The sequence below is a fragment of the Macrobrachium rosenbergii genome, chromosome 6 (assembly GCF_040412425.1).
Source record: "Macrobrachium rosenbergii isolate ZJJX-2024 chromosome 6, ASM4041242v1, whole genome shotgun sequence".
NCBI lineage: Eukaryota > Metazoa > Arthropoda > Malacostraca > Decapoda > Palaemonidae > Macrobrachium > Macrobrachium rosenbergii.
Genome location: NC_089746.1, coordinates 56,716,512 through 56,769,011, shown reverse-complemented (window position 1 = coordinate 56,769,011; position 52,500 = coordinate 56,716,512). Strand labels below are relative to the sequence as shown.

Here is a 52,500-nt window from a genome sequence, read left to right as displayed (position 1 = left end):
TTATGACCTTACATCTTGCAACGCCTCCAGATCATTCTGCTCGCTGTTGGAAACGTCTGGTTCCTTGATGAAGTTCCACAATCCAATCATCATTTGCTATGGGCAGGAAGCTTCCAATCTCCAAATCGCACGATGTCCAAAATGCAGCGACTTCTGACGGTGCCCTTCGGTGGCTTATTGCCCCTAATGCCACAATGGGATCAAACATTTTGCATATATAAAAGGCATTAAACTTACGGGTTTTTACGCCGCGCCAGAGGTTGCCACTAGAGTATATGCAAGAATTTAATCCCTTATGCATTGCATAACCCATTTTTGCATATATGAAAGGCATGAAACTTACGGGTTTTTACGCCGCGCCAGAGGTTGCCTCTGTAGTATATGCAAGAATGGGATCCGATATGCAATGCATAGCCCAGTTCACATATGAAGTAGGCATGAAACTTACGGGTTTTTACGCCGCGCCAGTGGTTGCCTTCCGCGCATATGTGATTGGGCATTGATACCCCATTCCCGAGGGTATCACGTGGCAGGTGAGGGGATGCACAACAATCCATCTTCGGGCACTTGCCGCCAGTCCTACCAGCCGCTGTAGTCTCTCCATCGCGCAGAGATGCTTCCACAGCTATATCCAGGATTGTTTTCCATCACAAAGCTCAGCTCATTCCTGTTCCCAACATCAGAGATGTCCTGGCTTCTTTTTCTTCTGCAAGTGAACCACCAGTTTCCATCAAAAAAGCAGAATCTTCTTTAGGCATCATTCACGTGACTGCGTTTATCTTGTAGAGTTTCCGAACCTTTTCAGACTCTTGCTCCAGTGTTCGCAGTCTGGCTGCAGATTCCAGCCTCATTTTCTGGTGTACTTCCTTTCTACTTAGGGGCTTCTTGTCTGATGGAGTTTTAGCTGGGTCTTTTGAGTGTGTCTTGGTGCCAGTTGAAGGACGTTGCAATGCCATGATTTGGCGAAGTCCTTCCTCGATGTTGTCCATTTGCTGGTAGAGGACCTTGCAGTTGATCTTGGGCTTCCTCAGACATCGAGTTGTATTTAAAGCCTTCTCCTTTTCAGCTTTCCTTTCTGTTGTAGGTCGTTCTTGTGGCACCATTTTAATCATATTCTTCTCTCTTTGCAGACACTTCCTTTTCTCCTTTAAGAATTTTAACTTTCGTTTCCAAGGATCTGATCTTCGTGTCCTTGGCCAAGGTCTTTCTTGGAGCCTTTCGAGTTCCAAGGTTGCCTCCATCTTTTCAAATTCCATCGTCTCTAATTCTTCCTTTGCCTCTGCCAGTTCGAATTCAAGTTGAACTATCCTCCTGGCCATTTCATTCACCTTTCCGTTTGCCTTCGATTTTTCTGCTACAACAGTTTTAGATTCTTTTAACAAAACGATGATCTCCTTTTGTTTCTGGGAGCACTCATCTTCCAATCGGAGGATCTCTTTGTCCCTCTGCAAGTTTTGTTCTCTGAGCTTTTCTAGCTCTTCCTTTTTGCCAGCAATTTCTTTTTCACATCGGTCGAGCTGTTCCAAATTTGCATGGGCCTCCTGTCTCTCAGTAGTAAGGACTTGTAACTTGTCTTCTAAGCCGCTGATCATCAAGGTCTTATGCTGGTTTTCCTTCTGCAGACTTTCAATGCGATTCTGCTTTCTTACATTTTCTTCTCGAATTGTTTTCAATTCCTTATTTAGCTTGCTTATTTCGACTTGCATTTCCGTCTTGCTGTCTTCCCTTTGCTGTAGATTTCGGTGCAAAGTTTCCTTCTCCATCTCCAGAACTACGACGGTGTTTTCCAAAATAATTAGCGTCTGGTCTTTCTCCTCCTTCTCCTTTATTTGCATTTCTGTATCTTTCGCCTTTTCCATTATTTCGTTTCTAAGTTTTCGCGTCTCTTCGGACAGTGAATAGATTTGTCTGTCCTTTTCTTGACTGAGGCATTCCAAGTCTCTTATGTTTTGTTCCGTCTTTAGTCTTCCTTCGGTAAGGCCTTCTACCATCTTTTTCAATTCAGTTATCATCAGATCCTTCTGTAAACTCTCTTTCTCGAGTCTTGAAACGTTTTCATTTTCCTTAATTAAGTTCTCGACCTTTCGACTGGCATGTAAAGGCACTATTTCTTCACTTTCTGAACTATAGTCGTCTTCTCTGTCAGAACTATGGTCTTCACTATCTGAACCATCGTCTTCTTCAGTATCTGAACTGTGGTCCTCTTCGCTATATGAATGGTCGTCTTCGCAATCAGAATTTTCGACTTCGTCCTCTCGAACTCTAGAATCCTTCGGACAGTCAGTACTGTCCAAAGCCATGAAATCAGTAAAGAATTGAACCAAACCAATGCAAAATCCACGAAGTATAAATACTTCAGTGAATAGCACAACAAGGCTGATATAAAACAAATTCTCGCGGGGAATTTAGACCCGAGCCAAAGCACTGTTCAAGCACAAATGATAGCAAACTTAGAAACATCTTTGTTTGGTACAGATCAACTCGCTTTGCTTATCATTAGTTTTCAAAACGGGCACCCGTAACATGTCTAGATTCTAATGGGATTCTGGAGTCATTCTTGGCTTCGCTGGAGCCGATCCTGTCTTCGGGAATTCTTACTGATCCCCGGACACAATAATTGATGTGTCTGGATTCCTGAGCCATTTTGGGGTCCACGGGAGCTCCTTCAGTCTTCAGGAATTCTTGCTGATTGCCTGGAGAGTTGGTCATGTCCAGTGTGTGGTAACAATTGCAATAATTCTTCACCCCTCTTTCTAATCATATAGTATATATATATATATATATATATATATATATATATATATATATATATATATATATATATATATATATATATATATATATATATATATATATATATATATATATATATATATATATATATATATATATATATATATATATATATATCAGAAGAGAGGAATTTTAAAACAGTCCTCAGGGACTATCTGAAGACCCTGAAGCCAATCTTCGCACGCTTACACACACACACACACACACACACACACACACACACACACACACACACACACACACACATATATATATATATATATATATATATATATATATATATATATATATATATATATATATATATATATATATATATATATATATATATATATATATATATATATATATACAGTATGTATGTGTATGCATGTATGTATCTGTGTGTGGACTATATTTTTTTATTACAAAACAGTTGACAACAGACACAAGGTGTAAATCTTAAATAAGAAAGCTCATTAGAATGCAGATTTATTATCGATAAAATGCTTTCGTACAAGAATATTAATTTGATATTTTGCTACTCAGTTCTTGCTGGACTTTATTAGTGACAGGAGTAATGTCGACACTAGTGACCTTTGACGTTGAAAATGTTTAGAAATACTTATTTTTGTTATTTCAGTAACAATACTTACATATCTTTTTATCTGTAAGTCTCGTCAACTCAGATTCTTCAGTTAAAGGAAGTAATCTGTGCGTCCCTAATTTAAACAGGTTTTAAATTGGCGAATATGATTTCATTTTATAAGTAGGCTTTTAGCTCTTAGCATAAAGTGGCTAATGTATATTTTCACTTTATAAGTATTAGCTCAGGTTTTAGTGTAAATCGATCAATATATTATCACTTTATATTTATTAGCTCACTTTTAAGTATAAATTGGACAATACATTTCTATTTTATAAGTATTAGCTCATGTTTCAGTATAATCTGGTTAATATATTTTAAATTTATAAGTATTAACTCAGTTTCAAGTGCCAATTGACCAACATACTTTCACTTTATAAGGATTAGCTCTGAGTTTAATGTAAACTGACCAAAATATTTCTAATTTATAAGTATTAGCTCAGGTTTTAGTGTAAATCGATCAATATATTATCACTTTATATTTATTAGCTCACTTTAAAGTATAAATTCGACAATACATTTCTATTTTATAAGTATTAGCTCATGTTTCAGTATAATCTGGTTAATATATTTTAAATTTATAAGTATTAACTCAGTTTCAAGTGCAAATTGACCAACATACTTTCACTTTATAAGGATTATCTCTGAGTTTAATGTAAACTGGCCAAAATATTTCTACTTTATAAGTATTAGCTCATTCTTAAATGTCCCTTCCATATGCACATTGTTTCGTATTGTTCGCAACTCCTAAATAGGACAGAGTAAAAAGAAAAAAAGTAATCCACGACGAGATAAGACACGTCAAGACAACGAAGAGATATCACAACTTCATTTTCCTTTCTTCCACTTCTGCTTCTCGCTTCGCGGAAGACTTCTTAAATTGCTCTGATATTACTTAAGCGAAACGTACCCACCGCGTCCCGTCAGGGGAAGAATATCACACATACACATTAGAGGGAATTGTTTTTTTTCTCTCTCTCTCTCTCTCTCCCAGGCAGTTTATTCTGAGAATTTCGCCCAAACAATTTCGTCAAGTCGTTTCGAGAATAAAATGGGAAAAAAATTCCATTCCAATTTTGTTGGGTCACAGTCGAGAGCAGAGTTGTTCTCTCTCTCTCTCTCTCTCTCTCTCTCTCTCTCTCTCTCTCTCTCTCTCTCTCTCTCTCTCTCTCTATATCTATCTCTCTATATATATATATATATATATATATATATATATATATATATATATATATATATATATATATATATATATATATAAAACATATTTTTATACACACGCATACACATACGCACACATACAGTATATATATATATATATATATATATATATATATATATATATATATATATATATATATATATATATATATATATATATATATATATATATATATATATATATATATATATATATATATATATATATATATATATATATATATATATATATATATACTGTATATATGTGTTATATATATAAATGTGTGTGTGTATTTAAGCGCTGACATTATGATGGAGTTGGTTTCCAACGACTGGTCAAAAAATGAAATAAGAAAGTTAAAAATATCCTGGTAAATGATGTCACATCAGTAACTGGTCTTCAATGAGTAAGAAACGGATCCACCGTTTCCCTTTGCATGATAAAAATGGGATATTGAGAGACTCGAGAGCAGCAAAATTTGATAAAAATTTTTCCAAACGTTTTTTGCAACTCTCGAACTTTTTTGGAACCCTAATTCTTTACGGCACAGGACAGGAATGCTGTTTTTATCAACTATGGACTCCGGATTTTGTGCTTAGGTGTATAAAGCAGATAATGAGGCAGAAGCTTTCTGCACATGGGTTTTATCCACGATTTAGTAGATAAAGTATGAATGTGTTAGTGACTGCTGAAGTGCTTTACCTTGTGGGTCTAGTTCCCTGTCAGGAAATGGGTTTTAATGATGAAACATTATGCATACATACATATATACATATATATATATATATATATATATATATATATATATATATATATATATATATATATGTGTGTATATGTAATGTATATGTATATATATGTGTGTGTATAACATATATATATATACATATATATGTATATATAATGTATATGTATATATATGTGTATATATATATATATATATATATATATATATATATATATATATATATATATACTGGCCTAGAATTTCTTTATTAGACTCCATGTTTATGCCCAAACTTGGAACATAAAAATTAATCATAGCTATTTTTCTCATGAAACTTTAATTTCGATGTCCACAATTATGAATGTAGTTGTAAGAAAGCCTGAGGTCACCTTCCTTCCTCTTCCTATAAAATGATAAAACTTTAATATTTTTTTTTGTTTTCGGCATAAAGTTTTCCTTTTAGCAGATGGATAAACTGAAGATTTATTACTTTCTTTAAGTAGCAGTGCTGATTTCATCATAGCCGATTCTGAACGCTTAAGCTAAGATTAGTTGATAGGGGATATCATGAAAATTTTCAGGTTCCTAAGCTCGACTCAATTTTTTTCATTTTTCCTTTAGCAGTCTATTTCACATTATCCCAAATATGATCCACGGCCACCTCAAATTGATAGTGGCTGTAATATATTATATTTTTCAAAATGTATGATTTCCTTCATCTACATTAAATGTTACATGTGAAATTCATATATTTCATAAGTAAATATTATCGTGTGTCTCTCCTACTTTTATCAGGTCTCGACGAACTCGTCTGTTGATTGTAAATAATACCTCCAACCATTTCTACCGTCGCAAAACACTCCCGTCACTAGTGGATGTATACTTAATTTAAGACCTTATCTTCTTTGTTGACGCTGGAAATTATATAAACTCGAGATCGGTTTATCTGGAGGATGACTGGTTGTCCCCTTGAAACTTTATAACTTCCTTCGATAATCAGCTTCAAAGACTTCTTGAAAGAAACTTCGACAACTCACGTTAAACATCTGCTGTCTGTGCGCGGGTGTTTATGTGCGCGTGGTTGTGAGCGTATCACAGTATATGGAAGTGGACCAGATGTAAAGTTCGCATGTAAATAATTTTAACACACTCTCTCTCTCTCTCTCTCTCTCTCTCTCTCTCTCTCTCTCTCTCTCTCTCTCTCTCTCTCAGTACAAATTATATCCGACAGAGTAACTACACTGTAGCGGGAATGCAGATAATGTAAATTATGAATGAAGGTAAAACGTACTAACATTCTTACTAAGATTCTTCTGGGAATCTCTCTCTCTCTCTCTCTCTCTCTCTCTCTGCGTTGGAGTGGTGGGTAGAGCTGTCGCCTAGCATGCTGTTGGCCCAGCGTTCGACTCTCCTACCGGCTAATGAAGAATTAGAGGAATTTATTTCTGGTAACAGAAATTCATTACTCGTCATAATGCGGTTCGGATCCCACAATGAGCTGTAGGTCCCGTTGCTAGGTAACCAGTTGGTTCTTAGCCACGTAAAACAAATCTAATCCTTCGGGCCAGCCCTAGGAGAGCTGTTAATCAGCTCAGTGATCTGGTTAAACTAAGATATGCTTAACTTTTCTCTCTCATAAAGCCACGAGAAAACTTTATGCAAAAGTTCCCTTCTAGTCATCAAAAACCTTATTGGTCTTGTAAGTTAAGAGTTCACGGTAGTATACTACAAAGAAGTATAAATGACAAATTTGCAAGAAATTGAACTGGTTGGCAAAAAAAAAAAAAAAAAAACTTCCTTATAAAAGAACTGTATTTGTGAACTTTATGTTTTTTTTTTTATTTATTCATATTTAAAGAGCGACGGTGTTTGTCAATATACAGTTTATTATGAGGTACAAGGAAATACATGGTTGCTGCAAATACGGCGCCAACTGGTGGTACGTTTCCCTCAGGCTTAAGATATACTGTTGGCCTCTGGAATTCTTAAGCTATTGCTTATAATCAAGCTCGTTCAGCTGAAAGTGTCAACAGATGCAACAATGTTAATAAAAAATACGACACTATCTGAGCCTTGCATAATCTTTCACTATTCAAGAATTGTTGCCACTGAATTGCAAGGCCCAATGAAGTACTCTGTAATGAAAAAAAAAAAAAGACTTACCTTTTTACGGATACGGGTAGGCAAACCGTAGCCCATTTCGTGCTGTTATTTGCATTTTGTATAGCATCACGAATACTGACATCTGTCTCTTGTTATAACTTTTAAATACATCTATAGTTAGGAAAAGTGGGAAAGAAAATTGTCTTCTTTTCAGGTAGAATTCTCCCGCATCTTTTGTTCACAGATTGTATGATGTGGAGCCAATTGCCAGGTATGAAGTAGTTAATTGTTAATATATCTAAAACCTAGAGCACAAGAATAAATTGTATATGGATATATGTACACTTGTATAATTACTGAAGAGCGCCCGTTTTATAAACTGCTAGTTCGCTTTTTCTTAAATTCGCGTAAATTTGTCATTGAACATGATTGATGTTCCAGAGGAGAAACATTAAAATAAGCATTTGTTATTTCCAGACGTTCATACAGTGAGTTATCAACCGTACTCTGCAGTCATTTTTTTATTTACCTTTACTGTACCACAACACCTGTGTGTAGTCATCAACTTAGGGAAGATCGCCCAGTGTTGCCACGCGTAAGGGAATTCCCCTACGGCAGGGGAAATCTGGTGTCCGTATAGTGTAGGCGGAAACCTACGGGGGAAATGACCTTTGTGTAGGGGGGATGTATGGGAATTTCACTTATTTCCCTTATAAATATATTTTTGCTTCAATAATCTAGATAACAACAAAATAAAATATTAAAATATTATAAGTAGAATCGGTGAACAATATTAAACAGCCCAGCAAAACAATTATAGTATTAAAAACTAAGGGACATCGTGTTTTAGGTTCAGACTTGTGATTTTGAATCTCAACTTAGCTTCAGTCTAGCAAGTTTCCGATAAGGATTGTGAGAGGAGCTTCATTATTAATCACATAGACATTGTTCTGGGATTTTTGTAATTATCCTAAAGTAACTGAAAAAGGTTACAGTGCCCAAAGTAGGAAGGAATGGGAAGAGGAGAGCTGGACTTTAGGATAGGTATGTAGTGGAAAGCACAAAGGAAAGGCTCATTGCAAAATATACGATAAGGAATTGTGGCAATGATAGTTAGAAAAAATCTTTCTTTTAATTGCCCTGCAAAGTCAAGGTATGAAAAATATACAAACAGTGAAACTGATTGAATTCTCCGTGATAGGAGGATTTTTTTTTTACATCAATGCTTTTTTGTAACAGAATAACCCTGCATTTATTTACGTTTACTATAAATGCGTTAACGTTTCTCTTAGAAATGTATTTTCATAGGATACTTTAGTCCCTATCTCCTTTCTCATTGATTAGAGGTAATAGCCTACTGTTGTTGCATTCATGAATTTTGCAGTAAAACAATCTAAAAATCTGCTTACACGCATCATAAACCAAATATGTTTATAATTTTTCTTGTAAAATCTCATTTTTCTTCTTTAAAGTAAACAAAGTTCTGTAACTAATTCTTGGTGACGGATCAGTGTTTTTCTAATAAGATAATTTATACATTTTGTAATTACTATAAATGCATTAAATTTTCAAAAAATGTTTTCTTTAACTGCGTTCATTTTTTTTTACCGAAAATTTGGAATGTTTATTTTCAATATGAATTGAAACTAAAACGTGATACTTAATTTTCGTTTATCCTATTACTACATTTATTGTGTAGGGGAAAGTATGAGAAAATCACCTCTGGTGTAGGGGAAAACGCTCTTAGTGGCGTGGCAAACAGTGGCAAACTGGACAGCGCATCTGTTACAGGGGAGGTTTTACTTGTCCTGTCATACAGGAATTAGGGTTAGCTTGGGGGTCCTTGTATTTAATGTTACCACGTCTGCCTAAGGTCGTAATAGTACAAGCATTTCGTCCAATATCAGGTAACTATTCTGTTGACTTTGTACTGTTATTTCCTAAAGCTGGTTAAGATTTTATGTACTTATTAGGAAGTGCTAATAACCTTAGATCAATTTGTCAGAATAAATTCCCGTCCATTAAGCTTTACAGGCCTACGAGGTAAAAGCACTTTGTGAAGTGCAGTTTAGGCTAGGTATTTTCATGAGTCCGAAATGACAATGAGTGTTACGGCAAATTTTGTATATAGTTAATTCCTCCCGAAGAATATAGTTTTATTTTAAACCATCATCACATGGACTTGAAAAGATAATTTAATGGTTTAATGTTTGCTTTGAACATTTATGACATTTCATTTGTTAGCATTATTTACTAACAAACGAGTTATAGAGTTAGTGGGCCCCACCTTTATATCCTGCTGTTGGGGGCTACAGTAGGAAAAAGGGTTTGTGGGTGGAGGAAAACAAAATTAATAAGATACAAAGCTCAGTTTAACCTAACCTGATGTAGGGGGCCAGTTCCTTTCATAACTGCAGGTGCTCCCCCCCCCCTACCAATCGTAATGGAGGATGCTGGTTCCTTAGCAAACCCTAGACCTCACACCTAACCTAACAAAGGGCTGCATCCTTACTTGGCTCTAGGCTCCCATTTAACCTAAAGAGGATTCCAGGTCCTTATCTAGGCTTAGACCCTCACTTTAACCTAACCTAGGGCACTGTAAATGAATAATGATAACCAACTGCACCAAACCTAACCTAGGGCGCCAGGGCCATACCCAAGTGTGGTACTAGCTCCGTGCCTGTTTTTACCTTGGAAACTGGTTTTTTCTACACTTTTAGGGCTTCTGATACTGGCAGTGAGTTTGTTTGTTGTCCGCCAACTGTTATTTGGGTAGATCTAAGCCAGCTGTCCGCAGTGAGCTAGGCTATGGCAGTTGACATTTTTCTATAGAACTTTACCAGCTGAACAAGAATTTAAAGTAATATTGGTTGGTAGAACTAAGTAGTAGCTCCGTGGCGGTGATGGCTTTCTAACTTAACTTTTTCTACAGGTTTTGGGTTTCTAATTATGGATTTACCTTTAGTTTTTGTTGGACAAATGTAATTAACCTGTAATTAACACCTAAAGTTCATCCAACAAGCTAGGGGACCCAATGGGAAAGAGGGGTTATGGGACAGGTGATCTGCTCCCCTCAACCAACAAGGTTAATACAGGGTTATGGGTGGGGTATACCCCAGGAGAGTGTTATTTGGCTATGTAACGGCTCACCCACTCGTTTCTATCCTACAATTTAGGGGACCCCTAGGGAAAGTGGGGTTGTGGGTGGGGTGGACGACGAGGCATGAGAAACCGACCAAAATTTACTTTTTACGGCACCCCAGACATGAGGAACCGCTAAATAAACAGAGAACAAACAAGAACATTAAATCAGCTGACACAAAGGCAACCACTCCCATTACTACCGTACTCCCGAACATTTATTGGGGAGCCATTGGTTCATCCCTCACTCCCTTACTGAGGAAACTCAGAGTTTGGGGGCTAACTGCCCCCCAAATACTTCTGACCAATCATGTTGTGCTGTTATCCCCCCATTGAGGAAAACCCCCCAAACATTGCCACTCAAAGTTGCTAACAGGCCCCCCCTCTTTGGGTGGGGCTGTCCTATTTCCGGGGTTCACATACATCCTTGCACATGACATGGCGCAGGTAGTATGTTTTGAACGGTTCATATTTCGTCCACCAAGTGCAATAACTTGCTAATCTGTTATCCCTACGCAAAACACTTTTTCCTCCCAAACTATAAGTTAACCAGAAAAAAACACAAATACACTAAGTTTATTCTTGTACAGTTTCAACGCTGGTTGCACTTCCCAGTTTAACACAGGTACCAACCAGTGCTGAAACACACAGGTGATTATATCCCCGAACCTACTGTTAAACATAGGAAATGCATTTACCCTGCCAGCCCAGTAATAAACTAAAAAAAAAAAAAAACTCAGTTTCCCCGAAACCATTACTAAACAGCGAAATGCATTTAACCTGCCAACCCAGTACTAAACACGGCGAAATGCATTTACCCCGCCAGCCCAGTACTAAACTCGGTGGAAGTGTATCTGTAACCCCCCCCCAAAAAAAATTTCCCCACACACATTTTGCGCACGGCAGCATCGTTTCTCTGCTTCCTTATCATAACCAGTGGGATTCCATTTCCTCGAACCCGTTACTAAATGGCGAAATGCATTTAACCCGCCAACCCAGTACTAAACAAGGCGAAAGCGTATCTCTACCCCAAAAGATACGTTTTGCCCAGCCACATTTTTCTCAAGCATTTATGGTTTCTTTGCTTTACTGTCATAACCAGTATGAAGCTTTTTCAACAGAATCATTCCTTTTACTGTCACGTGAGTTTCCCCCTTCCCCCAAAATGCCTTACACAAACCCTTCTCCCCAACACCCAATTGTGCCTAAACCCCCACATCCCACCCCCTTGACCCACCACAGCCTTTATCTGCTACCCATTCCTACGCCTTAAAACATGCAGATTTTGCGTTTCTCATTCAGTACATTGGCTGAATCTCTTCCATCAAAGTCGCGTTCGCCTGAGCCGGTAACTCAGCACACCCTCCCAGTGACTTGCGCTAACTGCTATTTCAGTTACCACAACTTTTCTGCCTACTGCTTAGGCAGCTACAAACTGTTAATCAAACTTTGTCAAGATCACGGCCTGAAATAAATTCACAACTGCTTTTGTCCTCGGCCTTAGCGCTACCAACTCGGGTGGCAGGAGTTGCTGTTGATGGGATCTTTAGTGACCAAGACCTGTGTCAGAACAGGGTAGTGTTCTTGGTCTGTTATTTTTGTGTATACAAGTGATATGGCTGTTGACTTGAAGACAAGGTCGTTCAGTATGCCTAGATGCAACACGGGGTATAGTAAAGTCTCCACTTTTGAGAAGGGCATCAGCCTCAATCAGTACATTTTGATGTGAATGGCTACCTGGAACTTCAGGAAAACAAAAATACTTTGAATAAGATATTGTACATATTTTCCATCCCATCCTCCCCAGTGGATGGAACTTTCCTGAATGAGTCTGAAGCTTTAACTATTTATAGATGGAACTTGGCTTTATCTCTACCTTGTAACCTTTGGTCCCTTACTTTTGAGAATTGTCTAATGAAGGTTTCAGTTAGTTCCAGATGAAAGTTAGATATTGTTAAGCCTTTTTTTATCTGCAAATGATAAAATTAATGATCCCTGTTTTAGGTCATTTGTCTCCTTCCACCTTGTGAGGACTTGCCTTATTCTGTTTTTTGAGTATGATGGGGAGAGACAACAGGCTAAGAGTGCCTTCCACTGATAGTGTCTCTGGTCGTGTTTTTCAAATTTATAATAAAACCGTTTGACTGTACTGTAACTTGGGTTTTTCTCAAGCACTTTTTTGGGGCCCCAGATCTTTTTGTTTGAGTTCTGATAAAGTTTGTGAAGTTTTGTTTTTGCCCAAAGGACATGACATTGAATCTTATGTCCCCATCCCTTAGGAAGGGGCTGAAGCAGTGTTTGCCAGTGTGCATCTTTCCCCCGTAGAAACTGTCCAGTGTTTTTTGAAATGATTCAATGTACTGCAACGGTAATCATCCAAAACTTTCGGCCAACAATGCTTGTTCAACTTGTCCCCCCCAGGATCACTCCCTTTTGGATGAGTCCCTTTTGAGGACACTGAAGAGACATATTTCTCCTTCCCTGCCTTCTGTTACCCCCACCCTAACTTCTCCTTCCTCATCGCTTGTTACCCCCAATATAATTCCCTTTCAGCCACTCCTCTGCCTTCCCTTTGATAGACATTCCAGGTGGCTCCCTATGGTTTTGAAATTATATGCAGAGCATCACAGCCAGCAGCCCCATAAAATAAAATATTTATTCTATAGCCCGCTCCACTTCTCAAATGCTGTTAGAATAACATCTTGACATTAGGAGGGCTGAAAGAGGGCAGATGATATGACTTGCTGCGTGCATTGAGATATAAGAATAGCAATGCAGTCTCAAAGGAAGAGGTAAAGGCCTAAATATATTCAAACAGTGGACAGGAGACTATGATAGTTCAGTGAGCCACTTTTTGTTCAATAGATTGTTGACATTTACATGGCATGTCAGGCAATATGTCAAGTTTTGACACTTCATCTTATGAATGTGGAAAGAAGCATAAAGTTTACAACATAAAATTTCAGCTGCTGTTAAGCATTTCATGTGGTTCATCTATGGGGAGGTAAGGTACATGATAGTACTGTACATCTGCCTGGATGAGGGCAGTTAGCAGTCTTAGATGACAAGAAATGACCTGAGCACTTCAGTGTAGTTACAGTAAAGACCAAAACTGGCTGTTTCTTGCAATAAGAATATATAGTGATTATGGACAGCATGCTGGCAGATTAATAAGAGTTATGTATGTATTTTGCAATATTGCTCAGATATGCAAAACATATTGTCAAATTCAGCATAGGCTACAGGAACAGTACCCTGATTCAAATTGGGCATCAGTTATGAAGAGCAACAACATTGATGGTAATGATATGTCCTAATTATAACAGTGCTGTATGTCTATCTGAATACCCACAAGATGGGAATGGCATCTTGATGGGAATATCATTTGGACACAAACTGCTATCATGTTAGAAAACCTTGTTTAGACTCATCTCTACCTATAGATTATTAGGTTTAACATTTTAGAAAACCAGTTATTTTTTCTTACTAATGACTCAACTATACTCATGAATATCATGATTTTTATTTTTTTTAGTTATCTAAATCTTGAAGCTTATATTCTTCCAAGAACTTGAAGGATTTGCACTGTTATTTGGTTTCTTATCAACAAACTCCTCCTTTAAAGGCCATATAAAATGTCATAAGGTTACTGATTTACCAACTAGTCATTAACTGACCTCATAAGTCACACAGGGATGTTGTGTTTTAGAGTGAGGAACATAAATGGCAGTAGGAGTGGCCCTTCATACTCCAGCATAGAGCATCCTACAGGCTATTCAGGGACAGTCACTAATGTTAGCCCCTGTTCTGAACAGTTGGAAGACAGTAGAGTGGTTTTGGAACCAGTGAGGACTGATTTGGAATTCAAAATTGCAGTCGTTCGAGATCCTTTACTGATTGAAGGACGAGGAATGGCTTACCTCAGTTTTTCCAGAAATAAGCGTGAATGATGTAAGTCTGTGTAGCAGGTTTCCCATTGGAAGAACTGTTACCTTAAAGTTGTTATATAGCACTAGATGACTTGCAGTCCTACCTCAGGACCAGAATAAAAAGATTAAGTTACTTTCAGATGTCAAGCACAGATGATGTCTGTGGAGTTTCTTTCTTAGGATTTTGTATGAGAAACATTATGTTGAGTTGTTTTCTTTGTTTCATTTGTTCAAACAACATTTGCAAGGGTTGTAACTGATTGTCACTACCGTAGTTGGTGTTGACATGGCATTTTAGCCTAGATAGTATTTCTTAGTAAGTTCCATTGCTGCCATTAAATACTATATCTTGCTAAGTTTCTCCAATCCACATTGCAATTTCTTCGGTTTCTTTCATTCTCTCTTCATCTTCCTGTGTCAGTGATATACTAAGTTCTAATCATTCATTAGAACTTTATGACATGTAGTATTTTTGTTTCTTGATCTGTCATATCAACAAATACTTCTCCCAACAATTTATGTTACCTGAAGAATTTTCTTACTGCATCAATCCAATGAAAACTTCCCAAGTCATTTACAGTGTCCCCCCCCCTCCCTGTACTTCCATCATACAGTATAAAGTATTGACAACTTAAGGGTTAATTTATCATTTGCAGACGATGAACAAAGGCACATCAGTAATGGTGAATTACTGAAAACATTTCATGATGTCAAGATTAGAGTCAACATCAACAGGTCTGTGGATGTGGTCAAGCATCAGGTGAGTCTGTGTAGCTTTTATACCCTGGTCAAGATGCTGCATCAATGACATATTGGAATGTGAAAACAGAACTTTTGTCTTTTTTTGTTTGTGTTCTGGATAGTGAGGTGCATTGTAAGGTATGCATAAGACAAAAAGCAAAACCATTTGGGAAGGAAACAAAGGCACAACCTCCATAAGTAACTGACACAGTGACCAATGCTTTCCTTTTATGTTGACAGAAACAGAACACTTTCGACTTTGTTCTTGATGCCTCATAGATTGTTTGCCCCTTACACAGTGCCTGGCCTTAAGTGACTGGTAGCACTAACAAGAGTCTGCTCTTCCATGGCTTGAAATCTTTGTGAAAGTAGATCCAACTGGGCACATTCCAGAACAATCCTTGAAGTTGAAAACTTCAGAGGTATCCTTCTCCTTAAGTCCTAAATATTTTTGAGTCCGAATCAGTTTTTAAACCTAAGGACCCATTCTTTATATCATGGTTTGACGATGGTTCTAGTGTAGCCCAAGTGCTTTTGGACATTTTTCCTGTTTGCATCTTCCAGCCAAAATTTATTAATTTCTTTTTCAGTATTAACTGAGCACTTTATCCCTCAGTACAGACGACACAATATGCTGTTTTAGGGGCACAAGGAAAGGAAGCACGGATTTCTCTCTAAGCTATTACCCTGATGGACGATTAATTTTTTTTACATTCTAGTAAATGAAATGGAATGAAGTTGGAGGTGCAATACATAAAAACTTGACTAAACTTTCTTTGCTCAGTCAGGAACATTACAACCTTTTTTCATTTGTAAGAAACTGGCTAATTTTCCCATATTTTTGACAGTATAGCCTATAAGCAATTTTGCACATTAATTAGAGTAGGCTAGAAAGGCTTACTTATATCTAGTTTAACTAGGCTGAGCCCATTGGATGTTTGGGGAAGATGGGGAAGAGTAGGCAGACATGGGATGATGTACAAAATAGCAGAATTGGGAAATCTGCCTTGTGTCCATTATCGAGGCAGCTTCAGAAAATTTTAATAAGCATAATACTTTGTACATATGAATGATCAACAGCCAGGATATTCGGACAGGAAGCGGTGCTTTCGTTGTGGTATGGCCGTTGATATAACCTGGGTATTGTTACAATGACAGCTGAACCAGATGCAAATGCATTTGTTTCTATGAAACATTGACTGCATATTTGTGTTCATTATACTGATATTTGCATATTTGTGTTCATTATACTGATATTTTTTAGAAAAACTGTGCAGATTATTTTTTATTCAGCCACTATGGACTTACTTTATATCCAACCAAGCTGGATCAATAGAATGATTGTTTACCTTCTGTCCTTCAGACCTGCTCAGTGAAGGTTTTAATTCATTGGTCTGATAGTTTAATCTTATATTCACAGGCATTAGGTCATAAGAGTGGGCATTGTGTTGGACAGACACTTCTGTTCCCCCTTGCATATGCAGTCCATCAATGTCTTTTGCTTTGTTACTCTGTTACTATCCTCTTGCAAGAAACCAACAGCTGTTTTGACTACATGGGACCTCTTTCAAACAATACACCACAACCTATGGTCCGAAGTCCAGGTCTGTGTTTCCTAAAAACTTTATCCCTGTTAAATTGTTGCTGTATTAACCTGTGTTCTTGTGTTATTTGTAACTGTATTACTTTTTCCAATCCAAGCCTTGCATTCCTTTTCTTTCCATTGTGTTTACTTTATTTCACTTATTTTACAGGATAAACTGGAAATTATAGGAGAAAAACAAGATAAATTATCAAACTTTACTAGAAAAACATTAACAACAGTGTGTTCACATTAAGGAGCACCAAGTGGAGAAGATTTAAAATAACTGCTGCGGACAAGATCAGTAAGAGAAGGCTGTTTACTCTGAAAAGTCCGTGTATGATTGGCACAGGAAAGACCAGGATCTATAACTCCAAGTAAACCTCCTACAAGGTGAAGTGATCCAGTTACAAGAATCTGCAAAAGAAAAATGTATAAGGAACTATTTGCTTAATGCTGACCTAAATTCTAAAAGTGATAATATGGATGAGTTTCCACACGTAACCAAGTGAGAAAATACAGTACATATTGAAGCTTGAACATTATAATTAACATTGAAGTAAAATTAAGATACTACTTGAGTTAGTAATCAAGATGAACAATTAGGCGGCTTCATAAATTTCACTGCCTTGTTAACAAGTAAGCTATGTCAAGTGACTTGAACTCATCTTGCTACCATGAGCAGACAGCAGCAGAACTCATCCTGTTACCATGAGCAGACAGCAGCAGAACTCATCCTCTTAGCATGAGCAGACAGCAGCAGAACTCATCCTGTTACCATGAACAGACAGCAGCAATAAAGGAATCAGAAGTTGCCAGCTACAGGTGGTGTTGACTGCACTGACACTGCACAAGGTACAGACAAGTAGTACTTGTCTCAGATTGGTAAAGGTTACTGGTCTTAGTTCATCAGATCAGGTGATGGTTGCAGCTGTCTCTTCAGGAAATACTTGACCTTTGAAGAGTCCTTGGTAATTTCAAGACATGAAGATGAAACATCTCGGGGGTTCCCATGGGAAACCTTTAAGTGTGGCCACTTGAGAAGCTTCTCCCAACAAACCAAACTTGCTGTGGCCATAGTATGTGAACGTGGTTGGAGATCCTGAGCTCGAATAGAACTTGCATGATAAGGTTGGACAGTGGGAAGGCAAACACAGTTCCCTGCAATGCAGCAATGTACTGTATCTTCAACTCTCAGGCTTCTGGTACTAGCGATGTTGAGCACCAGAGGTCTGTTATTCAAGATGATGCACACACCACCCTTGACTGGATGCATTCACGAACGAAAATACATTGGTTACTTCATTGCACCAATCAAAGTCCTCCATGACTTTTAAAAGAGGGTACTAACTACCAAGTGACAGTCTGTAAAGGATGCTGCAGACCATGGCTAACAGCTGAAGTTGGAGAGACCTAATCATGGGATTGATTGTGCGAGAACAATTTCTCAAGGAATGCAATCCTCAAATACTGTAGATGCAAAATGTGGGGAAGGAGAACTCTTTTCAACTGACCTTAATGAGTTGCTACCCATAGCTCTGCTCCTAGCCCCTGGAAACCAGCACCACCAACTGAAGAATTAGTTCATGGATGGTCAGACCTCATCTCCTCTTTTAACTTGCAAGTGGCTCCCCTCTAGACGGTCCCTTTCCCAAGTTGAAAATATGACCATTGTTTCCTTACTGACAGAGAACTGTAAAGAGCCCAGGATACATGCACTACGAAGGTGTAGGTAGAGTTTTAGTTTTCTCTGTTGCCCAGATCTCTGCCAAGAAAAGCATGACTTCTGCCTGGGAGGGAGAATACACCTAAGATAGTCATGGATGCTCTGGATGCAGTAAAAGTCGTCGCTACATAAGCTACTTCACTGCAGCCTTGGGAAATAGGAACAAGTTCAGAAGTTCCAAGACCTTCAGGTATCTGAAGTCCAAGGAGGGCATGTTCTGCATCCAGGCACTGGCCTTGATATATACCACCATAATGATATACAGTACGGAAGCCTCATATACAGACGTGCAGTTCTTAGGTCCTAGCAAACTTCCACCATGACAGTTTCCAGATCTTCTGTTTCGGTGATATCATCTTGACTTACAACTTCCACTCTTCTGAAGGGGTGGTATCAAAGCTTTGATTATGATCAATGGATCTGCCTCAAGGTGGACCCCACTGGATAAGTGCCTAAAGTGATCAGAGCACACTTTGCAATAAAGACCTTGGTCCTTGTTCAACTTCTAATGAATAATGCTCTCTTCCAGACAGCTATGTACCTCTGCTTGAACCACCAAAAGAGAGACTCACAGCCAAAGGGTGACCTGAAACTTGAAATGATAAGCTGAATATCCTCCAATCTTGGATTTTTCAAAAGATATACTGTTCCACCTACAAGACTGGAAGCTCACCAGCAGCAAAACGGATAAATGTAGTAAAGGGTGGCATGGCAGGGGAAATGGCATCAATAGAAGCAGCTAGAGCTGCCTTCATAGCATGAGCAACATATACAGAGTGAAAGTTGCACTTGAGTAGGAGTAGTAGCTGGCACAGCAGAATCAGCATTTGAAGGCAAATCTAAAGCAACAAAAGCAGAAGGCTGTTGGTTATTTGAATACAGAATGAAAGGCAAGCAGCACCAAGGCATCATTAGGAATAACAGACATGTGAATTTCAAGCAATAACTTGGATAAAATGGTCTCTAGCAATTGCTAAAGACATGACAAAAGATATGGGGCAGGGATTGAGCGGACAACCTGCTTTGGTGACACAAATACAGCATGAGCAGGCAAGGCTCTGGTCAGTCTGGTTATCAGGCACAACAGGCAGTAACTGCAGATAAGCAAACGAGTGATCTGGCAGTTCAGAAAGTAGGCAGATGCTCATTCACCTCAACTAGCTAAAATACAAATCCCAAGGGTAACCAAGAAAGAGACAGCAGTTCTCTCCTTGCTTTGAAGAATCTCCTCTTCTCATATAAGACCTTTGCACAACTAATCAATCTCAACATATCACAAGTGAGAGCCAGATGCTAGAGACAGCAGCTCTCCTTGCTTTGAAGAATCTCCTCTTCTCATGTAAGACCTTTGCACAACTAATCAATCTCAACATATCACAAGTGAGAGCCAGATGCTAGAGACAGCAGCTCTCTCCTTGCTTTGAAGAATCTCCTCTTCTCATATAAGACCTTTGCACAACTAATCAATCTCAACATATCACAAGTGAGTGAGAGCCAGATGCTAGAGACAGCAGCTCTCTCTTGCTTTGAAGAATCTCCTCTTCTCAACATAAGACCTTTGCACAACTAATCAATCTTGCAACATATCAACATAGTGAGAGCCAGATGCTAGAGACAGCAGCTCTCTCCTTGCTTTGAAGAATCTCCTCTTCTCATATAAGACCTTTGCACAACTAATCAATCTCAACATATCACAAGTGAGAGCCAGATGCTAGAGACAGCAGCTCTCTCCTTGCTTTGAAGAATCTCCTCTTCTCATGTAAGACCTTTGCACAACTAATCAATCTCAACATATCACAAGTGAGAGCCAGATGCTAGAGACAGCAGCTATCTCCTTGCTTTGAAGAATCTCCTCTTCTCATATAAGACCTTGCACAACTAATCAATCTCAACATATCACAAGTGAGAGCCAGATGCTAGAGACAGCAGCTCCTCCTTGCTTTGAAGAATCTTCTTCTCATATAAGACCTTTGCAAGAATCTCCTTGCTTTGAAGAATCTCTCATATAAGACCTTTGCACAACTAATCAATCTCAACATATCACAAGTGAGAGCCAGATGCTAGCCCCCTAAAAGGTGCAGGTCCATCTCCAGCAAGGAAATAAATGCACACCAACCCTCACTGGAATTATTTAGTAAGGAATACTGCAGTATATCATATTACAATTTATGGTAAAAATACACTATACAGAAATCAGCACAAATACCAAATTGTACTAAATACAGCAGCAAAACAATAGCAATATATTAAATCTGATATACCTCGTAGTGCTGATAATGAAACTATTCCTTTGCTACTTAGCAAACTGAAAATACTAAATACAATCAAATCACTGGAAAAATGTAGAAAAGACCTCTGAAAACATGAATTTATGCATAACTGCATAATTCACCATGGAAAACAGAAAACTGTTACAGGTAAAACCAGTGCCAACATAACTAATGGGTAATGAAGACTGTGTACAATAGCATTCTTCTGAAAGGAAAAGGTCAACAGTGGTGGTGAACAGTGGTTGCAAACAATGTGTCCAGTGTGAAAAGAGGAAAGGATACTAATGACAAAAGCTCCATTACTGAGCAATAAATGGATAGATGACCTATCTACAGAGATAAAGGCACATGAACAGTGAAGAGTACCAAGTACCCAGAAGTATATTCCAACAGCATACGCATGAAAATCATTCTTCACTGTCTAAAACAACATATGCGTGAATAGTTCTTCACTGTCTAAAACACACAGCATCTGGACATACAAGACCACCAAAGAAGGTACTAAACGACAGGGAAGTTTGAATGAAAAAACTAGTTTTTTAATTTTCAAATATTAGTATTTCCCATTACTGCCAAGCAAAGGGTTCCCAGAAGTAAATTTAAATGTACAGTATTATGTTGCATTACCAAGGTTGGTGAACTAGGTATTTCAGACCACCAAGTCAAAACACTCTCCTAAGAGTGGCGCAAAGCGTTTGTCTTTCACAATAATTTGTAAAACAAATTGTATTTCAATGAAAATTTGATAACTGGATAAACTAAAAATAAAGATCCTGATAAAATTTCCCTATTTATTTTGTTTCAAACCCCTCACATTCTCTGATGACTTGATTATTCAAAATTATCAATGGTATCTGCCTAGTCTGGATCTACCCAAATAGCCATGATGGGGTTTATATCATATGAGTTTCCAAAAAAAAAAAAAAAAAAAAAAAAAAAAAAAAAATATTACAACATTAAAATTACCTGTACTTGTGATGCCTCACGTAACTGCTCTGGTGGTGGGAAAGCTGGTGGAATAACTAATTCACTGTGCAATGACTGACACCTTCCACATGACAGCCATACAAGAGCATCCAGAATACATGGAAAAATTATGCTGGGAACATCAGTTGCTGGAAGCCTCTCTGAATAATTGAAATCTGTCTCTCCACAATATTCATTTAGATTTATGTTTTCAGATGTTGCATCATCATGATTTTCATGAACAGCATTGTTTTTACGAAACTCTCGAACCAGTCTGATCCAAGAATTTCTCTGACGTTCACATCTCAAATGCATTTGGTCTTTTGATATTGTGTAGTTGGTCTGATCTGAAATTAAAATATAAGGTAAATCATATATCACCATACAGAAAAATCATCTTTGAAATACTAGCATCAGTTACCAACATCTCAAACTCAATACAAGCATCACTAACTATAAGTAATGAAGTTGTCTGTCCTAGATGCATACCTATTGCAATTCAAAAAAGGGGAAGAAGCTCTAAATCCAAATTCAAAAGAAGCCAAAAAACTTTTGGAGCATGAGAGGCCTCTCACAAAAGAGGAACCCCCAATCTCACTTGAATGGAAGTAGGAAACTTAGACTATTAGCCCCACACTAAGGCATCGAGGCCACTCTGCACCATCCATTTAGAAGCTTCTGGAAAAGCATGACCTGGATAAACGAGTACTACTTGCACTCCACCTTTGCATCAGTTACTCTTATTTGTATCTGAAAAATATCTCGCTATTAGCTTAAAAAGATGCAAGAAATAATTAAGGTACAATTGTTCACAAACAACCCAATACTAATGAACCCACATAGTTGCATCCCTTACATTAAATGCAGCAAAGCAAACTGGTATTTCCACAACCCTAGTAAAAAAATTTGAGCCACGGACATATGGAGCTTTGGATAAATTTTCTAAAAAAAAACTTGTAAGGCTCAAGCTTTATGAACAATGATCTTCATGAAAGCAGAATCTTGCCTGAAAGTTATGAAGTCTATTGATAAAGATTTTATGATGTTCCTATATGGTGCTTTGATTACCACATACAGTGAAGACAAGCCCTCACAGGGCACAATTAAAGGATCTGCTCTAAGTTTGCTATGGACAGCCAAAGTACAGAAATTGTAAACAGTTCAGTAATATATTGCTAACACAGGAGTCTTGTTTTACAAGCCCATCATGAATAAGTCAGTTCAATGGTCATCATTTCATGAAGATAATTTCTAGGGACAGCTCACAACACTCAAGGAATGAGTCAATTTGATAAAGCAGAATGCCAGACAGAATACTTGAGGTACACCTTCACTTTATGATGAGTCCAATGGAAAGGGAAACAAAATTCATTAGGAATATTCTTAAATGAAGCAACAGACCCACTCCTTGCAAAAGAGGGTTAAAGAAAGATTTCAGATTTGGGGGGAAAAGGTAAAGGAAACACTGATCGGCCAAAGGGACACTGCAAAAAACCTAAGTAATGTCTGTACAACATAGAGGAAACACATTACTATTTCTCAGAATTCAACACAATATCATACCAATGTTCTCCTACAGTAACAGAGCATACCTATAAGCTGTTCAATGACAATCTTTTTTTACAAAATTATTTCTGTTTACAAAAGCTGTTGGTAAGAGCTACTCTAAACAAAATAAAAACAGAATGGGACAAAAACAATAAGTAACAACACGATAAATCAACATTAGCCTGGTCATTGTTTGAGAAGCAATACTAAATATTTAATTTACCACTTACAGTGTGCCTTACATGGCCCACTGTAGACTGTTCTTAGGATCTAAGCAGTATCCCATGGGCCACAGCTGTATTTTTTACTGCCTTTTAATTTCCCTTTAATCAGTTCCTTTAAGTCCTTTCTTAGCTGTTCAGCTTCTTAAACTTTCCCTTTCTGCAATTCCCATCTACCATTTAAAAACAATCATTCAAGTGAGCCTTGACACTACAGGTATGACTGCGATTCCATTTAACCAACTTATAATAAATAATACATTAATAAAAATTATACTGATGACTTGTTTTATGAATATGCAGATCATGACTAATGCTGTATAAATTTGAGAACAAATAAAAAAAATCACAAAGAAACTATTATTTAAAACATGTTGCACAACACTCAAATTTTTTTCATATTCTGTATTTCAAAAATACGGTACTGAACATTAGAAAACCATTTGACGAATAATCAACTTACTATGGTAAAAAAATAATCACAGAACACTATACCAACTTTTACTGTGAGTTGCAGGTGACAGCTTAGGCTGTCCTCACTTCAAAATATCACCAGCATGGTTTATTTTATCAGACCAGACCATAAGAGTCATTCATTGGCTCTCAAGAGTTTTTACTGTTTTCTATAAAAAAAAACATGCTTGCCTGTTTATTTATTTCAGACTAAGCTACTCATGAACTGGCAGGGTATCTTGCTTCTAGAGCATCCTGTGTGTGTTTATAGAAATCAGCAATAAATGGGTACTTTGGTACTTCTGAAGAATAACACTACAAGATGTAAGTATCTCCTTTTTTTTTTGGTGATTATAAGATGGAGAGAAATCACCACACCTTATTACTGCATCAAAACTGAGTATAAGTGAAGATGTACATCATGTGAATCATAAACTGTATGATGAAGGAAGGTCCCACCTCAACTAGTGCCCACTTTGTTTGCAGACAGTAACTCCAACACTGATTAAAATATGCAATTTTTTGTGTACATACAATTCTTTGTGCATATTAAACAAGGATGGTTAAAACTTACCAGAAGAAGCACTCATAGACATGGTGGCCAGGTTTGTAGTAAAGACAGCAAGATCAAAACTACACTCTGCCAAAAACTGCAACAGTGTTTCTGGGTCTCGATCGCCAGTCGAGTTGAAGAGGAGAACACGGTAGACATTTTCACTAAAAGGAATTAAGGTATAACTGCTAGTACCAACAATGAAACAGGCTGGTACAAATTTCAACATCTTTTTTGTTTTTCCTTATGAAATGCATAATAGTTAATCTTTAAACAAGGTGCAAAAGCATTATTTTACAGAAGCACTTGAATAAGATTTATGATTCCATTGCTGGAACTTATTGCATACTTACTCAAGATTATCTGAGGCCTACAACTTAAAAAACATACAAACTTTATTATAGCTAACTCAAATTTTCTGAGCAATATAACAGAGTAGGATACTGACTAGCTAGCTAGCTACTGGATGACCTCCAACTTTTACTTTAAAATGCAGTTAAAAGTATGAATATCCCCATTCTCAAATGAAAACATTTGATAAGTCGAGTTACATTATCCCAAATTGATATTGGGAGCTAAGTTGCTTCTTTGAAGATCTCAAGATTACATTTTCTGTAATACCAATGCCACCATAAAATAAGAGTAAATTTATGTGAATGATGTGCTTAGTTATTATACACTGTGTGCTTGTGTTTGAGACTTTTTACATGTTATTTTTTTAATAAAAATCCATTCATCTTCCCTCCCATGACAGCACCGAGCAGCCTCCTCAGCCATATAGCCCATCCCTTCCTTCAAACAAGTCTTTCTTGTTTCCAATTCACTTTTAGTACACAACACATATAAGCACTTACTTTTGTTGAAGAGAGAACTGTGAGGCCTTTGTAAACCAATCAATGCAAGCCTGCATGCTTGCAACTGTGTGAGCACCATCAATGAAAAACTGTAGATGGTCACAAGTCATCATCTGAAACATTATAAACCTCAAAAAATACACCCACACTATACTTAGAGGAAAGTTACAGGAAACAAATCAAATTCTCCCTTCAACACATTTTGTATACCATCTAAACGGAAGACATGGATAGCAAATAGTGATGCATCCTAAAAAATGACTCACAAATTATAAGAGCAATAATTATCATCAACTACCTCTCTCCATTCTCTCAGCAAAGAAAACTACAGGCAGTCCCCGGTTGATGACGGGGGTTCTGTTCCTACACTGCTGTCTTAAGCCGAAAATCGTCGTAAACTGAAAAGTTGTTGACAATCATCAAAAATCCTAAGAAAACCTTACTTTTAATGCTCTGGGTGTATTGAAAACGATGTAAACTGCATTTTTATTGAGTTTTTCATCAAAAAAACCTCCAAATTTTGATTATTCTGCCATTTTGGAGCCATATTTCTTCCGTCGGATTGGCGTATGACGCATCGTAACCCTAGAACGTGCGTCGTAAACCAGGAAATAATTTATGATGAATATATTTGAAAAGCATCGTAACCTCGGAACATCATAAGCCAGACCTGTCATAACCCGCGGACTGCCTGTATATGCAAAATTTTAATAATTTCCTACCCTACCAGGTATTTAGGTTTCTTTAGCCATTAAGAAAACTCATCTGAAATATAAACAATACTCTTCATACAGTATTAACAAAAAAAAACCTTGGTCATCTCGTAAAGCGCAGACTACCATACGAACATGAAAGTAAAAGGGACAGATTTTTTAAAGATTTTCATATACGATGAAAATCAAATGGCTCTGCTTATAAAAACATATAAATGCTGTCAAGTAAAGTATTTTCTCAAACAATTATCCCACAGTAACAATCATCCCATAAACAAAATAACAATTCATATGATTTATAAAGACCAGTGCCTCTGAGGTAGCTGCTGTACTTTCTACTAAGGCATTACCATTGACAGCTCAATCAACCAACTGCTTCAATGTGAATGAGTCATTCTTTTGCTTTCAGAAAGATCCAATCAATAATGTAAGGAAAATAGCGTTTCCCAAAAATTTTAAAGTTTCCTAAAAATTTAAAAGTAAGATAAAAATAAAAACATATTTTTCAAAATATCAAATAAAACAACTTTTGTATATTACTCTACATAATGCATCAATTGGGAGAAAACCCACAATCCTTTAGAGCAAAGCTCTCTCTCACTTTTCTACTGCTACTGATAAACTGATCCTTAACTAAAAGATGATACATATCCTCCTTTAAAACAAGCAATTTGTTAAGTTTCATAAATAGTGCAAAAGTTAGCATTCTCCTAAAATGGAGTCTGGTTTAATAACCAATTTCTGCCCACCTAACCATAAATTTTGAATTTTACCCCCAAGAGGCACATTCCAAAATTCCCTTGATATTCTCTGTATCTAAACCCTGTTCTGAATTGTGCTTCCTTTATCTGTTCATTTTTTCTCATCTATCTGTTCATTTTACTCTCATCTCTATTACCACTTGAACTTCTTTGTATTTACCACTCTCCAAGAGCAAATTCTATGGGAAAGCTATAGGAGTAAAAATTTGGTTCCTTAAATTTGCTTCCATTAATAATGTTCCATTAGGAATGCAACACTAATCATTGTTTTGCTTCTTTTGTCATCATACCTTTCATTCTTTTTCCTTTCTTTTATGCAAATCTATCTTAAATAATATCCTTTTTTGTCTCAACCTCTACATACAACTATTAATAGTAAAACAACTTTTGTGGACTGCAGAAACTTGACCAGACCCAATTCACCAAAAATATTCTAAAACTAATGTGAAAATACAAGGACAACAAATAAGAAATCCCCTAATGAATGCATTTTAATATGACATATTGACATATTTTTTAATTTCTGCTGGAATTGACAAAATAAATGGCAGGTACAGTACTGAAGTATTCTGAAGTAATAAGAGATATAAAAAGAATATTTTGCTATACTGAATGCCCAAAGTTTCAGGTTATAAAATGCTAAATTCCTCCAGATTTAGACTTAAGTTACATAAATATCTGAACACAAGAACAAAATATAAAATAAATACAAACATCAAACTGATAGAAATCACTGACAAAATTTACTTTTATCATCAGAATAAACAAAAACACATGCTTTAGGCCTACAGAAAACATGTGAACCAGTAAGGAATAACCTTTCTGTGAGACTGCCAGCTGACAAATCCATCCCTTCATCATTACTGATTAACTTAACTACATCAATGAATAAAAATAAATATTTACTTCTATAATAAATGTTCATAACAAACACCCTCTCTAGCTTGACTGACATAAGAACTGCCACAGATACACACAGTCATCAATCAGTTCAGACCTGACCAATAAGTGAAGAAATAAAAGCTAGGTACAAAAAGAAATGCAACTAAGAGCCAAAAGGATGATGAAGAGAACATATAATAAAGTCTACAGTCTACAAGATCCTACGGGTTGCCAAGATTCTAGACAAAGTATGGGATTTTATTTGCTGTTGTTTAACGAGTCTTTTTCGCATTCTATTTGCTTTTGCACCGAGTCAACTTTCAACTCAAGTGTCTTCCTGTAAACTAAATACCAAGAGAGACTGAGTCTACATGTAATGAAAGACTAGAAACTAATCTTGACAAATTTTTTAAAAATCCTTGCCACTGTAAAATTAAAATTTCTTTACACATATACATGCCTTTGGTTTAATACTTGAAACAATACAGAATCTTAAATCAGTCCTTAATTAACACACCTGTGATCTCCCAGGCCAGACGACAGAGCGTAGACCACACACTTCTTCATCATTGAGAGTAAATGAAGCAGCAATTTCTGGTCCATTTCCTTCCTTCACTGACTTCCCAACGCCTACACCTTAAACAATATCCAGTCCTCAAAATACCTTCTCATTGTGTAAATACTTAAAATTCTTGCTCATGCTAGGGAGTTTCTTTGTAAAAAGCTATGTATTAGCATTAAATGAATGTGTTCACTAGAAACAAAATTGAATTCATTAACTAAAACTGCTGGTACAGTATATATTGTTCATCAGGTTTTATAAATTACTTATCTGAAAATCTTGTGTAAAACTAAAATGCATATCAAAGAAAATAATATGCATGACTCTGCAAGCTGTTTATACACCTGCACTTGCATGGTACTCCTTGCATAACCTTCATGCTTACTTTCAAGGCAATAAATAATCGTCTGTTAACAAAGACCACTGTTTACTGAGAATCAATGAATACTCATCTATACCATTATAGAAAAGTATTTTAATGGAAATAAACAGCAAATGAGTATTAACAGAGTTATTTAGTTATAAATGATTTGTTTAACCAGACCTCTGAACTCTTTTAGGGTTCTTCTCGGGCTGGGAGTATTAACAGAGTAAAGTGATCAGAAGACTAAATACACAAAATGATTCTAACAAAAAATATTAATCCAACAAAGTGTCACTCACATATGTTACAACTGAATGCATTATTTTGTCTAAAAACTCATGACACAAAATGGAAACCAAAAATGTTTTTACCTTTATTTTGGAAATCAATCCAATAGCGAGATAGTTGAAGGGCCAAAGAAGCATTGTTGTACTGTACACTTCCTGCCAGCCCCAGCTGTAATGGCCTAGCACCCCATCCATAGCTCTCAAGAGGTGGAACCAAATACAATGCACACTGAAAAAATAAACATCACTTGATCTTGCTCCAAACATAACAAACATTGATAGCTATGACATGCCCTATAATTGGGTCTAAGTAAAAAATGAATCATGGTTTTCAGCTTATTGGGTCTGAATGGTTTACAATTTGTCATTATTTTCTCACTATCTGGTTAATACATCTCATCCACATACAGTATAATAAAAAATATTGAGGTGGTCAGTGTTGCCTTATGATACAGTAATACCTGTCCATTAGATCTACATCTACTCTGGACACAGGGTCCTAAATCTTTATACTATTCTAATTAAAAGTTGTCCATTGTAACCAAGTAATTATCACAAGACAACAATACTAACCAATGTTAAATAATGGGCAGTTATATTCAATTAAAAAAGCCTGAATAAAAAGATTCCACAATAGTCCATAATTCCTCCTTCTAGTACAGTAAGTTCCAAAAGTGAAACTACAAATTTCAGAGGATTTTGTTCAAAATTCACTAACTGGCAACTACAACATGTAGCTGAAAAACTTATTTTTTTACACTGAAAACTCTATCAAGCAAAATAAAGCTAACATATGATGCACAAATATCAAATCTATGATATTTATAACAATCATTAGAAAAAATTACGGTAATAGTAATTATTTCAAAGTATATTAATTACTTCAAAGTATAGAAACGAAACAATTTGAAATTTTTGTTCAACACAGGATAACCAACATTACCTTTGTATATTTCAAGCAATGTGGAAACAATTATTTAATATCATAGTGTATTATCAATTATTTTAGCGAAGATGCATAAAACCATGCAAGTATCAATAGAATATAAAGGGAAAATCTCCGTAACACTAAACATAATCAACCATGAATGCACCTAGATTCAACACAGAAGTTGGGTGTGGTTGGTAGTTCTGATTTTAGCTTCTAGGACCCGACCATTCGGACTCTACTTCAGCTTTGGCTTCAGTTTTGACCCATGACACAAACGTAACATTATCTACCCAACCTTCCTCACTTTCCCTGCCTTGGCTTAGGCCTTTTCCGTTAGACTTCATCATTTCCCATGACCACCAAGGCTGGCTTAAGCCTTGGCTTAGGCCTAGACTTCCTCACTTCCCTGACTTGACTTAGGCCTAGACTCCTCCTCACTTTCCTGACTTGACTTAGGCCTAGACTTCCTCACTTCTTGACCCTGACTTAACTTAGGCCTAGACTTCATTTCCCTGACTTGATAATGAAACCTAATTAATGGAAAATCGTGTTTACAACCATCTAGATATCCAAACAACTCAATTTATTAAATAACAAGCTGGAAAATATATTTCCTTGATTATTGAAAGAGGCCTAACCATGTAGCCAATGCTAAACGCGCATATAACCTGGATTTCGTTTTTTTTTTTTCCACACCAACTTGTGTCTTATTTATATTTCATTCAATCAGATGCTAAACTTCTTTGTGCTTTCTCAAAAGAAATCATAACTTTCGATATGACGCTATAAAAGTAGAAAGTTAATTTACAAATCACATTAGGCCAATGTTTATGCACTCAGTTCCTGCTGCCACTCAATGGCGAACACTCGATATCACACATTGAGAGCTGCAGATGTTTCTACAGGGGAAATTCTTTTTGGGGGGGGAATTTTTTTTTTCTTTCTTTTAATAAAAAATTTTTGAACTAACATTGACCAATCACTGGGGAAATACTTTCTGTGGTTCTACAGTTAATCACTGATACTTATTATCAGATAAAGAGGATGACAATAATTGGAATAAAATATACTAACTGGCAAACCCACAAGAGTTTCTAAAGAAGTACGGTCAATTTTGAAATTTGTAGCTTCACTTTTGGAACTTACTGTGCTACAAAGCCTTACTGTAACATTTCAGCAGTGCATGTTATTCTTGTGCAGAAGGCACAAGAACATGAATAAAAAACTCAAAAGAACTGCCAAACACTGTTATTCTTTTGTTTCTACATTATACACCACCTTTTCCCAACCACAGAGATGCAATACAGTACACCACTAGAGTTGAACCAAATTTTGTTTGAATGTCCATATTTTGACTGAAAGTGACTGAAAAACATTAAAATTTCAATTGAAAATGAATGAAAAATATTGGATTTAAATCTCTTAAGTCCATTTTGTCAGAATCTCCTACAGTTCTTTCTTTCTTTAAATCTCCTCCTAAAAACCCTTATGGGCAAAGTCAACAGACTATAAACCCAAGAGGACTCCAAAGGGAAATTAGCCTACAAAAAGGCACAAGTTAAATGAAAAGGTGATGAACAACCAAATAAAAAAACTGATACACCTAAATTTAGGAGACATCAGCAGAAACCAGGACGGAATTTGCTCCTTGCTTAAAATTCAGTCTGCCTAACCATAAAGCTTTTAAATAATCAAATTTACTAGATGAGATTACTGAGATATAATTAATTCTAATCTTTTTAAAAGTAAAAACTGCTTCAGTTTAGATTCTTTGCTTGGTGGTCTGTTTAAACTATCAATTACTGTATAGCTAACTCATCCCCAAAAATAATCAAAACAGAGGTGGCCTTTACTGCAGCAAATTCACTTTAACCACGTCATACAATGGAATAAATAATTTTTCTACATTCTTACATTTTTTTCTTTGGCCCTTGCCATCAACACACTAAGAGAAGATCCAGGTTGCTGGTCAACAGTAAACGTTGGAATATTAGGCTTCATTATACCAGATTTATGCCATGCTATGGAGTCTACAGTTGTTCCCAATATTGATGTGTGGTCAAGGTCAAGTGTTGTTATACCACAAACAACAGGTTTCCTGAAATAAGGGCAAATGGAAGTTAAACACAAAAGCAATTTTACATGCAGGATTACCAAAATGTGACCTTTGGTTTTAAAAAAAATTCCCAAAATTACATACAAGTTACAACAAATATAACTTTCTAAGATTACATATACCACCTAAAAGCAATAATAAAACTCTATGATTTATTTCCCATTCACTACTGCTGACTTTTCTGTTGTTTGCATGTCTACAACATCCTAAGGACTCCATCTTCTAACATAATTGCTGAAAGTGGTAAATATGATTCACTCTATTGGAAACATTAAAAAATTTCTATGACACCATTATTCAAAAGCTTTACTTTAAGAGAACACATCCACCATCATCTTTAGTGTAGTCCAATGGTTGGTGGACATCTAGTATGGTAATCATACTAACAAGTGTTGCCCAAAAAATCTTGCTCTCAGATGCTTAGCTGGAACTGTATATTATTACATATGCTTGCCTATTGACAGTGAAGAAATCTGAGCCACAGTTACAGTTCAGAAGGTAGGTCTACCAGTAATTTAAGAGGATTTAGTAATTACTTTGACTATTACCACAAAACTATTTACCCAGGAAAGTTTTAAATGATGAAGTCCATCAGACTATGGCATCTCATTGTTACAAAATTATTACCAAACATGAGATAAAGGTCATCAGTATGGTGGACATTTCATCAGCAACTTCAGAACTGACCAATATCTGAAACTCATTCTTCAAAAACACCTAGCATTAATAGAAAATACTATCCTACTAAAAATAATCTAGTTGGTCAACAAAACAAAAAATGGAAGGTACAGTAATACCTCAAACACTCATGAGCTTAGGCTCCAGAACACGTCAAGGATCAGGAGGAATCACAAATGTTTGATACGAGTCACTAAAAATGTTTATTTCTAGAGTTTAAACCTAAGCATGACCAAATCAAGCTCCCAAAGCACTTTAAATTCATTTAAAGGTTAGCTTAATACATTACCCTTCCCAAAAAAAAAAAAAAAAAAAAAAAAATGGTTGACGTAAAAATAGAGTACAGTCACCGGTTATCAGCAGGCTCCGTTATCGGCAATCCAGTTTTATGGGGCTTGTCTAGCGACGAAAATCGGCAATTTTCGGCGCCGAAAATCGCCGATTTCTGTGTATTGGCACCAATAATTGAGTATTGGCGCTGATACATACCTAACAGAAGCGCCGATAACCAAAAATTAGTGATTTTCGGCACCGAAAATCCCCAATTTTCAGTTATCACGCTGTCAGAACGGAATCCCCGCCAATAACTGGGGACTGCCTGTGCAGTATCATCTAATGAGTATTTGCCACACTAGCGCATTTACAGTATGATATACTAATGTTACCCCTACACTAATTCATTGGCTGTCATTTTCTTTTGCACTCACAGTAAGGTAAAACTATGTAACGAATGGGACTGTAAACTTAATGACTGGCACTTTCTTTGCCATTGTCAGGAAAGTAAATTAAGTAAACTTCATATGTCACAAAAGTCATATAATGAAGGTGCAATTCAATAAAATAATGAAAATATGTATGCACTGTATGCAGATCTGAGAAAAAATCGCGGATGCAAATAGTTAGGTCCAATGAATATTTCGTGAATCCATGAATTCATGAATCCAGAAACGCGAATGCACGAGGTATGACTGTTTACTGATGAAACCCAAAACATTACCATCATGCAAATATCTCATATGGAAAACACCTTCATGGAAAGGGATATAAGAGAGAATCATAATCCTCCCTCAGAATCTAGAGCCAGTTATCACTGAAACTGGCCACCATTCCTGGGTACTTTCCAACCTCACTCTGGGTCATAATGATCACAATGAATGGTTCCAGAGGTGATTGTTTACCGATATAGGACATCGATTGCCTAGGATATTGTATCTCCAAAAGCTGAGTAGGTTCTTAATGCCGTCCATTATGAATTAAGTCTTGACTGAATTCAAGCAGGATTTAGAATTCTTTCAACATTTCTGCAATTTTGTGCCATTAAGTCAATTAGGTTCTGTACTGTACATCAATTTGCTTCAATAACCTCGATGTTGTGACGCCAGTCTAGTACCCATAAAATAAACCCTACATCATCAATAAAATATTGTAGATTATATCTGGATCTATCAAACAGAATTATTGTTAGATCTAAGATTATTGTATCAGAAAACCTGATTTACACCTAATATACTCAGCATTAAATAACCAGACTCACTATATGCCAGAAAATTCTTCACCTACACAAATTTAGTACCACTCTTTTATAAAGCAAACAATTTTCTATGAAACTCTTACCTGATAACATTAGTGCAGTCATACTCTCCTCCAATGCCTACTTCTATGACAGCAACATCAATTTCTTCTCTCAAAAACACTTTCAAGGCCAATACTGTTAAAAATTTGAAATATGCAGGCATATCATCCTCAGATTCCTGAAAATAAAACCATCATTAAGTTCTGGTAGGACAAACTACTTTAAATTCTAAAGCTAAAACTAAAAACATCAAAACACCAATTGTTATTAAGCTCATGACTGCTAGCGTAGGTGCCAGGGGAGAGGGCGACTTGGAATATTCTTTGGAGCACAAAGAAAACCAGCACCTGTCCTGGAGACAGGGATTTAAAAAGAATAACTTATCAGCGATGATCCTGATAACTTTCATGTTAAATTATAGCCAGACTTAGAGTTTTCTAAAATATCAGTTTCTAGATGTTTATCCTATGTTAAGACCGAGGGTTTGTTTCAAATGTGAACAAATATCAGTTTCCTCAGCTCTGGCAGCTGTGCAGTTGCTTGAACAAATGGGCTCAGTGCCAAATGTTGAAATTATTTTTGGGATCAATATTCTATCTCACTTGTTCATTTCAATGACCCATTACAGCAGGGGCCTTAAACAAGACTGCAACATTGTTTTACCAGGTGGAAAAATTTTGATTAAGAAGAATATATAAACAATAAAATTATATTAGAGTCCAAAGTTCAAGTAATATATACTGTACTGATGCCCCCATAGACACAAAATGGATTTATTGAAATAAGTGTTTAAATTCTTCAAAAGAAATTCTCAAATGAATTAAAATACTGAAACATCAGATATTTAAAACTTGACACTTTGAGCATAGAGCATAAGTCAATACCATGTAGGGAAATTCCTAATTCCTAAATGAATATAAAATGATTACAGGATAAGCAAAATATCCCAAAAGTTATTTTATACAGAGTACTACTAAAACTCCCCAATTCATCAAACTAATTTCGTCTAGTTCTAAGTTCCTATATAAAAAATTTCTGTAAAGTGAATATTTATAGGCATAAATATAAAATAAAGAGCAAACTCTATCCAATCAACATTTGTATACAGTATATAGTGCTGCATACAGAAATAAGCATTTTAAAATATAGGTTCTGTATTCCTAGGAGATGTAACTACCAGTCAACTTTTATATCTACATGTACAATGCTCTACTCCTCTATGGATAGCTAATCTTCTACAACAATACGGTAGTTATAAAAGTACAATACACCGCTGCTGAACTACAGTTTAATAAAATATGGGATTGTTTACTGCAATAATCAAAATTCATTGCTATATTCTGTGCAACACAGAAAATGTCTCTTTTGACAATACTGAACAAGCAGCAAAAAATAAATGCTGAATAAAAATTCCTAATTACATTCATATAAATACACAAGTTATAAAAAAACAGTTAACTCTTCTATTATCCAACTCCTACTACTTAAACCTTTTATGTCAGGAGTATTTTCACAATGGCTAATATATCGGTTGGTTACCCCTACTCACTTTTAATCCAATGGGATATGGAGAAAATCATCTGGCTTTGTGTTATGCATAACACCGAACGGACTGTTGAGTACACTTGACACTTTGGTGTGCCACTTAACAGTTTGAAATACTGTGTGTGTTAAAGAATTTGAAACAGCATGATGATTAAAACCAATATCTTTCCCAGGTAGTGGGGCAAGGTATACACACATGACACTATCCAGTCTCAGTTTGTCTGTTACTGTATCTGTATCTTAATCAGAAATGCTTGCATATACTACCTTCAAAATGATGTTGTCTAGTTCAGTACTGAGTCAAGGTATGTGGTATAACAGCCTTGTGTAGGGGTTTCCCTTAGGCATTTAACAACAAAGGTTATGTACATAAGACCTTTCTTGTTACCCTCAGATTTATTGATGAATTTACTAAATATACCATAGTCATTAAAGAGTAAAGGGCATGTACATCAATCCTTTCTTGCTATTCTCACATTTATTAACTTATATTAACATAAATCCTTTCTTGCTATTCTCACATTTATTAACTTATATTAACTAAATATATTTAATATGCTGCACCTATCTGCTTATTTTCTCATCATGATGCCAGACACAACCATACTTCAATATGAAACAGTTCCAACTTGACCTTTTCACTCTATGCAGTTCGTACTAACTGTATTGTACTGTGTATTTGAAAAAAAATTTTTGTTACTGAACTATATTTGGTCTTAATTGCTTCTTTGTATTTCAAGGGTATATGACTAAAAGCATGTTTTCAAAAGGTATGCAATGTATCTTGACAAGGTTGGCTAGAGTTCCGAGTACAACAGCCAAAGCTAAAGATAGACAAAGTGACTACACTACACTGAACAGGATTAATACTGTAACTGCTGTCTTTATTAACCAGCTGTGTACTGCGATGCTGATCATAATCACCGAATAACTGAATAATCATGACAAATGTGCCAAATCATGCTGCTGTACAGTATATGGGAAAAATGTTTATTGAATTTGCATTACAGTGCCATAAATTGTACAGCTAAACTCTCTTGAGTTTTAAGGGTTTTTACCAATTTTTCATGTGTCTGCAAAAGGGTTCATATATACCTGCAATGATAAACCAAACATGGGCTATGGACTGGTCTACATTATACAACACATCCAATTTTTTGACATTCCTTAGGGCTATAATTGAGTCTTTCAGTCGAGAAACATGCCAAGTGCCACCCTGGGCCACAGGTATTTTTAATTTAATTTATTATATTCTAAAAATGGCACTTGGCATGTTTCTCGACTGAAAGGCTCAATTGATCTAACATGAGTATCATGAGTAACACCAAAGTAAATGACACATTACAGTATACAGTACTTCAATCACCTCTAGCACTGAAGGGCTCTCACCCATACACAGCAACCAACATGACAAAGGTATCAGTATTATGGCCCAAAACCAGTGTTATGCATACTAACAGTCATTAAATTAAGCTAAATACCCTAAAGAAACTATATTATACTACTAACCAGTAATAATGCAGAAACAGCCTTCAACTTTCTGATAAAAAGCATTTGCTAAACAAAACAGCTTTGTTCTTGGAATGATTAATGATACAACCCACACAATATGAGCAATTACATAAATTCCCCAAATGCTTCCATCTTTATACAGGAATATTTCACTGTGAGTTCTACCATGCTAACTTTCAATCTTTACCCAGCCTTGATGTGATTTAGGGAAATTTTTTCCTAACTTGAAACAACTCTGGATCGCTAAACTGTGTGTGCAAAAAACGAGTAGTTCCCTATATAGTGGCACTCAGTGAACTAAGAACTTACTGAACACAGAGTATATAATGTACATACACCTATAAATGAAGCATAAAATGTAATAAAGTGAATTTTAACCTTTGATAACTACAAATGACAAAAAATTTTGCATTCTCTCTAACACATGAACATAAAATGTAAAGTAAATTACAAACCCTTGATAACTGTGCATGACAAAAAATTTTGTGCCTGTCTCTAACAACTGCACATAAAATATAGTTACCAGAGCTCAGAATACAATAAAATGCATACCAAAAATAGCATACCTTTAAATACACAAGCCCAGTGAGTGAAACTAGAAAAGGTCATTTGAAAAACAAAACAAACATCATACAGCATTACATTCTGGTAACTGCTGATTTACAACCCTGGTTCTGTTACTAAAATTACATCATTACAATGATTTTAACACATAATGGAAAGAATGAAAAATTAAAAACAAATGACAGCACATTAAAACATGAAGCTTGCTTAGCAAGAGTTCACACCTGAGAAAGCAAATAAAAAATTCCTTTGTTTACTGAAAGTTTTAAAGGCTGCAACACCCACATTTTACATATTCAAACTTAAGAAAAATAAAGTAGTATTTCTTTGTGTGGGCTCATGCAGATTAGTACATACTGATTAGTGATCTAAGGTATTTGGGTTACAGACTTCAACTACATATCACAAGCAGGAAAAATGAACACAAAATATGATTTATGGATGCCAGTGCAATCTGTCGGCAATGTACATTATTTTACAATGAACACATACTGTAATATAAACCACTGCACACAATGCAATATCTAAACTACAAGAAAACAGTCTACTTATGATGATCGCAATATATCTGAATGCAGCTTACATTACTAATACACAGCATTCTGAAAATGATGCTGTGCAAGACAGACAATTTTCTAGTCACTGTTTTGTTGTCTTCAAGCTTTCAAATCATTATAGACTACTATGCACACACTTTCAGTGTAAATTTCCACAGTCCAGAAAATGCTTTGTCTGAAAGGAAGCTAAATGAACTAATATCAATAACGAAGTATATCTTCTATATTAAACAAGCTTGCAAGGTAATCATTATAAAATTAGACTTTTGACACAGAGTTAAAAGTTCAAAGATGCAATTACCATAACAATAAATCTAAATACAGTCGATCCCCGTTTATTCGCGGTTCAGTATTCATGGCTTAAGTTATTCATAGATTTTTCTGTGGAACAACTGCAGTATTCATAGAAAATTTGCCTAGTTGCAGATTTTTTCTAAGAGCAATTACTGCATTTTCATATTTCATAAATGTTCTAGGACGACAGTTTAAGATATATTTGGTTTTGAATTGTATTAAAATAAGCAGTTACAAGTGTCTGAGAGGGGGTCAGTTATAAGCGTATTTAAAAGGGGTTTCAGTATTCGCGGGCTTTCAGTATTAGTGAGTGGGTGCGGTGTGTGTCGGGTGTGGTATGTGTCCCCCGCGAATACATGGGGACGACTGTACGGTTAGACATCTTTTAAGGACTTCAGTGCCATAATGAACCCAACAAGATGTTCAGACATGCCATTATCCTATTTACAAAAACATGCACTGTACCTTACTTGCAGAGAGAGCATTATAAACATCCCAAAAATGCTGTGTAAAACTATCCTTTTGAATCGGCTGCCCATTTATCCGTATTCTTTCTCTGACTGCAACAAGGTGTGGTGATGAGTAGAATCCAGTTCTGTATCCATGCTCTCGTAAAATGCTCTCAATAAAGGCACATGTTGAACCTTTACCCTTGGTTCCTGGAAGTAAATGAATTATGTAAATAAAATCATAAACCGTGTACAGTATGCTAAAGTTAATGTATCCAGCAGAAACTCCCATAAAAGAAAGGAAAGACTAATTTTATTTATACAAGCTATTTAAAGACTACATCAGTCACTGTGAGAATGCTAAATACATAGACAAAAGTTCTTCCTCACTACTACTAAAATGGGCTGATCACCTTTCCAGATTATCACTTATTTTTGTGGCACATAGTCTACACTCCTCTTGTATCTTGAAGATTTGACTTCGTACAGTCATAGCCCATGCTGAACCAAATAAAGGTACCAGAAGCATCAAGATTTGCTTAAATAGTCACTGACAAAGCCCCTAACTAGCTGGAACACATCTTAGGTATAGGTTCCAACTAATCAACCATCTCCTTCAATTAGCAAAGCATTTCTAACTAAAAGGCATTCACATTAAACCAATGAGAGAACTGAGCCCAAGCATGCTTTAGGTGGATCAGCAAAAAAAAATGCTGAACCTGACTGCATGGAAAGAAGACATGTGAGTCAGTCATCAAGAACACCAAACTCTGATTTACAATAAATCTGAAGATCTGGTATCCTTCCACAGCCAATGGAAGAAGTCTACCGAGACTCAGACTTTGCCCCTGCATCCCTCAACCTGCACTTTCTATGCAAATTCTTATTCTATAAGAAGAATGTTGTTGACACCCACACTTTCTATGCAAAGTCTTATTCTATAAGAAGAATGTTGTTGACACCCTGAATCATGGTTAATACACATATCATGGAGATACACAGATATTATAGCAGAACCTTGTTGACATCTTGAATCATGGTGATACACAGATATCATAGCTTCTACGACTGGAACACAATGACATACAAAACGAGAAACAAAAGTAAAATATACTTAAACATTTAACTACTGAGAGAAAAATTAACACAACTACATCAATGCATGAAAAAGTGCAAAATAAGTGGTACACACAAAAAGCAAGAAAAAAGATGACACAAAGCAGAAAATGAACACAGCATTGCTAAATCATAGCTAGAAGAGGAAACTAGTAGCTCAAGTACCTGCTATATGAATTACAGATAGTTTATCCAAGTCATCTAGAGATACACCAACTTTGCGCAAATAGGCCTCAGTTTCTGGAATGTTGTTGTTAGAAGATCGTCCTCGCTCCTCTCGCACACGTTGTAAAACAGCAGCATTTGTTTGCAAGCCATTCAGGGCTTGAACTGCTTCCTATCAAAGAGGTAAGAATATCAGTGATGAGTAAATACCTATATAAGAATTTACTGTAAAAGTACCCAGAAAAAAACTAAAAATTATGGAATAAAATTTACGATACAGATGTCATAAATGCTACAAATATGCATTTGGTAAAATGCTGCCTAAGAAACTGTCAGTCAGACCCAGCATAAGGTCCAATAAGAAATAGGGATGGAAAGTACCCATAAACCAAAACCACATAGCAACCTTTTGGCAGTTTGTGGAGTTCTGGAAGACAAATCCTAGATGGATAAACATGAACCAATTGTGCATTAGGCAAAACCCACTTTCCACAAATGATGAAACAAGAAAAAACTCCCTTGTTATATGGAAAGCATTACTGCATTCCCCATTGTTGACATGGATACATTCCACATAACAGAACACACAACCTTAAGTATGATTTCCATTGTACCCAAGAGTACATTAGCCTTTACAGAATACACATGCATAAGTATAATTCCCATTGTAGACAAGGATACATTAGTCTTTGGAGAAACACAGGCCTAGGTATGACAAGGATACTTTAGTCTTCAGATATACACAGGCCAGGGCATCATTCCTATGGTAGACAAGGTGACATCAGTCTTCACAGAATGTACATAAAAGACACAGGTATATACCATGAATGTCGTAAGGCATTTATTAATACAACAAAAAGATACATAAAAGCTGATCCATTTTAGACAAAGATACATTAACCTTTACATAATACACATGCCTAAGCATAGTTCCCAAGGCAGATGAGGAGACAGCCTTCATAGGGTACACAGAGCTAGGTATGGTGATAGAGATGCTTTAGTCTTCAGAAAATACACAGGACTAGGCATAATTTTCAAAGCAGGCAATGTTACAGTCGTCTTCACAGAACACAAAAATGAATGAAAAAAAAAAAAACAGAATGTATTTAGACAAATTCCCTTACTACTACAGCAAAGGTACATAAAAGTTGACTGGCAATATAAAAAAAAAATATTATACAAGAAAAGGCTAATTAAAATTCAGTGTTCAAAACAACTAACAGTAGTCTAATCACTGCTTTACAAAAGCCTCTTTGCCATAACATTCGGTGACATAACCTGTTAAGGTAGTACGAATGTGGTTTTTAGAATAATGATCATACTGTATAACGAGATAAATCCATCCTATTTTCAGTCATAACATCAAAGGCAAAATTTCTCTCACGCCTTCTGTTTAGGTGTCTGCATTTACTGCACACTCTAAGTTTTGCTACTTCTGTGGTGACTATGTTGGGGGACACTATGTCAAAGGAAAAATGTGATATACGTATTAGCTTATACTTCTTACAGAAATATAATTAAATTTAAACTTGACTAAGATGAAAATATATTTATACAAAATCAATCCCATGAACAGGAAACAAGTAAATACAGTAGAGATTTTTTAGAGTTATGAAATACTCATAACTTATCATGTAGACACCATGTTATAACAATTGCTTGTATAGATAAGCCAGATATCCATTGATAAAAGACCACTGCACTGTGAACTTTTTACTTTCACTGTTGGTAGATACAGACAGTCTTGGTCAACTTGCAGATAGTGTCTAACACCACAAAATAAGCCCTTTAACATCATATTACCAAAGCATCCAACCTCTGATCAAAATAACTGCTTCTTCATATCACGGTTTATATGCATTCAACATAGGTGGGAGAAAATTTCCATTAAAGAGGCAACCCTCTAGAAAGGGAGACAGAACGGATGAGCAACAAAAGGGATGATGAGGGAAAAGAATGCTGGACTACTGGTAAATGAAACGTACCCTAGTTACAAACAGCAAAAGATCTGTGCTTCTTGGTACACTGAAGACATGGTTACTTATAAAGGAAACAGAAAAGATTTTGAAAAAGGGAATACAAAATACTACGATACATAGTTGGAGTGCACCGAAATCACATATCTCACAAATGGAAATATAGCAGAATGTGGTGGTGTCCTGAACTGTATAAGAAACTCTGAGCCTGCTAATGGAAGCAAAGTGATATAGCCTGTCAATAGATGTGAAAGACTGAATTAGATGGCCCCAAAAATCATTGCAAAAAATCACCTGAGACTTTGGTGGAGAAGGTATTCTTGTAAACAGTTTACAGAATGAATGACATGGGAAAAAAATGTTTATGATCACAAATGTGGGAAAAATGAAAGAGCAGAAAAATTAGTGAAAATCAATGTCAGAAAAAATGCTTATGATGATAAATGCTGAAGACATGGAAGAGCAAATGAGATTACAGAAAATCAACATAAGCAGAGCAATACTTTAAGGTGACTGGATACCAAGTAAAGGAGGTATTCGAGTTCCCGCTGTGGAAAAGGTGTAAAGATAAACTTACTGTGTAAGGAACATAAAAGGTATCACAAGAGACACTCAAGATAAGAAATACTGTTTACATAAAGTAAGAGATTGATTTTCCATGTTAAAAATTTATTAGAAGAACAAATTGGAAAGATAAAAAAATGAGAACCATGTTGTGGTAGCCTGGCATATATTAACAAGAGAGGTAGACCATGTCTGTCAACTAGGGGACACACTAGACTGAAGAAAGGCTTGAAAGGGCAGTACAGTATGAAAAACACAGCAGCTGAAGCCTAAAAAACTACACAACTACCGTTAAACAAACAAATATCCCATCAGTAGAGAAAGAAACTGCTTATGATGGTTTTATAAGGCTACTATATGAAACAAATAGGAGCAATGACATGATAAAAGACTTGTAGCCAGAAGCTCATACTATAAATGAGGGAGTGGCTGAAAGTTGTAGTGTCCAACAGCTGTTAAACTGACTGTAATTTAAAAGATTAAGATGATTTGGACCAAACCACGTAATGAAAGGGATAAATTAGTCAGAAAAACAGCAGATGTGGAAGTAACAAGACAAAGACATGTAGGAAAGTCAGGAAAGACAATGTATAAGGACACAGGTGAAGACCTAAATCCAATGGGAGTTCACGCAAAAAGTGCACAACATGAGGGAAATGCTGATATTAAATTTTTTATGATGATAAGATGATGACACTGGTAAAATGCAAATAAAAAACAGAAGCTTACAAACTATTTGATAATAATACCAGGCCATTTAGAACCCAGGTCCTAGGTTAGGTTAGGATGCATACCTGTATGAAGGTCAAGTGGGGAAAGTCTAGGGAGATGACACTTCCAATGCCTAGCAGGATCATCAAAAGGTAGGTTAAGATTTATCCAAGTAGTTTAGATTGTTACATTTTTAAGCTTCTTTATTTTTTCCTTTTTGTGATGGTTACTCATTCCACAAACTCTTGATTTTCACACCTGCTTCTCTTGTGTTTTTGCATATTCTACTTTTCACACTGGTGAATTTCACTCACTCTTTGTTTTTCCCCGACTTAAAACCTATGTTTTCCACTTTCATCTATTCCATAATCATTAGCATAGGAGTAAGGGAGTGGGGGAGGAGGGGGGGGGGACTAAAGCACTGTTGACAGCAATGATGATAATAAAAAATCCATAAAACAAAATATTTAATTTCTAACAAATCAAATACTTTAGTGCCAACTCTCAAATTATGAGGATTTTCAAAATTACCCTGTAGAATTTGAGGGGCATGTTATTCATAATGTATTGTATATAATTATATATATGCATCAATGTAGTAAAAATTCATTAGTTTCCCAAGTCCAAATTGTATCTTAACAGCTCTACAAACAGTAAGTTGCCTCAACAATTAAAACACAAGGAGAATGTAATTTAATGCATGACCTCTCAAAAGATTTTAATTGTTAAGCAAAGTTTGCAGAGCTGGACATCATGCAAACGGTTTTCTTTAACTGCAATTCAGGACATTTTTTGGAAAAGCCAATGGAAAAAATGGTTGCTATAATTCTCACAAAAACCACCAAACTATATTCACATTACTATATAGTTGATATATATCTGTGAAATGTATTGTACTCTTTAATTAAATGGAATACAAGACAGGTTAAGTGCAGGGGGTTGAAAGGAACAAACCACTCTTTCCTTGGCCAGGTAGGACCCATTACCCTCAGTAGGTTGAGTATGGACGCAACTCTATCATTGCCCCTGGAGCATCTATGATTCTTTATTGCTTTGTTTGATAACCCAAGTTAACTTTGCATACTATATATACAACTGACCTTGGGAGTCAGGCTATGCATTTTTAAAAATATTTCTGCCTGTGCAATCCACAGATCTTTGGCTTTACCTCATCCAAACTGCAACTTTTTTTGCTGGGGCTCTCTATAATCTCACTAATAGGTATGGAAATAAAGGAAAAGTAACATGTGGTTTCTACTGAACAAAAACAGTTCAAAAATAAAAAAAATACATATCTGATTAACCACTGAAAAATATAAGGTTCATTAAGTATACCTTAGTTTTACCAGACCTCTGAGCTGATTAACAGCTCTCCTAGGGCTGGCCCAAAGGATTAGACTTATTTTATGTGGCTAAGAACCAATGGTTACTTAGCAACGGGACCTACAGCTTATTGTGGAACCAAACCACATTATAGCGAGAAATTCGCAACTGTACCTACAGCTTATTGTGGAATCCGAACCACATTATAGCGAGAAATGAATTTCTATCACCAGAAATAAATTCCTCTAACTCTTCATCAGCCAGCCTTGGCAAGAAATTATATCATATAATCAACAATGATTGTTCTCTTAAGTTTGGCTAGATAATGCTTTATATAATCATATAACATGGTTACCTATATGGGAGCCCACTTCACAATCACTCTTGCAACACTGATTCTGCTCTATACTGACCAAATTCTGCAACTTGGTATGACCTAAACGTACAACAGGCTAATATACAAGTCCATTCAACTAAGGCTACAAGAGTTAGCTTGTCTAAAATAATTTCATTCAACATTCAAGAAAACTTGTGTAACATTACTCAAGGGCACCTATCATTTACGAGTACAACTCGTTCTGATAATGTTATCAAGACGATAGTCGCTAGGGAACAGTCGAAATTGTCTGAAAGCTTACCCTACTGAAACCTAAGAAGCTGGTCTGTAGGCTACACTGCGTAAATCAACCTAGGAACCAAAGCCACCTTATTATCATAATTAACCCTCCAAAAAAATCATGACATAAACTCAATTGTCCTAGAAGACTATTTGCCTCGCTCTTTTCATTTAAAAACTAAGTTACTTTACAAGATATGAAACAGGCTAACCCCAAGAAGGCCATGAGGGCTTCAAAAATTGCAAAATTCTCAGTAGAGTAGAGGCTACGCAGTTTAAGTGGCCTTGAATGCCCACATCCTACCCAGGATTTGGGCATGATGACATACTGAAAATGACAATTTTCTTTAGAAAATTTCGGACAACTCACCTCGTACTGTTGATCAACTGACAGATGACAACAGTATCGATTTAGGTCTCTCGTGCCCTTGCTAGCAAACGCACTGTCCATTGTACCTCGAAATAAAGCACCACGAAAAGCACGAAAGGCACGCCACCTGCAATAGCTGAAAGAGACAATCTGATGCATCGCTAATAGTCAGATGTTCTACGGGCCACGTGTGATTACGTCTATCCCTTGGTACTACCACCACTACCGATCAGCTGTTGTTTGGGTGACTGCAGGGCTACCAACACAAACATGGCAATATAATAAACTCAAATTCGTCCACATCCTGTAATTTTTACACAATTTACTCTAGTAAAATTAATAATGTCATACCAAACGTAAAACTTATCTCAGAATTGTTCTCTTAGCTTCCATAATTCTCTTTATCGACATACAAAGCTATGAGTTTTGTTGGTAGCGGTTAACTTTCAACTGAGCGAAGTTTAGAAATATCAGCGATTTCAGCGAAAATGTCGTCGTCCAAATTATTCAAAATGTCAAGCCTCGTAGTTTTTTTTTATTCTCTTTCTACACAAACATGACAATAAAATAAAAACAAATTCGTCCACATCCTGTAGTTTTTACCCAATTTACTCTAGTAAAACCAACAATAGCATAGCAAACGTTAAAATTATCTCAAAATAGTTCGCTTAGATTCCATAATTCTCTTTATTGACATATAAAGCTACGAGTTTTGCTGGTAGCGGTTAACTTTCCACTGAGCGAAGTTTAGAAATATTAGCGATTTCAGCGAAAATGTCGTCGTCTAAATTATTCGAAATGTCAAGCCTCAGTTTTTTTTTTTTATTCTCTTTCTACCGCTGACAGATGTCAGGAGTTATAGTAAAATGTTTAGTAATACGAATGAATTATAAAATAAGTACGAGTGTGAATGTTGGGAGAGAAAGGAAGTCGTTTTCTTAATTATCATATTGTAACAAAAACTAAAGTTCTTGTCTCACAATGCTTCAGTCACTGATAAGATAGCCCAATATTGTTCACTATTACTCGTAACCTTAAGATATTTTATTAAAAACATAAAAAAGTTCTTGTTATCATCATCAATAAGCTCCGGCGGAGGCCAACATCTAGTTTCTTGTATTATACATTGTCTTGTTTAAAACTAATAGGTGAACAGATATTTTACATTTATGATTAGTAAAGAAGGGAAACAATTTATGTTATTTCCTTTTTTGGTCATTTACTATCTTCTGTTTTACGATTGCCACAGCAACCAACAGGTGTCAATCTTGTTTCTCAAAGTCAGTAATAAAATCCCCGAATTATTGCTCAGCATAAAGCAAAAATCAGCGGAGGCTTGGCCAAGCTCTTAGGAGGATTTGGTTAGCGGTAAATAAAAAATAAATGCTGAAATTTATCAAATCACTCCCAGTTCCACAGTCGTACAATACTGGGACAAGTCGAGGGGGAATTGCTCGTATCTGATGTAGAATCGGCCGTACGCACATGGAACAGCCATAACTATTTTGGTATGATTGTTTGGTCTCATTTACTGCGGCTCCTTCAGCCATTCAGCAATTAAGTGAAAAGATGAGTTTGGGGATTGTACACCAAGATAGAGAGATCCAGCAAGTGAATGAAGTGCAGTATAAGGATTTGAAGGTGAAAGTGGAAGAAAGCCCCGCAGTTGCACTAAGAAATAATATTTAGAGAGGTTAGACAGCAAGATGGGAAAGGAAACGGGAATGTAGTAAAGTAAAATCTAAAAGTGGGTGCAACTAGGGACCGAAGGACGCTGCAAACACCCATTAGTAATGCCTATTGTGCACCACGTGAGGTGCACTGAAGGCAATGGTCCCGTGCGAGTTGTTTTGACCTGTGTCCGAGTCTTGTGAAGTTTAGAGCAGGTTTCCTTATGGAGTGCAGAAATCAGGAGAGCAATAGCCCTCTTTTCAAAATTCTCAGAGATGTTGTGTAAATATCGAGCGCCATTTTAAAGTTTGTTGAGAAGCTGGTTTTCTTTATAAGAAATAATTTGCTCTAAGTTTATAATAATTCTTACCAGTTTTTGTATTATTATTTATTTATTTATTTTTGGTTGAATGCGTAATGGTGATTATTAAGCATGTGTTGAGGGAAAGAATGTTTCATGAAAAGGTTTCAGAAAGATTTTCCTAAATTTTTCTTTTGTCTGCTGTTGAAATGATACATTGAAACATTGAGCACCATAGATGTTGCAGTGCCAGTAATCAGTCAACTGACTCCCCAGAGCAACAGATGAGCAAAGAAATATTGCCCACATCAGCTGGGTCAAGTCCTACTTAATAAAACAGTCTATTACGGCTCTACGTGGGCAATTACGTTAAAAAAAAGGTAATTGTGGTCATCTACGCCGGAATTACATGTAATAATCCAGCTGGGATCATGCTTAACTAGGGGTTCGATTTTGACTAAAATAATCAGACATGTAGTGTCTGAATCTGAACAAAGGTTGCTAGATTTTAGCTCATTCAAAGGGTAAGTGTAGCCAGCCTTGAGAGGTAAAAAAAAAAAAAATAATAAAAGATGAATTGGCTTATCTCTCTCTCTCTCTCTCTCTCTCTCTCTCTCTCTCTCTCTCTCTCTCTCTCTCTCTCTCTCTCTCTTTGTGAGTAACTATCTGCTGGACCCACGAAAGAAGAAGGACTTAAACTGAATCTGTACCTTCTTTGATAGTTTTTATCCTGTTATAAAAACCTTTTGTTTCAAGGTTGTCAGTTATTAATGTGTTACTAACTAGCATGTGTTTTATCAGACGGATGCTGTGCTCTTAAAAGTTCTGTTTTCGGTGCTGTAATGGTACTTCCAATATATGAAATATTACAAAACCTACAGTTCCCACTTAGACACGTATACTGTTAAATTCATCCTGTGTTCTTTGATGAGGCAACTTGTCTTTTTGTTCTTGTAAGATTCCCAGTTGCAATTCTTCTATAGATTGTCTTTTAAAACAGTCTTTAATTTTATTCCCTGTACCTTAATAAAACTCATCATATGTCTATTTATAGATCTTTATACGTCAACACATGGATGTCCATTTGTTTACTTAAACATGTGATGTCTACTAAAGTTCATAGAGCACAATATCTCACAAAGAGCAACCGGAAATATCTTTTCTTATTTATGCATTTATCACATTTTACTTTGTACGTCAGGGCATTCACCGTTATCATTCATGCATAGGACAAGGTTAGATTTTTGTGCATACTGAAGGACTAACTTTACTTGCCTCAATACTAAACACCAAATACTTTCAAAATTACGCTTCACTTCTTCCAACTTGGTGTTTAATTCTGTCAACGACAAAAATATTATTACATCGAAATTATACTAACGTTTTACCTTCTGTCTTTACTATACTGGTTTTTTTCAAAAATGCCTTTATGGAAATTGACAAAAAGGATATGTACTGGTGATCCCGAAAGAGCTCTGGGAGACCACAGACATTAGACTATTTATTAAGTTCCTTTTCTGCAGAAGCTTTATTCCTATTTCTCCCAAAAACGAGTACGGTACTTGTTATCATGAAACATTCACACACACGATCTTTCGTTTAATCAGGCTGACAGGTAAACAACTCAAGAAACATACAAACAGTTGGAGTTTACAAATAATACAGTAGTGTCCAGTAATTGAAAATTAAACATTAAACGTCTTCGTTATTGGATAAAGGATTATATAATCGTCTCTATTGAGGACACAATGGATTCCAGTGAAAGTGACGTTGGAAGAAAAGTCTGAAAGTGGAAAAGGAAAGTGAAAATGGTCAAGAAAACAGCTGAATCATCGGAAAGAAATGTCGAGGATGATACAATTAAGCGAATTTCAAGTTCATTTTCAAAATTTTTATTAATTTTAGAAAACTACAATCGAAGATTATTATCATATCTTATCAAGATCCTCAAGATAATGCCTTTCAGTTTATTTTTACTTCCACATTATCCATATCAATTCTAAATTAAGTAACCATGGGAAATCTTTCTTTTGTGTTATAAAAACTATCGTATAGCTTTCTAAACTATTTCCAAGCTTCCCCTTTAAAACCTTGGTTGTATACATAAATTATATATTTTATGAAACAATGACTAAACAAATTTTTAAAGATTATGATTTTCTCAATTACTAAAGTTAAAAACAATCACATACTTTCAAGTATAATATTTTGTTTTACACTTCAAAAGATAAAAAAGCAATATTTTCTGAGAGCCCAGAATGAATTCAAAACAACCACTTACATTAAAGCACAGCATTTTGATAATGACTTAGGGAATATACTTAATGTTTTGTGTGTGAATGTAACCTGCATAGAGATACCAACATACACATCAATCAGTAACTTTCTTGCAAAATTCAGCGCTTATGATATTACACGTACTCTAACTCGTTTCATTGGCTAGAAAAAGAAATCAGTCCCGACACTGGGCTCTCTTTCATCTAAATTGAATATCAGTGTTTCTTGACAATTTCGTTGAGAGAGAGAGAGAGAGAGAGAGAGAGAGAGAGAGAGAGAGAGAGAGAGAGGGGGAGGAAATATTTTCTACCGGAATACTAAGTAATTTCTCCTGAAGTCACGAATTAATCCTTTGTAACCGAAAAAACCAATGTCTTGGAAACAAAATATTGGTGAAATACGTAACTATTTTACTTTCGAGCAAATTTTAATAGCAAATTCTGCAACATATATATATATATATATATTATGCATATATATATATATATATGTATATGTATATATATATATATATATATATATATATATATATATATATATATATATATATATATATAGAGAGAGAGAGAGAGAGAGAGAGAGAGAGAGAGAGAGAGAGAGAGAGAGAGAATGTAATGTATCACTGCATTAAACCAATTAACAAACTTAAAACGGCGAAAAATCAAGCAAGTAAATTTATGCTTATGCGAATGTGAGCATAACATGCATAGCATACATAGATTAAAGTGAAGGTCAGTGTAAAGCATATAATTTGAAATTACAAGAGGAACGTGCTCAAACTGGCTTGTGCACTCATGGGTACTTTTCCGGTCAGTGTGCCCTTGATCCGAAGCAAATGCCTTTCATTGGAACTCGGTTTAAAAGCCTTCTGACCAACAACGGCTCAGACGCCAAGGGTCCCATTCTAGTTCGGGAACTTTAATCTGGCCTTAACTTGAAATTTTGAAGGGCATCAAAGTAAATTTTTTTTTATAAACCTAGATCACACATAAAAATAGGGTTATGGAATAACTGACATCGATGCTATATGGAAGCTGCAGAGGTTGTATATTGTGGAAGGAAGTAAGTTGTTGGATATTAAGAAGTTTTTGTGATATTTAGCTTGTGTCAGAATGTGAATCCGTGAAGCAGCTGAATGGTATTGTGGTGTTGTGCGTCCCTGACTGTTCGATGAAGTGAGAAGGATTAGAAAGATGTGGAACGTTGACTTTTGGAAATGATGGAAAGAGGTTAACGCTGGTGATGAAGTGAATTAATATCTTGCGGTGGTTTCGTCTTGTGGGGAGAATGGGAGACCGTAGGTTCACGATGAAGTGTGAGCATGGTAGGCGAAGATGTCTTCTAACAGAAGGACCGAATATCCAAGAATACTGTAAGATAGTGGTGACTATTCTTTCTTTAATACTTGGAAAAATTTAGAAATGGTCGTGTACTGAACAAGTAACACTGGTGATGGAATGAGCAGCAAGGATAAGGATACTGGGTATTGTGTGTAGGCGTGTGTAGATAAACTACTTATTGAGCAGCAGTCGTCTGAAACGATTGAAAGTGAAGAAGGCAGTGTTGTATCTTACAATTCTTATGATATATATGTATATATATGTGTGTGTGTATACATATGTGTACATTTATACATATACATATATATACATATATACATATAAGAATATATATATATAATGTATATATATACATCTATATATATATATATATATATATATATATATATATATATATATATATATATATATATATATATAAAGAAACGTCCATTCTTTCTGAGACTTCTGATAATTTTCTGAAGCACAGAATATATACATAAACACATATATATGAATATATATATAATATATATATTCATATATAAATATACAAATATATATACATATATATACATATATATACTGTATATATATATATATATATATATATATATATATATATATAGAAAACGTCCATTCTTCTTGAAGCGTACAATTTATGTAATTGAATATAGCATATAAATCATCTCTAGTCTGCTCCACTGTATCTTTATGTAGTTTTGTAAACTATACAACTATTTTAGAACTTGAGTATTTAAACCAATACTGAACAAATCTGTTTCAGTGGTCTGGGACAACCAGTATTCTGCCACGCCGTTATTTGTAAGACCATGCCCAAGTATTTAGGCGTCTTAGAAATATAGT

The 52,500-nt window shown here is 35.9% G+C and overlaps 3 protein-coding genes across 5 annotated transcripts; 1 reads left to right on the top strand and 2 right to left on the bottom strand.

Moving 5' to 3' along the window:
• Positions 1-761: 761 nt before the first annotated feature.
• LOC136839852 (trichohyalin-like) lies at positions 762-2,709 on the bottom strand. Its single transcript, XM_067106183.1, has 2 exons — positions 2,599-2,709; positions 762-2,270 (listed from the first exon to the last, which is right to left on the bottom strand). The coding sequence occupies exons 1-2, from the start codon at positions 2,707-2,709 to the stop codon at positions 762-764; spliced, it is 1,620 nt and encodes a 539-aa protein (XP_066962284.1).
• Positions 2,710-9,213: 6,504 nt separating this feature from the next.
• On the top strand, positions 9,214-17,156 carry LOC136839611 (uncharacterized). 2 transcript variants are annotated; one of them, XM_067105894.1, is made up of 4 exons: positions 9,228-9,359; positions 15,179-15,282; positions 16,684-16,867; positions 17,018-17,156. In XM_067105894.1, exons 1-4 carry the CDS (start codon positions 9,305-9,307, stop codon positions 17,020-17,022), a joined length of 348 nt encoding a protein of 115 aa, XP_066961995.1. In that variant the 5' UTR covers positions 9,228-9,304; the 3' UTR covers positions 17,023-17,156. The 2 variants fall into 2 exon arrangements, 1 of the variants encoding a protein (XP_066961995.1); XR_010853396.1 differs by lacking the exon at positions 15,179-15,282 and having other exon boundaries at positions 9,214-9,359.
• On the bottom strand, positions 17,050-46,541 carry LOC136839609 (folylpolyglutamate synthase, mitochondrial-like). 2 transcript variants are annotated; one of them, XR_010853395.1, is made up of 11 exons: positions 46,066-46,312; positions 40,506-40,677; positions 39,241-39,434; positions 34,345-34,481; positions 31,851-32,034; positions 29,090-29,234; positions 28,310-28,428; positions 25,437-25,549; positions 24,604-24,746; positions 20,546-22,154; positions 17,050-20,449 (listed from the first exon to the last, which is right to left on the bottom strand). XR_010853395.1 is itself a non-coding variant. In XM_067105892.1 (11 exons), exons 1-11 carry the CDS (start codon positions 46,222-46,224, stop codon positions 17,098-17,100), a joined length of 1,878 nt encoding a protein of 625 aa, XP_066961993.1. In that variant the 5' UTR covers positions 46,225-46,541; the 3' UTR covers positions 17,050-17,097. The 2 variants fall into 2 exon arrangements, 1 of the variants encoding a protein (XP_066961993.1); XM_067105892.1 differs by having other exon boundaries at positions 17,050-17,262; positions 21,808-22,154; positions 46,066-46,541.
• Positions 46,542-52,500: the final 5,959 nt, after the last annotated feature.

Excerpts from the sequence above, each read along its gene's own strand:
- LOC136839852 (XM_067106183.1), bottom strand. The coding sequence starts at position 2,709 with ATGACCAACTCTCCAGGCAATCAGCAAGAATTCCTGAAGACTGAAGGA. Across the intron at positions 2,271-2,598 it reads ATTATTGTGTCCGGGGATCA|GATTCTAGAGTTCGAGAGGA; the intron begins GTAAGAATTCCC and ends GACTGTCCGAAG.
- LOC136839611 (XM_067105894.1), top strand. The coding sequence starts at position 9,305 with ATGTTACCACGTCTGCCTAAGGTCGTAATAGTACAAGCATTTCGTCCA. Across the intron at positions 9,360-15,178 it reads AGCATTTCGTCCAATATCAG|ACGATGAACAAAGGCACATC; the intron begins GTAACTATTCTG and ends TATCATTTGCAG. Across the intron at positions 15,283-16,683 it reads TGGATGTGGTCAAGCATCAG|GCATTAGGTCATAAGAGTGG; the intron begins GTGAGTCTGTGT and ends TTATATTCACAG.
- LOC136839609 (XM_067105892.1), bottom strand. The coding sequence starts at position 46,224 with ATGCATCAGATTGTCTCTTTCAGCTATTGCAGGTGGCGTGCCTTTCGT. Across the intron at positions 28,429-29,089 it reads GATTGATTTCCAAAATAAAG|GTGTAGGCGTTGGGAAGTCA; the intron begins GTAAAAACATTT and ends ATATTGTTTAAG. Across the intron at positions 25,550-28,309 it reads TCTGGCCTGGGAGATCACAG|ATGATGACTTGTGACCATCT; the intron begins GTGTGTTAATTA and ends ATAATGTTTCAG.